The following is a 69,408-nucleotide window of genomic DNA, read 5'->3' as shown; positions in this document are numbered from 1 at the left end:
TTACAGAACGTCTCAAAATTGCTTCTCATGTTGCGAGCGTCGTCGGTCACTGAATTTTGAGGAGATACTATAGAGATTAGTGGAAACGATAGAGAAATAATTATACAAAAATATGGGAATTAGCATAGGAGGCTGAAAACTATTACACTTACCGCTGATTTGGGTGCCATAGATTGCAATATCATTGCACAATGGCTCGACCAACTCAGCTAGGAACTTTGGGAGCTTCTGAATATTATAGTTATAAAATAGCCAGAAATCGTTAGTGTCACCTCGACGCGCTGCATGTTCTTGCGCAACGAACTGTCGAGAATACCGAGTCCGACGATTTTGTCGACAAAGTTCATGATCGCTCCTTTGTAGCCTTCGCCCTTGATTTCGGCGATTTTCGTTCCGTAGAGAAGCTCTTTCGGCACATTTACAGAATGACATTTGGAAACGTATTCGACGGGATCTGGAATGGAAAACAAATATTTTAAAACTCAAAAATTGAAAAAAAAAACGCAGAAAAATGAGAGATTTTTTGAGCCAAAATAGCTATTTTTCTATAAAAATCGATATTTTAAAGCTTACTTTTAGTGAAAAACCGCAATTTTTGGCTCAAAAAAATGCACTCATTTTTTACCGATTTTTCAATTTTCAGCCTAATAAAACGCTCTTTTTTCCGCCATTTTTACGATTTTTGGCTTAGAAATCTGCTAGTTTTTCACAGAATTCTTTGGTTCTTGTCTCGGAAAATCAAATATTTTAAAAAATCACATATCATATTAGCTCAGAAATTGACCATTTTTACCGATTTTTTTTCAAATTTTGGCTTTATAAATCACTTTTTTTTCAGCAATTTTCTGTTTTTTGGCTCGAAAAATCACTAGTTTTTCTGCGATTTTGTCTAGTTTTTGGCTCAAAAAACCAGATTTCATGTTTTGAAACGTCCTAGAAGTTTAAAAAATCGCTTTTTTTGCACTAAAAATGGATTTTTGGAGCTGAAAGTCATATCACTCGGCAGAAACTGGCGAGCGGATTCTTAAACTTTCCGAGTTCCTCAAAATCTGGCTTTACACGGTGTTGAGGTTCAAGAAATACCTGTTCCATCGATCCTCTCCGATTTACACTCTAGAACTCCGAACGCCGGTGTCAAGTACTTTAAAAACATCTCATCGGTTTCCGCCGCCTTCAACAGTTCCTCCATCTTTCTCCTATCACGTCTTCTTCGTCTAGCCTCTTCCTCTTCTTTTCTATCCCTCAACGCGTGCCGTTTCGCCCGTTCCTCATCTAGCTTTCTAAGCTCTCGCTCTCGATCCTTTTGACGATCTTCACGCATTTTATCCACAACTTTTTCCTTGTATTCAGCTATCGTATTACGCGCCTCTCGTCTCTCACGACGCTCTCTTTCTCGATCCCTGTCTTTCTCTTCGTCCTCATCGTACGGCGCGCTTTTGGGTTGAGCTTCCGCCCACTGTGCTTGTTTAGCAATCATTCTCAGTTGAAGACGGACTTTCTTGTCGCGTACTTTACTGGCAGCGTATTCTGGATCGTCTTGAGGGTCTTCTCTGAATTCTTCCTCTTCCTCTTCTTCAGTCATAGGGAAAGCTGGCATCGGGTCTATTCGCACTTCTACCCGATGGTTCCAAAAGGGTATCGGTCGTCTATAATCCTCCTCACTTGATGTCGATGAGTCTCCTTGCATCGGCCACCGGGGCATTTCGTCTACTCGCACATCCGCATCATAGAACGGCGGAGGTTCATATCTAAAATTCTCGTAGTCTGGTGGATGCTCATAAACTGGGCTGCGTCCAGAGTATTCTTCTGGAGAGCTATACTGATATTCCTGCTCTTCGTATTGATAGTAGGGTTCATGATGCTGTTCATACTGATAGTCTGGTGCTTGCTGATCGTATTCATAGTGTGGCTCCTCGTGGTGATCATATTGCTGATGATCATAGTTTTCTTGACGATAACGCTTATTACGTTTTAATCGTTTCGCTGATCTAGGCGACGACTGAGAAGGGAAGCTAGAAGAACTGTCGATTCGGATTTTAGAAGAGCTGAAAATGAAAAAAATAAATATTCGAAAAACTGTATGTAAATACTAACTCATCAGAATCATCGCTAGAAATATCGATTAGAATGTTTTGCTTTTTGTTGATAATGCTGCTTCTCGGTGGCGAAAAATCTCCAAAATCTGCATCCGGCGGGCTCCCGTAGTTTTGCTCGAAGCGCTGAAAATAAATTATAATCGATAATTTATCAATAATTATTTGCGTTTTCAAGGTTTTCTCCTCAATATTACCTTCGTGCCTTCGGCTAAACTACGATCTTTCTCTGCGAGCTGCGCTTCCAATTCTTGAAGTTCTTGTTGCTTTTTCTGGAACGCTTCAAGTTGGCGACGATCTTCAGTGTCCTTTGCTCGCCCTCGTTTGTAGCCGCGCTTCATCTGAAGTAAAAATTTGCTCAAACAAGAAAGACGCGGAAAGAAGCAAAAACATGCGAAAACCACGATATCTGACAGCGAAAATAGTTAATATCTATTCACAATCACAGATAAATTAGTGTTTTGATGATTCATCGAAGAAAAACCATCGAAAACACTGAAATTTCTCGAAATCTCAAAGAAAAAAGCTTGAGAAATTGATCGAAAAAGCGAGACACGCCCACTTGCAATGCGCGCGCGTAGGTTTCGCAAGGGTGCGACAGGGAGTTGAGGAAAGTGAGGTTTTTTGCAGGGAAGCGGGGGGCTTCGGGAAATGCTTGAAATAGGAGAAAACGGAGAAAAAAATTGAAAAACACACAAATTGTTAATATAAAAAAACAAAATATGGTACAAATAATCGGAGCTGTGACCGTGGTCGAAGGTCCCACAACGACAACTATCGTAATCAGAAAATATAAATAAATTTCCCGGATTTTTATGCATTTTTAGTCTGTTTTTTTAGGTGTCAAACGTTTTTTCGACGACTTTTCTAGAGGAAAATAACAGAAGAACAAAGTGGAAAACAAGAAAATGAATCCGGAACGTAAATACATAGAAGCCAATTCCTGCACTTTAAGCTCAATTATCTCAATTTCTGGAAGAGATATTAAAATTGTGTCTACTAATTAAAAATTGGTGATATTATGACAAACATTTTATTAGTTGACAAAATCTTGTTATCTCTTATAGGAATCAAGATAATTGAGCTTAAAGTGCAAGTGTAGGAAGGCCTTATATTAGAGTGTTTTCGGTATATTTTAAAGTTACGGTAGTTGTTCAGACAAACAATTCTGTTCCGGTAAACTTTCTAGGTGCTTTTTCAGATAATTTAGTTTAGATAATCTCTGAATTAAAATTTTTTTGATCAATGGTTCTTGTCACTGGCCACTTCTACAGTATTCTGACCAACAAAGAAACCCGACATATGTCAGCCGGCGGCACCCATGATTAACCGTACTTATGACAAATTGGTTCGTTTTCATCTTTCTTTTTCCATTGTTTTCTCCTTCTCTCCAATCTCTCTCCATTCTCATTTTTCTTCTATTTTTTCGAATGTTTCCACCCGCCTGCTTGACAGAAAGTGTCTGGGGAATCGGGCAAGAAGACACATGTGCCCTCTCTATCTCTCTATTTCTTCGTTTCCTCTGTTTCCTCAATATAATCCTTTCAGCAAATTCAAAGTCCCCCATTTTTCGCCCCCAGTGTTCTTCTCGAATTACATCACATTTAAATGCGCCTCTTTCTACTGCTTCTACTGACACGTGGCATTTTTGGCAAGGGAATCTATTTTGTGGAGGAGCGAGATGGAAAGACTTATACACAACCGTTGACTGATAGGTGATTTGTTTTGGGGTAGTTGTTCTTTCATATTTTGGGGATTTTTCAGCAAACAACAAATCAAAATCGGTGAACAGATTCGTGAGCTCTTCAACATTGATATAAATCCATCTGACCCACCTGCTAAGACAAATACCCATGTGTCGTCTTATATGAAAACTCTGTATAAGCAACTGGAGAATTATGAACACGGGTGAGTGATTTCTTTAAATTTCTGGACCTGTAATAGAAGCCCCCCCCCCCCCACCCGACTATCAAGTTTGACCTTAATTATCTCGGTTCCTGCCAAAGATATCGAGAATGGGGTTGGCTGTAAATTAAATGAAACCATGCACTTTGAACCATGCAATTATCTCGGTTCTTTCAGAAGATATCAAAGATCTGTCAACTGATAAAATACTTCTAATATTATGGTAAACAATTCTTCAGTTGACAACTTTTTGATATCTCTCATGGGAACCGAGAAAAAATCAATCAAACAAAAATAGTATTTTTATGTCAAAAGTATATTCTTTCTATCATAACTTTTTTATTTTATTAGATTCTAAAATAAAACATAAATATTCAAGTTTCTCAATTTATTAGTTTCAAAATGAGCCCCAACACGACTAGGTTCCGCCCATTTTGAAAATTTTGACCTCCTATGCGCCTTTAAAGTCGAAAATCAAAATGGGCGGAGCCTAGTTGTGTTGGGATTCATTTTGAAGAGCAAAGTAAGGGAAAATAATATCAAATATCTAAGTTTCCTCTCAGTATCTAAAGAGATAACAAAGTTATAAGAAATACGAAGTTCTCTAATAGTAAGAGAGAGCTAATACAGTGCGTTTCATAAGTATAGGTTCACCCTCGGTAGACAAGGTGGGAAATCTTGGAGGTTTGGGGTTGTTATAATATTAAAGTCCATGTAAAAATACATATCGCCCACAATTTTTAGACCGCTACTACAAAAAATAATTTTTTTATGTCAGAAAAAGTCTTTTTTTTGAAAAACGAGCGTTTCATAAGTATAGGTTCACCCCCGGAAAATTTAACATTAACAAAGTTTTATTCAATTCAATACTTTGTGGGCTTTTCACCAATGGAAATAATAGAAAACAAGCGGTTTGGCATGGAATTTAACAACTTCTGGAGGTAAGGCTTCTTCAGGTTCTTCCATGCGTCCACGATGGCAGTTTGGAGCTCAGAAACGGTCTGGTATTGCTTTCCCTGACCATATACGACGCGCACGAGTTCAGCCCAAACATTCTCCATTGGGTTCAAATCCGGCGAACAAGCCGGCCAATCCACCACCTTGATTTTTTTGGACTTGAACCAGTCCAAAGTCGATCTGCTCGCATGAATCGAAGCATTGTCCTGTTGATATGTGAGCTGACGCCGATGAAAACGGCGAAGATATGGGATCAGTTTGGCAGTCATGACATCCTGATAGTCTGTCGAGTTCATTCTGAAGGAGACGAACGCCAAATCCACAGTACCGGCAGAAGAGAATGCTCCCCAGACCATAAGACGACCACCACCGAAGTTACGCTTGGAGAAATGGAGGGGATCCTTCTTCAGGTCATGCCAGTAACTGTTGAAGCCGTCCGGCTCGTCCAGATTGAACTTTTTTTCATCGCTGAAGATGATCTGTAATAGAAAACAGCATAAGTGATGATTTCAAAAGCATTCCATACCTTATCCCAATCAGTTGCCATGTTGTTCCTTGCAAACTGAAGTCGGTTCGCTTTGTGAGCATCGGTGAGCATCGGCGCGGACATTAACTTGGCTCGGACAATGTTCTGATTGCTGTCCAGTGTTCTCCAGACCGTGGACTTGCTCACATCCAGTTTCAGCTCATTCTTTATGTCGTTACAGCTCTTCATCAAATTGGATGCCAGTCTGATGATGCTTCTCGTGTCTCGATCCGTCAATTTTTTCGGAGCTCCGCTCTTCTTGTTGGTCTCGTAGTGGTCCGGATTGTTAGCAAACGTGTTAATACAATTGAAAGACCGTCCTAACCTAGCTGCGATGCGCCGATTCGACCATCCAGCCGTTTTGAACGCGTCGATCTGAGCTCGCTCCGAATCCGAGAGATGAGTGGCTCGCGGCATAAGAAAAACGAAGTAAAAGACGCAAAAATAGTTAAAAACAGTAAAAATAGTTAAAAAGTTATCACCTATGTGAAACTGTAATTTTTTTCAAGGGTGAACCTATACTTATGAAACGCTCGTTTTTCAAGAAAAAAGACTTTTTCTGGCATAAAAAATTATTTTTTGTAGTAGCGGTCTAAAAATTGTGGGCGATATGTATTTTTACATGGACTTTAATATTATAACAACCTCAAACCTCCAAGATTTCCCACCTTGTCTACCGAGGGTGAACCTATACTTATGAAACGCACTGTACGGTAGATCTGAATTCTATATTTTAAATTCTCAAAACTTCATCCTATTATCCCCGGACCCTTTCAGAGACACCCATGACGAGGACGAGGTGAACGCGTGGCTCAGCGCTGATCGCATTGTGTCCCATATGGCTCAAGAAGTCTCCCGTCGGCTTGTAGATGGTTCCTACCGCATCCGATTTGCTAAAGAGCATGTTCCATCTAAAGAGGGTCAATCTATACTTCGCGCCCAGTTGAGAATCCACATTCAGGGAATTGTGTCTCCTGTATTTTTCTATATTGAGGACACCAAGTGAGTTGCAAGCCATCTAGTCTAGGGGACCTAGAAGGAAATATCCTTTTCCAGCCTTGCCGGGGATACTGTACTTGTGTCTTCTGAAGACCCTACAGTAGTCAGTGACGTCACCACAATGGTGGATAGATGGTCCCATTTGCAACTGTCGACATTGCCAATTATCACTGCTAGAGCTTCGACAGGTTTGGTTTAAATCAAGGCTGTGCCACGGTCGGCCGCGGCCGGCTCAGGTTGGTCTTTTGGAACTAAAAACGAATTTTCAGAAAATGATCTGAAAATTGAGGCGTTTTTGGTGATTGCGTTGAAGGATGAAGAAGCGGGACCACCGAAGAAAAGATCCCGCCGTGCTGCATCGGCGGCTCCGATCTCCTCCTCTCCCATGAGACAAAAAACCAAGAGAAGCGAATCTGCGTACTTTGAGAAACGTAATTGCCTATTCCCTCCCCCGCTGGCTCCAAAAACAGATTCATTTTCAGCCGACGCAAATGCACTTTGCCAACGAAAAGGACTCTACGTGGATTTTGACATTCTCGGATGGAAACAATGGGTCATTGCTCCAGAAGGATTCCCTGCGTACTATTGTTCTGGCGCATGCTCCGCCCCTTTTCACAAGACCATGAATGCCACGTCGCACGCCATCGTGCAGTCTACAATTCATCTGGTTCGACCCAACACCACGATGCCTGCAAAATGCGCTCCATCGCACTTGACATCGATGAAGATTCTATTTGTGGATCAGAAGAAGAATGTGCAGATTAAGAGATATCGAGATATGGTTGTTGATGAATGTGGGTGTCATTGACAGTGTCATTTGGCACGGCATACCAGTGGAAGAACTTGATAAGACGGGTTCTACCGTATTATGGAAGTCCACCCTATGAGCTTAATTATCTAGGTTCCTAGGAGAGATATCAAAATACTGTCAACTGATAAAATAATAGTGATATTATGATGAATAGTTTGTCAGTTAAACATTTTTTGATATCTCTCATAGGATCCAAGATAATTGAGCTCAAATTGCAAGAGCAAGTACGGTAGTTTTTGTCCGAGATTAATTTATTTTATTTTTTATTTTGACATGCAAAAAATAATAAAATTTTGCTTATTCTGCCGTTTCCAATGTTTCGATTTGAACATGTGTACAGAATATATGTACAGAATAATATGTGTACAAAATATTAAAAAGCCTAAAAATGGCTCCAACGATTTCAGTCCGATCCTTACATGACAAACCTTTGAAACACGATCTATGAGCCGGTATATCTCGATTCCTGTGAAAGATATCAAAAAGTGGTCAACTGATAAAATGTTTCTGATATTATGATAAACATTTTATCAGTTTGTTACTTTTGATATCTTTTACAGCAAATGAGATATACGAGCTCAAAGTTGACTGGTTGGGCGGCATTCTTGGAGTTCCACTTGTCTTGTATAAAGTGCTGGAAATGCAACGCCTATGAAAGGGTAAAACGATTGTCAGAATTATTGATTCTAGACCAGTGGTTTCAAAAGCTGGAGTTGGATCGGCATGTTTTCTTTGATTTCTTCGGCCACGGTTCCGATTTTTTGTACCGGAATAATATTTCCGATTGGTCTTCACAAGATACCACATTAAGCAAAATACCAACTGCAAATATTATTATCCACCACACCCATCTCTCCCCCCAGGAAGGTGGTATACCAAACCAAAAAACAGTACACTGAATTCTTTATTTTTATTTACTATTTGTCCCTATCATAATCACCACTTTTTGTTCTGCACATTACAGTCATTTATGAATGAAAAAGTTATGTAGAAAATGCCATTGGTTGTGGTTGTATTTGTGCGTGTGTATCAACATGTGTATGCTGTAAATGGGGAGAATGATAAGAATAGAGAGCAAAACTATGTTTCTTGCCCCGTCCCGACACCACCTACAACTTCTTATTTCTTACCTTATCACTCTTACGTTGGCAGTCTTCTCTGCATTTTCGAGAGAAGGGGATTGGTTTTCAGTTTTTACCCATTTTGCGTTTTTCTAGAGTTTTTCGAATTTCATGATCGGATTTGTATAGTCTTAAATAAATCGTTGAAAACTTCTAAAGGTTTTGAGTGCTTTCTAAAATTCTCTGAACAATTTGAAGGTGGTGCATGTGTATGTTTTATTGCTTAATTTGTGCAAAACAATATGAATTTTCATATTTCTCTAGTACTAACAGTGAGGAACCGGTATTCGTGGCCGATGGTCCCTCAACGACAACTACCGTAACCTCAAAATATTGTTCAATTTCCGTAATTTTTTTCTCGCTTTCTCTCTGCTTTTTTCCTTCAACAAGTCGTAAAATAAAATTTTCTGATAGTGAAAATTTTCAATTTGAAAAATTCTGGACTATTTTTTCAATTTGAAAAATTCTGGAATATTTTTTCGATTTGAAAAATTCTGGACTTTTATTTCTTGGCTCCAATTTTTAACCATTTCTCAGTTGGTTACTGTAAATTTGAAGCTTTAAAAAAAAGTTTAAACTAGAAATGTATTTACCGTAAAACCTGTAATAGAAGGGCCTTCACACTGTCCAGTTTGAGCTAAATTATCTCGGCTCCTATAAGAGATAGCAAAAACTTGTCAATTGGTAAAATATTTGTGATATTATGATAAACATTTTATCAGTGGATACCTTTTTTGTATCATGGACGAAAACTAGACGATTGAGTTCAAAGTTCAACCTTTGGGGGCTCTAAGGGCTTTGCGGTACCCACTTAAAGCTCATTAAAAATTCTAAAGTTTCGAACAGTGATTCACTATTTTTCTTCACTATATTTCCCAACTCCAAAAAACCTCCCTTTTAGGAATGTGGGTGTTTTCAAACCTGACTCACCCTCTGCTGTTATCTCCACTAGAATTTTCTCACCTCTCCATTGCACAAACATTTCTTGCTTCTAGCTGAAAATTTTTCCGCTTCCCTATAATTATTTTTTCTTTAGGATGTCGACCGATTCTCGACATGACACCTCATCTTGGAACTATTTCGATATCATTTTATCGTTTACACATTTCGTGGGATTTGTGACAATTTGTCTGAATGGATACTTTTTTAATACGTTCAAAGATGGTTTGGGTTGGCCTACAGCGCTGAATCAGACAGGAGACTGGAATCAGAATGAAGTGGAAACGATGGGCAAGAAAGGAGATCAGCTTCATGCGTTCTTGATGGTCCTTGCCTTCATTTATTTTCAAGGAGAGGGTAAGTGCCGAAAAACCGGTAATAGAAGGGCTTCTTTACTTTGAGCCGATTTATCTCCGTTTCTGTGAAAGATATGAAAAAGCTGTTTATCATAATACCACAAACATTTTATCAGTTGACAGAACTTTGATATCTTGCATAGGAACTGAGATAATTGAGCTCAAACTTGAGAGTGTGTGGGTCAGTGCTGGGAGGAAACGCATTTTTCCGAAATACGGAAACGGAAATTTTTCCCGCGGAAAAAGGAAACGGAAAAAAACGACTAATATTTTTTTTACGGAAAACGGAAACGGAAACGGAATCGTCAATTTTTTTCGAGGAAACGGAAACGGAAAAAAATCTTCAAAAAAGTGGGGAAAACGGAAAACTAAAACGGAAACGAAAACAGAAATTTCTAATTTTTGTCTATTTTTCAGGATTTTTTCTTTTCAAAGATAAAAATATACACTTTTTAACGTTTAAAAACCATATTTGCATCACTTTCTATGCTTTTTTTAAAGCCAGTTTCAGTTTAATGTTTTCGTTGGTTTTACATTTTTTTTCCGTTTCCGCTGAAAAAAATGGTGATTTTTCCGGAAAACGGAAACGGAAATAGAATTTCACTTTTACGGAAACGGAATCGTAAATTTTTTTTCCGCTGAAACGGAAACGGGAATTCCTCCCATCACTGGTTTGGGTTATGCAGGGTTTAAGGTAGTAAAAATTTGCATTCCTGAAAAAGTAGTCAAGAATTTTTCGATTTTTCTGAAATTTTTAGAGTAACCTAAACAAAATTAGAGCTTGATTTGAGAAATGATAATTTTTTGTTACGGTCACATTACTGTTTTCAGCTCTTCTCGCCTACCGAGTCTATCGACATGACGCGAAAATGGTCTCGAAACTCCTTCATACCGCCCTGCATATCACTGCGATCGGACTAGCAATTACAGCTCTTTGTGTTATTATTATTAGCACCAATAATACGGGGGTGAGTGCCCCCATTTAATTAACTGTGGAAATACAACAGGACTATTTTAATATTTTCAGTACAACAACTTCACAAGTGTTCACAGCTGGATTGGTGTTTGTTTGATTGCTGTGTATCTTGTGCAGGTGATTTTTATACTTTTCAGGGATATTTTTTCGGGGTTTTTTGAAGTCAAGGTATGCATTCTAACGTGACGGTGTACACCGTTCAGTGTTCACACAGCGCGTTGCTATCGTGCCGCCGCGCCACCGTAGCTCAGCTGGTAGCGACGCAGCACCTCCGGCTTTGGGCCCACAAGTTCAACTCCTCAAGGGGCGTGCAACTTCTTTAAATCAATAATTTTCAGTTCTCATTCGGATTCTGCACCTATTTGTGTCCCTGCTCTCCTGGAAAGTATCGTGCTCTTCTGATGCCAGTTCATCGTGCCGTTGGAGTCAGTTGCTTCGTAGTGGCTTGTGTTCAATGTTGCCTTGGATTTGGAAATGTTTTGCTGGAAGGACAACCGTAAGCTTCATTTTCTGTTTCTAGAAAACCTGAAATTGAAAACTTCAAAGATTTCAGTGCGTGCTTCGGTGATCTCTCCTGCCAGAACCGTATCGAATACGTCGGTGCCTTTTGTGTCCTTTCTATTATCCTTTACACTCTTCTCGTTCTTGCCCTAATTATTCCCAAGCCATGGAGAAGGGTAAAAACTCCCGATGAGCTTAAATAGATTTTCCGAATCATCTTTGTTTATTTCCACCTATGATCATCATTTCTCTGTCTACTTTCCTACTCTACACTACCAAGCTTAAAGCTTTATGTTGTTTTTCTTCTGTTCGAATAACTTATTCATTATATAAGTTATAGTTTACTGAAATAATAAAAGTTCAAATTTATCTAATGACTCATGAGTTGTTATCGCTTACAATTCGGTTGGAAAAAACATACAAATGGGAGGAATTCATTTTTCTAGGCCACCATGGTTGATGGCTCAGAAATGATCTACCATGCACATGCATGTGTTTTCTAGGTCATTTATCATGATGGACTAAATTTTGCAATTTGAGTTTTCCAGGCCACCATCGCAAATTATCAAAAAATGGCTTGATTTTCACCTGATGAATTTTCTAAATCATTTTCCTTAGTGGCCTAACTTTGAGTGTTCTAGGTCACTCTGTTGAATGGCCTAAAAATGGTCTGATATTATTCTGGTGTATTTTCTAGGACATTTCCCATGGTGGACAATAAAACTCAGTTTGCAAAAATTAGGCCACCATTTTAAAATGGAAACGGTTTTTTTTGTACCAGAATAATACCATAGAAGGATTCCGATTTTTTTTAAATCTGCGGATGTTTGGAAAGATCTAGAACCATAAATTAAGAGGTTTGTTTAATTAAACCCTCTTGAAGTTAAGGTTTATGTATGTCACGAATGTTCGAGTGCTATTCAATTTCTCCAAAACTATAATAATAATAATAATAATCAAATATTCCCAGATTCCTTGTCATCTTTTTATCTCTACCAACCCATCAAAACCACTACACTCTACACGAGAGTACAGAGACGCAGACACGATAAGACTCCTTCTATTACCCCCTAACAGTGGCCAAAGTGTAGCCTCGTTGTGTTCCTTCATTCATTTTTTTTTCCAATAACTCTATAATCTATAATGGTCACTAAAGAAGACTTTTTCAAATACTATTTTTCTATAGTCCTTTCTAGAAATGCGTCCAAAAATTGGCTGCGACGGATACGAAAATCTATTTGGGATAAAAATTTAGTTTTAAAACTTGTGATTGATCAGGAGGGACGTAGTACAAAGTAAGTCTTAAAGGTGGTGTACGGTGAAATTTTTTATTGCATCAAAATGTGCAGCAATGCATGTAGATTGACATAAAAATAAAGAAAAAATTCAAAAAATTCCTTCATCGAGAAAAACGCATCAAAAAATACGCTGAAAGCCCTTAGGGACGAGCTTTTTTTCTAGGCCGCCCGGTGAGTAAAAGCGCGCGAATTTAAACTTTTAAAATTTTTTCGCTCGTTTTCACTGTTTTTCGGTTTTTTCAAGAGTTTTCTAGGTTTTTGTCAATTTTTCTTCCAGATACATCGGAAAATTTGAAAAAAACAGTGAAAACGAGCGAAAAAATTTGAAAAGTTTGAATTCGCGTACTTTTACTCACCGAGCGGCCTAGAAAAAAAGCTCGTCCCTAAGGGCTTTCAGCGTATTTTTCGATGCGTTTTTCTCGATGAAGGAATTTTTTTGAATTTTTTCTTTATTTTTATGTCAATCTACATGCATTTCTGCACATTTTGATGCAATAAAAAATTTCACCCTACACCACCTTTAAACTTAGTTCGGCCTTCAAATTCATTTGAGTTTTAGCGCAATTTTTATCAACTCCTCGACTTGCTGGACCCTTGGAATTCTGGATTCTCAACTTGTCAAAGCCTCCTTCACAACTACAAATGAACATGGACATTCTGAAACTTTTGAGAGGATTATGAAAGTTAAAATTGAGGATTCTGTAAAAATTGGAAGTCTTCGAATATCCAGATGTGATGTTTTCAATATTTTTGGGGAGGAGGAATTCATAGAGAGCGTTGTTATAAATGTAAGTTGTGAAAATTTAAAGGAGTATGAGCTTAGAATTCCAGAATCTGACACCGATTTTCAAATTATGTGGGCCACCGATTCCTGTGGCGGAGGATGCAAAATTATCATTGATTCGACAACCAGGAATTCCAAAGCACATTCGACTGGACAAGAATCATCTGGAGCAGATTTTGAAAAATCCAAAGTTAGTATTTATAATACCGCATGTCCTTTAAAAGACAAGAGACCTACTTCAACCGAAGAAGCCCACCAAACTTCCAGCTCTATTATCTCGATTCTTGTGAAAGATATAAACATTTTGTCAACTGATAAAACAATTAACTTAAAATTTCACACATTTTATCAATTAACTAATTTTTGGTATCTCTCATAGGAACCGAGATAATTAAGCTCAAAGTGGACGTATAGGGTCGGCTTCTATCAACATTTACCGACGAATAAACCGTAAATACTTTAACAGGAGCTTACTCTAAATGTTCCCTTTGAGCTCAATTATTTTGGGTTCCTATGAGAGATAACTAAAATTGGTCAACTAAGAAAATGTTTATCATAAAATTTCACACATTTCAACAGTTGACAAATTTTTGATATCTTTCGCAGGAATCGAGATAATTGAGCTCAAACTTGACAATGTGGAGGCTATTATTAGAGAAAATACGGTTGATTAAAACATAAACATCTTTCAGCATCTTCTACAAAAATGACGTCATTCAAATCACCGACTACAACGTCTACACTGACACCACCACCAATCTATTCTACAAACTCGACATCTCCACATCTCCATGCATTCTAGACTCCACCACATCTGTCTATGAAACCTCCGCTGTCTCCCATATGCTTCCATTTTCCAACTTCTTGCTCCGTAACCCCTTGACGTCTTCTATGAAGTCTACCGTCGAAAGAATGACTCATATCTATTATGCACAACGTCGTCTAACAAAGAAGGCGTTGGTTTTCTTGGTCACCGGAGCTTCTGGATCTGGGAAACGTCTTCTGAGTCAGGTGTTAGCCGCGAGGACTCATAGGAGCTTTTATGAAGTTGATGGCTATGAGATGGTCACAGAGAATGCGTCGGCTGCAGAATCCAAATGGACGTCATTGTGGGAGAAGGCAAAGTTGTTGAAGAGCTGCTTGCTATTTGTGAGAAATGCCAATGTTTTGGCTATTGATCAGTTCAATGCGTTGGGTTAGTTTACTGATTATCTAACTTTCAACTTTGAGCTCAATTATCTCGGTACCTTCAAAAGATATCAACAAATTTTCAACTGAGAAAATATTGGTAATATTATGGAAACCACTTTATCAGTTGAAAAAATTTTGATATCTCTCATAGGAACTGAGATCATTGAGCACAAAGTGGATAATTTCCAATTTCACTTCCAGACCGTCGAATCCTTCAACACATTGAACTGAAACTCTCGGAGCCATCCAAACTCACCGTCGTTTTCTCTTCCACCACCGACATGCTCAGCTCCATGTCCCCAAATGTCAAAAATCTAGCCCTCTATACATTTTCCGCGGATTTTATGGATGAGAGTGAGAGAAGGTTTTGGCTCCAATACCATTTGAAGGAGAAGCTGGCAAGCCATGTGGCAAAGAAGACGTCAGGTTTCTCATTGGCAGAATTACAAGAGCTAGTGAAAAATGGGAAGAAAGTGGTGGCCACCAGTGAAGATAAACTTTATGAGGATTTGATAGACAATAGGAATTCAAATTTTGCGGATGCGATTGGAGCACCAAAGGTATGTGTTACTTTTTGAAAACTTACCAGAACAGCCGTATCTTCCAAATTTGAGCCAATTTATCTCGGTTCCTGTAAAAGATATCAAAAAGCAATCAACTGACAAAATTTTACTGATATAATGATAAACATTTTACGAATCGCCCGTTTTTTGATATCATTCACAGGAAATGAGATAATTGACTTCAAAGTTGACGGTCAGGTACTCTGAAACTTCAAAACCAGAACGCTTCCAAACTATCCCCCCCCCCCCCCATTTATCTCGGTTCCGGTGAATGTTATCAAAAAGTTGTCAACTGATAAAATGTTTTTGATTTTATGATAAACAATTTATCTGTTGACAGTTTTTGATACCTTTTACAGGAAATGAGATAGGTGTTCTCAAATTTGATAGTTTGTGTGGAGGGAGGTCAGCTACTGTAAAACCAGAACGTCTTTAAACTTTGATCCAATTTATCTCGGTTTTTGTAAAAGATATCTAACATTTGTCAACAAATAAAATGTTTATCTATAATATCAATAAAATTTTATCAGTTGACTATTTTTCGTTATCTTTTACAGGAACCGAGATATATAAGCTCAAAGTTGGCGGATCAAAAAGGATAGCGCAGGGGCTTTTCAATGTCCGTGGTAAATTTACAATTTTTAGATCCCAAATGTTCGATGGGAGGATGTTGGAGGTCTTGAGGAAACGAAACAAACAGTTTCAGAAAGTATTCGAACTAATTTATTTGGGTCTAGAGCCCTTAAAAGATCTGGAATCATTCTCTACGGATCGCCAGGATGTGGGAAGACCCTGATAGCGAAAGCAGTGGCGACAGAGTTCAAAATCGCATTTCTCTCTGTCAAAGGACCAGAACTTCTCAATAAATACGTAGGACAAAGTGAAGAAAATCTGCGAAAAGTGTTCGAAAGAGCCAAACAAGCGTCGCCCTGTGTGATTTTCTTCGATGAAATCGATAGTTTGGCTCCAAATCGAGGAAGAAATGGGGATTCGGGAGGAGTGATTGATCGGATTGTGTCCCAATTGTTAGCTGAACTGGACAAGCTTCATAACTCTCCACTGACAAAAGTTTTTGTCATGGGAGCCACGAATCGACCGGACCTTTTGGATAATTCTTTAATGACACCTGGAAGGTTTGATAAGTTGGTGGAAGTGAAGCCAGGAGAGGATGTGGAATCGAAGAGGAAGATTTTGGAGGCTGTGTCGAGGAAGATGAATTTTGATAAGGATGTGGATTTGAAAGAAATTGTAAGTACCTCAAAAAATATACAAAAGCGTATTTTGGTTTTTGGCATTCTCAGGAGTCTAGAGCTTGGCTGTCAAGTTTTCGAACGCATTGAAAGTTTAGGAAGTTGTAAAACAGATTGAAAACGTTGCATTCACAGAAAAATAAACCAAAATATTTTTAATTAAAAAATAGACAAAATTTCCTACAATTTGGTCTAAAAATCACACTTTTAGCACTTCTAGCATTCGAGATAAAGCCGCTTCAAGTCTAGGAGGCTAGAGACGCAGACGACGAGACACGTTGCGCCTCTAACCTCTGAAACTTCAAATGACCGTATCTCGATTTCTAGATGAGCTAGAAAGTTGATTTTTAAACAAAATTGAACGGATAAAAATGGATTTTCTGATTATTCATGAAGACCTTGAAGAAGGCAAGACATAAAGACATAAGACATTTTGCTGTCTCACCTCTCTAAACAGCAAAACCTCACATTTCAAATAGATAAAATTTCCTACAATCCCGTCTAAAAACCACCTTTCTAGCGCTTTTAGGACGCAGACGACGAGACACTCTGCGTCTCTAACCTCGGGAACTTCAAATGACCATATCTCGATTCCTAGATGAGCTAGGAAAATGGTTTTTGGACAGAATTACATAGTTTGAAACGGATTTTCAGATTATTAAAGAGGTTTTGAGTTGAATTTAGGACATTTTAACAATTTCAGAAATAAGCAAATATCCGAAAAAACTAGGAATTTTCTAAAAACTCTGTAAATGCAAAGTTTTCAATCTAGGTATGTTTTACATTCTCCAAAGTTATCAATGTCATTGGAAACTTGACAGCCGAGCTCCAGACTCCTGAAAAAAGAAAAAAATATATCAAAACTAATCGAGTGTCACCCGACCAGTCACATTTGAGCTCAATTATCTCGGTTCCTATAAAAGATATCAAAAGTCTGTCAACTAATAAAATATTGCTCATATTATGATAAACATTTTATCAATTGACAGGTTCTTAATATCTTGTTTAGGAGCCGAGATAATTGAGCTCAAAGTTGACAATCAAGGGAGCTCTTCTAATGCAGGTTTTCATATTTCCGAATTTCCAGGCGAGTAAAGTCGATGAAAAAATGTCCGGTGCCCAGCTATTTTCAATTATCTCCAACGCGGGAATGGCTGCAATTGTGGAGACAATCGAAAAAATCGAAAGCGGCAAAACTGAAAATCAAAGTGTACGGGTTGCACAAAGACACCTTCTGGACAGTGTTCAAAAGTTTCACGACACTAAACTTTAATTTTTTTTGGAATTAATGAATTGCTCAGTTTTTTGTGTTGTGCTTTATTTAGATTCGGTCATCTGTTTCATTGAAAAAGTATATTATAAAACACATTGCCTTTATCATTGGGCCAATTTTAGAAGTTCCCGAAGACGTCTTCTCGTGACGTCTTCTTCTTCTTCTCCTTCTCTATTCAACATCTTCTTGCCCTCAGTTGCTCATTAGAGAGCAAAAAAAAGAAGAGGAGCATTCAATTAATTTTCCTTTACAATCAACCCGTAATGAATGAATGAGTTGAGTTCCCCGCCCATTGAGAAGTCTGATTCCAGGAATTGTCTCAGAAAGAAAAGGGCTTAGTCTTTGCAATCTAGTGCTTTTTGATGATTCATTTTAAAGGTGGGGGGACAGGAGATTTTACGGGGGATTTTTGGGGCCAGAGTATGCATTCTACCGTAACGGTGTACAACGGTTAATGTCACTCTGCGTACAGCTGTCGCCCTCGCCTTTATGTATGCAATCGGGCAGCGGCTTTCTCTTTGCACGCGTAGCTCAGTCGGTAGCGGCGCCGCACCTTCAAGACTCGCCTCGACAAGTTCAACTCCTCGAGGAGCATATTTAAACGAAATTTCGACAACATTATTTTTCTCATGTCCCCCCACCTTTAAAGTTTCTTTTCAAATTTAAAGGAGCGGATTCTTTCCGGAGTTTCTTTTTGGATTTTAACGTGGCGGTGTATTGGCTTCTCTATATCCCGGCCGCCTCAACTTGCGCCACCGTAGCTCAGATAGTAGCGGCGCCAAAACACCTCCAGCGTTAGGTCCACAAGTTCAACTCCTTGAGGGGTATTTATATTCTTTTTAATCCACTTATTATTTATTTTCCATAAAAATCGTTCAAGTTTTAAAAATTCTATGGATATTTACTCGTCAAGTCTGAAAATGATCATATAGGATTTAGTTGTTTGTTGTTATCTTGGTTTTTAATGCCCAAATTTTTTTCAAACTTCAAACTTTGAGTCAATTTATCTCGGTTTCTATGAAAGATATCAAAAAATGGCTCACTAATGAATTGTTTATCATAATATCACCAATATTTTATTAGTTAACCACTTTTTGACCTCTGGAAGATTACTATAAAAGAAGAGGATAGTGGAGTGAAGAATCAGTTCTCGCCTTTCCTGGGCTCCAGCGAAGGTGGAGGGATCCGGGACAAGGAGCCCGGCTCCTGGATCCCGGGTACTGGGTTCCGGGTTCTGGAGCCCGGTTCCTGGTGCCCGGATCCTAAGGCCCGGATCCTGAAGCCCGGATCCTGGAGCTGAAGCTGAAGTCAGGAGCATTCAATGGAGGAGGAACTGGATCAGAAGCAAGATGAAGCGCTGGTGGAGGATCTAGAAACGGTGTTCCGAGGAAATCTGCTGTGAAATTCAAGATAATTTTTTCAATTCCTGGATGATGGTTTAGACTGAAAATGATGGTTTAGACTGAAAATAATAAGAAATTAAGTGACTGATCTGGGATCATGGAGCCAGGAGCATGGAGCCAGGAGCATGGAGCCAGGAGCATGGAGTCAGGAGCATGGAGCCAGGAGCAAGGAGCTGGAGCTGGAGCTGGAGCTGGAGCTGGAGCTGGAGCTGGAGCTGGAGCCAGATGGAGCCAAGCGTATCTATGACGCGATGTTCAAGCTAACTATCAATTCCTGGAACTGGTTCAGACTGAAATTAAGAAAAGAACGAAGTTAAATTCTTGCCATTTCTTTTCGAAATAAGCTTTATTTGTATAAGTTACACTTAAAAGTTCTGATATTCGGAGATTCTGCAATTCTGAATTTTAGATCCTTAGATTCTGACATTTTAAGATTCTGAGATTCTGAGATTTTGAAAAAACTTCAGTTCTGAAATTCGGATCACGGTTATTCGGCCCCTTTTATTATATTTTTTTTCAATCCATCTGCGATTTAAGAATTGTTTTTCTTCCTGAAAAAAGTTTCATAAACCAACACTTCCTCCTTGACATCATTCTGAAAATGTTTCCAATTTAAACCCTCTTCAATTCCCAGAATACAACATCCTGAAATCAATTTTTTCAGATTTTTTTTCAGCTACACAACAAAACAAAAAATCACCTGCGAATATTTCTCCCAAGTCTTCTATGTCTTAAAATAGCCAAGAAAAAAATTTCAATCCCCAAAACTTTTTTACCACGATGATTAAAACTTCAACCAACGAATATTGGTCTAAAAACAAAAATTTCGCTCTTGTTTTGTTTTTGATGGAGGAGGAACAACAAAAAAACACTGAATATAAAGTAGTTACGTACATTCATAGAGAGAGTTTTGAATATTTTAAAATGTAAGATCATATCTAGTCTGACCCCTTTTCATTAGACTAAAATATCCCGAAGAGAATTTCTTATGAATTGTAGCCGTGTGAAAAAAGAGCCGCAAGGCTCCAATGGGTTGGAAAATGGTCAAAAATCATAGAAAGCCATAAGGATTAACTTTTTGAACTTTTTGAAGTTTCTAGATTTGATGAGTTATCTCGTTTGATCAGGTCTCATTTTTGACTGATAAAATTGAACTTTTTATGTTTAGGTTTAAAAAATTAGGTTCCTTTTGTTGTAAGATTTTCAAAAACCTTCTTCAACACTTTTCAATTTTTGTTACAGGTGTGCCCCATGATCATGATCTGTTTCATGTTCTTACCGTATTTGCTCTAAAAGACGCTCAATCCAAACCTTCAACTTTGAGCTCAATTATCTCGGTTCCTATAAGAGATATCATAAATCAGTCAGCTGATAAATTATTCATCACTTTGTCACCATTATTTTATCAGCAGACCATTTTTTGATATCTTATTCAGGAATCGAGATAAATGAGCTCAAAGTGATTTTATGGGATCGGTGCCTATTAGAGCATATACGGTCGCTTTATCCACACACTTTGAGCCTCATTATCTCTGATGGTACGAGAGGTATCAAAAATTGGTCAACTGATAAAATATTGATGATATCATGATAAATATTTTATTAGTTAGCAGATTTTCGGTATCTGTCTTAGGAACCAAGATAAATTGGCTCAAAGGTGAAAGTTATTAGGTTGGCAAGAAAATAATGGTTGTTTTTATGATCAATTAAAATTATTATAAAAAAGAAAGTAGACAAGATTAATTTAAAAGCTATTTGCCATAATTAGCAACTACTTATCGGCAACGTCCGGGCAAAGAATGAATTCCGCTGTGAAAGAACCCCACTGGCTAGGACTCAAAATAGGCGACTACCCATTTTTTGGTCTCAACGCGGATTTCGAAGTGGTTCTCGGCTAATGACGGTCTCATCGATCTCAGTAAGTGTAAATCGGAAGGTGCCCAATCAGGGCTATTTGGCGGATAAGGGAGAGCTTCCCAGCCCTATTCCTCGATTCTCTGCTGAGAGACTGTTGACGCATGCCGACGAGCATTATCATAAAGGAATTTCGTCGGTGGTGTAGTCAGACCTTGACGTCTTAACGTATGCTGCATTTTGCCCAATTATCGTTGGTAAAGTTCAGTAGTGGCCGTTAGACCTTTTTCCAGAACATCAAAATATACAAGACCCTTGCTATTCCACTATTCACAAAGCATCACCTCATGCCCGTGTGTCTCTGGCTTCGAGTTGTTTTGGCCGGTTCTCCGGGGGGTAACCATTTTCTATTTCAAGTATATTATTGTATTGAATCAATTTATCATCCGACGTAACAAGGGAATCAAAAAAATTATATTCTTCGAGCGAAGAAGGAGAATTCCGACAAGTGCGACGAGAGGGTTCTTGTGGAAAAACTTTCCGCACCTATTCGACTTCCCAGTTTGTGCAAATGGTTTTCAATGGCACCATTGGTTCAAGGAAACTGTTCTACAGGACTTCGAGTCGTTTGACAAAGATTCAACTCGTTTTAGTCTCTCAGTAGTTCACTGTCACTGATTTTTGGTCGACCGATGTGTTCACGTTCTTCCAAGCTTTCATCGACATTATGAAAACGTTCAAACCAGCGTCGGTGTAGATTCTCCGACAGAAGATCATCTTTGAATACTTTTGAGAAAGAACGAAGAGCTTCTGTTGAATTTTTGATCAACTTGAATTCACATCACAGGCACACCCTCAAGCGCATTTTTTGAAGGACATTTTCAAAACTGAATTTCCTCTTCAAAAAACAGACTAAACTATTGAAATTATATATGAAACGATGCGCAGTAAAACGTTCTTTTGAATAAAAAAAAGTGTATCAAAAAATGTTCACTGGAAAGAGAAATACGTTTTGACGAACTCGCCACTCATTATTTTCTTGCCAACCTACATAATAGGGGGATTGCGTTCCATTAGATTGATTAAGGTATGTTCCATTATATGTTTCATTACCTTATACTCAGTTTTTGTTCTCTAGATTCCTATAAAATACATTTCCAAGCAAGATCGAGTACATGTCTACCCACCCAGCTTAAAATAACGCTTCTTCCAGGTGAATCAAACTGAATTTCACCTGGAAAGCTTCAAGTTTTGATTTCTACAACCTCCCGAAATCTACTCATTGTCGTTTTTTATCGGGGTTTGTAGTAAGAAGGAAATTTTCCATTTTCGAATAACAAATCAAAATTTGCATGATCCTCTGTTTGTTATCAACCCTATTTTTCGAAAAAGTGCGCACTCAAAATCAGGAGCATATTCAAAAAAAATTGGTGAATATGAATGAAGTCATAGAAAATGAAAAGTATCAAAAACTATTCAAAGTTTGCCAAAAAAGATGATCAAAATTTTTGTTTAACCCTATGGATCCCCCAACAAGGATTACTGTACCGGCCAAAAGTGTATTACCGTATTCCCCCCTAATGGAAGTCAGCCCTAACTTTTAACTTTGAGCCAATTTATCTCGGTTCCTGTGAAAGATATCAGAAAGTGTTTCACTGATAAAACATTGGTGATATTATGATAAACAATTTATCAGCTGACACATTTTTATATCTTTTATGGGAGCCGTGATAATTGTACTCAAAGTTAACGGTTAGGGTAGGCTTAGAGAAAATACCCTATCTTAAGTTGAAAATGATCGACTTTTGGATGTCTAAAAATATGGTAGATCTGACAATTTTTGGATTTATACAGCTTCAATTTGGTAGTTGACAACTTTTTTGTACAAATTCATCCAAATAAGATATACCGCTTAAAATCAACCAACAGCTTTTGGAATCCCACCTAAACCGTCAATTTTAAGCAAAATTATCTCGGTTAATGTGAAAGATAAAAAGTGTTCAACTGACAAAATATTGGTGATATTATGATAAACAATTTATTAGTTGATTACATTTTGATATCGTTTGAAGGAACCGAGATAATTGAGCTCAAAATGCGCGTGTAGTCTATCAGCGCAATTACGGTAGATCCTCGGATCCTTGATCCAGGTTCCAAGAACCTTATCTCTCGGCTTCTTTGGTTCCTAGGCTCCAGAATCCCTTCAGATTCCCAGCATTCCAATTTTCCCTATTTATTTTGTTGTTCCTTTTCTCCCCCAATACACTAATCTCCATCCTTAACTGATGACTCTTATTCATTCGACGCCTTTAAATATTTTCTAAATGTCCATGGACACATCCTCCATCCAACGTCAAAAAAAAGAAGGCGTTTTTTCTTCTTCCTCCACTTTCTATCAATTATTCAAAAACATTCATTGATTTCCTCGTTTTTTAAAGATTTCCTCCCCCTTGTTCCTTATGTCTCTCATTCTCTTTTTTCTTGATGAATTATTGACGTCTTCTCTTTTCATTTAATTTTCATTAGATGTTTCTTGAAGTGCAACAATGTTGTTGCAAAGGAAAAATGAGAAGAAAAAAGTTAATTTCCGGAGAAACAAGTTCAATGGTTCCAATTGGAATTGTTTACTGAATTTGTAGAAGATGACGTGGAATATCCTAAAGTCCAGATGTCCAATAACCATATAGACCTTATATGGTTGTTGGAAAAACAGAACAATATTTTGACAAAGCATAACGGAACTGGAATTGACGTAATCAGTGGTCATTTTCTGAGGGATTAGATTTGCAGAAGAAAAAAAATTGTTTCAGTCCGCTCGACTTCCTTGAATATCAATGATCTAGTTGTTGGAAGGCACCACACCCTCTAGTTCCATGGACTTGAAAAAAAATGATCCGAAATTTTTCTGCACGTGGACATGACACATTTTTTTCAGGTCTTCCATTTGTAGGTGACGTCTTCTAGAAATTTAAGAGAGTGAAAATAATTGAGCCAGTGTCAATAAGCGATTATTCATAGGTCAAGGAAATCGAGAAATTTCAGGATTCTCCTAGAACTTTGTAGTTTTGAAATTAGACACTTACCGTATAACCTATAACAGAAGAGCTCCACACTGTCAAGTTTGTGCTCAACTATCTCGATTCCTGTGAAACATATCAAAAATCTTAACAGAAGCAGAGATAAACCGGCTTAAAGTTGACATTTAAGTTTCATTACCATTGTGTGCCTCTCTCTCTCACACACACATTTTTATACGAATTCTTTACAAGCTGAACTAGCAAACTACTGTATTTTCTGAACTTTTTTTAATACCGTATTTGATCTGATAGAGCCCCACCCGAACCATCGAACTTTGAGCTCAATTATCTCGTTTTCTATAAGAGGTATCTAAACTGTGTCAAGTAAGAAAAATTGGCGATAATGTGATTTACAATTTATCAGTTGACAGCTTTTTCATATTTGTAACGAGAACCGAGATAGATAGGCTCAAAGATGGTAGTGTAGTTTCTCTCTCTCTCTCTCTCTCTCTCTCTCTCTCTCTCTCTCTCTCTCTCTCTCTCTCTCTCTCAGTAGACATCGTTGATTTTTTTTCGGAATTCTGAACCAATTGGTTTCCTGTTATTTCTTCCTCTCCAACTTCCGGTCATTCTCACACTTTACTCATTGTTTCTCAAGTATGCGGGCGGGCCCATGCCTCGCCTTTTTTTGCTTTTCAAAAATTCAAAGTTTATTTTTTTCTAGTCTGCAAAATCATGTGTATGCTCCTTTATTTCAAAAACCATCATTGAATTTTGGAATTCAATTCCAACAAAAATTGTGCTGAATTTTGAAACAGAAGCCGTAATGAGTGTCTCTTCCGAATGTGACGTAGTGTTGGTGTTGAAAATTTGCAAAAACAAATTGCAGAGAAATAAGAAATTGGTTTCAATTTTTTTTGTTCTTCACTCACTGGAATTTGAAAATATAGAGAATAATAGATGATAGCTTTCTTGGAAGGCGAAATATGGAAATTTTATTTTTACTGATCTGTGACCCTTTTTGGAATTTAGAGCAAAAATTTAGAACAATAGCTTGAAAATTGAAATTTAGTTTTTTAGATATTTTTTCTACAGAACCCTCGCGAAGAGTTGAACTCGTGAGGGACATATCTGGAATATAGCGTCGCTACTGGCTGCGCGAAACCCACTGATCGCCCACATAAGCTCAGCGCGACTTCGCTTTTTAAACTGTTCCCCAAACGTTTTGCGTCTCTAACCTCGGAAACTTCAAAAAAAATGAAATAGATTTTCGATTAGTTATGAATGTAGAAATCAAAAAAAAATTTCTAGATATTTAGCCACTCTTGGGAGTTGAACTTATGAGGAACCGCTTAGGGGTACAGCGTCGCTGCCGTTTGAGCTACGCGGCGCGATTTAAACTGTCTCTCCTTTAAGATCTCTATTTTTTACTGCAAAATCAGAAATTTACAGTTCAGACATCTGACCCAAAACATCTTATTCAAAAATGTGACGTTCCGCTTGGTCGCTCTAATTTTCGGTTCACCAGAAGTCTACGACAGTTTCTATTCTTAATCATGAGATCCTATTTTGATAATTTCAAAAATCAGTTTATGAAAAAAAATTATTTTTCTCAAAATTCCGTTCATAGAAGCCCCTTGAAAATTGAACTTTTGGGACGATTATTTAAGGTGGGGCACCGCTACCAGTTGAGCTACGGAGGCGAGGCTAGCCATGAACGCGAAAAAAAGCTTCGAAAATCTCCTGAAATCATTTTGGGGGCGGGGCCTGTTTCCTCAAGCTCCGCCCATTTCCCCACTGCACCCTCCCTTTCTTCCTTTCTTAGGTTTTTCTTTTAGATTTATTTAAGTTTCCCATGTTTTTTTCTTAGAGTCCTTCAGGATATTTTCTGAACCAGATGATGTTATTTTTCATTATTTCTTAGTTTTTTAAATAACCGAAAACATCCTGTACAATTCGAATTTTTAATTCAATTTTGAAAACAAACCTTACTGACCCACTATTGAGCCGGAACTTGAAGCAATTATATTTTTTTAAGAATATAGGTCAGAAAAAATCCCAGCCCACATTTTCTTTAGTCCTAATCTTTATATATTCTTCCAACTGTGAACAACAGAATTAATAGAACAAACGTGTATTTTTTCAAGCGAAGACAAATTTTGCTCAATGAGCTTATGTTTTTTTCTTAGACTATCAAATGATAATGACGCCAATAGATACATTACTTTAGGTGGGAAGAGGGTTAGTCCAAAAAGGGAATAGAATAAGGTACAATATATAAGAAGTAGTGAATTTCAAAATTTTTAGTTTTCATCGCAAAACACTTCGATTTCCAAAATTTCTGTGAAGTTTCAGTAATTTCGCATTTTCTTTGTAGAGCGAAAAAAAGCGTGTTTTTTCACATAATAAACGATCAGACTGTGCAACTGGTATTTTCTGACTTTTTTTCAAGGTTCGATTATTTCTGTTTTCAACTTTTCATACTTTCTATTTTATACGTATTATAATCATTTATTAAAAATACAAATGGTTCACAGAAATATAACGTTTCAATTTCTGGGATTTTTCCCAGAATTCGAACGGTTCGAGTTCTGGGATTTTGGGGATATTCACGTGATTCACAGAATTCGAACGGTTCGAGTTCTGGGATTCCAAAAAAAGAGAAACGAATGTGGAAAAAGGGGGCATAAAAATTATAATGATGGGAGATAAAAACAAACATGGAGGATCAATGTTCTCGCAAAACAACAAGGACAATTTTGAAGATTCAGTTTCCAGCTATGGAAAGAAATGTACGTAAAGTTGAATACTTGAATTATCTTTGGCTTTGCAGCTTATCTAAGAACGTTGCAACTTATCAAACAAAAATCATCATCTACCACGCCATCTCACGGAAACATTGATTTTGACACTGAACACACGACGATTCTGCAATATTTGAAATCTCAAGGATTCAATGCTGGAAGAATGCCACCGAATCCAGTTGTTACGGATGACATGATAATGGAAAACTAGCACACTTCTTCATGTTTCTTTTGTTTTTATCTCCCATCATTATAATTTTTATGCCTCCCTTTTTCCACATTCGTTTCTCTTTTTTCGGAATGCCAGAACTCGAACCGTTCGAATTCTGTGAATCACGTGAATATCCCCAAAATCCCAGAACTCGAACCGTTCGAATTCTGTGAATCACGTGAATATCCCCAAAATCCCAGAACTCGAACCGTTCGAATTCTGTGAATCACGTGAATATCCCCAAAATCCCAGAACTCGTACCGTTCGAATTCTGGGAAAAATCCCAGAAATTGAAACGTTATATTTCTGTGAACCACGTAAATTTTTGCAAAAATTGAAGTGTTCCTTTTCTGAAAGCAAACTAAAAACCATAAAAATTAAAAAAACTGAAAATCAGCAAAAATAATGTAATTAATACCATATTTCCCGTGGTTACGTTGAAATAAAATATTTCTGATAAAAAACCCAGCGATTATGCTATTTATCAGAAGTTGAAATTTTTCTGTGATAAATTACAGAAATTTGATTCATTTTTGATTTTTCCTCCGAGAATTGAAAATTTTGAAATTCACTACTTCTTATATTTTTGGAGTGCATACAAACTCTTTGAATGCGAAAGCTGATCAAATACCTAATCTAGTATAAGAAAAGAAGCTTAGTCTGGAGAGAGAAGTGTCTATAGTTCGAAATTCAATGGTTTAGGAAGAGCCAGATGTTCAGAGAGCGTTTTGGAAATTGAACTTGGTTTTTATTTCGTTTTCATTTTTGGTTTTTTAAAATTACTGTACCGGACTAAATAATATTTGAAAATTTTCTCTGTAAAGTACCATAAAACCTGTAATTTTATATTATATATCCCGTCGTTCGGCCGCCGTGCCACCGTCGTAGCTGTCCTCACTTTCAAGTTTGAGCTAATTTATCTTGGCTCCTATGCAATATATCAAACATTTTTCAACTGATAAAATGTTTTTGATATTGTGACAAACAATTTATTAGTAGACAACTTTTTCATATCTTTGACAGGAACCGAGATAAATTGGCTTAACATTGAAAGTTAGGGTAGCCTTCTATTACAGGTTTTACGTTAGCCCTGAAAAGGTGGTCTGGAATTTTTCAATTCGTTCGCAAATTTCAGGTTTTACTAAACAAAATTAGAGCTTAATTTTTGAAATTTACCACTTTTTGTAGAAATTCAACTAGGCGAGATAGGAAGTTTTTTTTTAATATCATTGCAATGTTAATTTTGGCATTTTCGGCATTTTTATGGTTACAAACCACCTATCTCATCAGAATGAAATTTGGTGAAAAAGTTGTCAACTACAAAATGGAAGCTCTAATTTTGTTTAGTATACTCTGAAATTTTCAAACCAATTGAAAAATTTTGGACCACTTTTTTAGGACTACAAAATTAACTACCTTAAAACCTGTATTAAGAAGGACCTTTAACTTTTAACTTTGAATACTTATATCTCCTTTCCTGTAAAAGATATCAAAAAATGGTTTACTGATAAAATGTTTATCGTAATATCACAAACATTTTGTTAGTGGACTATGCTTCGATATCTTTCACAGGGCACGAGATAAAGTGACTCAAAGTTGAGGGTTTGGGTGACGTTCCATTTTTTGGCACCTATTTTGAATCTTGACAATTCCAGACACCCCACCTCCCTCCCTAAAATCGTGTTTTGCTTTCTTTTTTTATTCCGAGACCTCCCACATCCCAAGTTGTAACAAAAACATCTATATTACCACTGACCAAAGGATTCTATCTAGTCTAGACTTTCAAGATTATTCTGCTCCTTAAATCTGTCTTTAATGTATAGTAGGAGTACAAGGGTAAATAACAACTACAATATACTTCACTCGCTATTGTTGATATTCTGATAAATATTACTCATATCTCTGAATTGGTCATTTCCGTTTTTTATTCATTGAAAACCTTATTTCCGGAGAAAGGCGGGCCATAAACTTGCCAGCCCAAAATTTTCTTCCTGGATCTTTTTTCTGAACTTTACATCATCAAAATCCCACTTTCCTTTTGTTTGAGCCTAATGTCAGAAGTCGAAAAAAAAGAGGCAACTTGTGTTTCAAGGCAAATTAAGTGGACCAAAAAAAAGACGAAGTTCGTTAGCCGCTTTTTTTCTGGAATCCCCTTATTTTCAGTTATTTCTCCGCTGTTCGGAAACTTACGGCTTCTTCCCTCCTCCCATCGTTTACACTAATGAGAAGCCACTCGTCAATTTGTGCTTTTGTCTTCTTCTTCTTCTTGTATTCTCTTTTTTGACCACATCCCACCGCTCCGCTCGCTCTTCACTATTTTTTTCATAATCCTCTCGTCATTTATTATTTGTCTACTTATTTATATTCTTAATGATTTCAGATGTCCTTCGACACCAACTCGACCACAATGCTGGAACAGTTGGAAGGGGGTGGCGATGAAGGAACGCCGACGAAGAGCAAGAAGATTATCAAGTTTTGGATGATTTTGGCCGCGATTTCAGAATAGGAATTATTCTGAATTTGGGACTTTTGTTGAGAAGAAAGTTTACATCGTGAGTTTCAACTTTGGGTACGAGCTCAATTTATCTAGGTTACTGTAAAAGATATCAAAACGTTGTCAACTAATAAAATGTTTATGATAACATCAGCTATATTTTATCAGTTGACAACTTTTTGATATCTGTTACAGAAAAAGAGATAAAAATACTAACATTTGAAGGTTTGTGGTGACCCCCACCCGCCAAACTTTCAACTTCGAGTCTTTTTATTGATAAAGATAAAGTACTGGTAATTTTGCGAACATCATTTTGTCAGTTTACTACTTTTTGATATCTTTCATAGGAGCCGAGATAAATATAAAGAATGGAGTGCTTGGTCCACGGCAAAGTGCCCAGGACTCGGCCGCGGCCAGCCTTGACTATGACACTTTAAGAATCCAAGTTTTCAGATTATTGAAAAAACATAGAGCTCAATTTTTGTACGCTTCTTATTTATATAGTTTTTATAACTCCTAGAAAATTTTGGACCGCTCAAAATTGGAAATTCTCACTGACAATTGAATTATTCAAAAATTCAAATGAATGTTTTTTCTAAATTCTCGAGTTTTGTATTTTAAAATTTCTAAGGTTGGGTTTCAAATTGGTTTTTTAGAGAAGTGGAAATTTGAAATAATAGCTCCCAAATTACTTTTTCAGCGTCCTAAAATCGCACATTCCACACTCAAAATACCGTAAATTCGCTAATAGACGCCACCCTATACGTACTTGCACTTTGAGCTCAATTATCTCAAGTCTCACAAGAGATATCAAAAATCAGTCAATTAATAAAATGCTTATCATATTATCAACAACATTTTATCAGTTAACAGTATTTTGATATCTTTGCTGGGAGCCGAGATAATTAAGCTAGAACATAGTATACCTCTTACTACAGGTTTGACGGTATGTCGGAATAAAAATTAGGAACCTTACAACTCAAAAACAGTTCGAAAACTTTCAAATGCCCAATTCAAATCTCCAAATCTAACCAGAACTCAAAGAATTTTCATATTCCCAAAATTCAATTTCCAGAGCCCGAACCTCGTCGACAACGCGATCCTCTCTGTTCCTTTTGGGCACAATGGCTGCAGCGGACACTCTATGCCTTTTTTCACTTCTCTTCCTGCTTTGCCTCCGATTCTTCGGACTCGAAAATCATCCATACGTTCTAACGTTTGTGTGTAAGGTTAGTAGGCTTTATATGTATCAATGGAAATTGAATTGGGGACAAGAAAGAAACCCTCCCCACACACACACACAAAAACATTCATTAGCTAGATGAATAGGTTTTGCGGGGCGCGGCGGGGATACAAAGAAGGAAACCCAAAAGGAAGTGCGATATATGGAAAATAGAGGACCCAGAAGAAAAGTGTCCAGTGATGTTTGAGTGGCGAGAAAAGTTGAGAGTGACGTATTCCGCGCTTGACATATGAATCGGAGATAAGAGGGAGAGGGAGATAAGAATGTGATAAGTGTATGAAATCCCTAATCGTTCTTGGGAGCCAGAGAGTTCAAACGTTCTAGAAAGATCATGACTAAGTAGTGCTTGAGATCAATGTATCAAAAATTGTGATTTGGGAGAAGCTGAGCAACAGCTTTGGCTAGAAGATCCTGCTGCAGATTCTATAGATCCTATAGATCCTATTGGAGATGTGTGTTAGAAATGATCTTTTCGGAGTTTTTGGAAGTTCAGAATACTCCGATTTTTAAGATTTCGAAATGCCGAAATTTCTAAATTGGAAAATTTGGAATTTCGGAATATTCCAGTTTTTACAATTTCCGAAATTCGGAATTTTCGAAATTTCTGAATTTCTGAATTTTTAAGTTTCTGAATTTCTGAATTTCTGAATTTCTGAATTTCTGCATTTCTGAATTTCAGAATTTTTGAATTTCTGGATTTCTGAATTTCTGAATTTCTGAATTTCTGAATTTTTGAATTTCTGAATTTCTGAATACCTGATCTTCTGATTTTCAGAAATATCCCGATTTTCAAAATTTCATGATTTTTGAAATGTCGGAATATCCCGAGTTTCGAAGTTGCGGCACTTCGGAATTTCGGAATTTCAGAAAATCCTGATTTTCAAAATTTCAGCATTTTTGGAATTCCAAATTCCGGTCCGAACATCCCTGCTATAGATCCCATGGATCCTGTGGATCTCAGTAATCCTATAGATCCTTAGGATCATTAAGATCCTATAGATCCTATAGAACCCAAAGAATCTTTAGGATCTATAGATACTATAGATCCTAAAGACTCTATCGATCCCATAGATACTTACGATCCTATAGACCTCCACGATCCTATAGACCGAACCTCATGAAACAGAGCATCATGGCTACACCCTAGCCCAGCGCGCATTCTGATTTCTGCAAAGTGTCCAAAAGTTCACATTCTCTGACCTTTATCCAATTCTCGCTTTTTTTGCAGTTGAGCGTGTTCGTCATGCACACGACGTCGTCGTTCTCGATCTGGTGCTGGCTGGTGCTCTCCGCGGTCCGCTACGTGGCAGTTTACCGCCCGTACACACACCTTAAACTCAATAAGGAGCCTCGTCTCGCCGTGGTAAGCACAAATTTCATTATGACATGTATCTATTGTGTCCTTCTTTTTATTCCTCTGAAAAATTTCCTTTCCTATTCAGATCACCGTCGCCTTCTTCTGTTGTGTGTCGGAAGTGTGGGTGCTTTGGGACATTGAATACGACGAGACGTTTAAAGGTAAGGAAGACATTTTTGGGGATCAGCGAGCAGAGACGGATGTTTTTTTTTCAGCATGCGGTGGGACTGAAACCGAGATCAGCAGACATCTACAGATTTTTGAGATCTTCAGCTCCTACTTTCTTCCGGTAATCATCATCACCGTGTTGGATTTGAAGGTTTACTCTCGAAACTTTCGGAAAACTTGAAATCTGAAATTCAGGTCATCTTGTGCCGAACATGGCGATTTTCCAGTGGTCCAAAGCGGAGTGTGAAGGCGGCAAAACAAAAAATGAGCATATATAGCGAGGGATGTCCTTCTCCGGACTCTAGTGTTAAGAAGTATTCAAGTGCAAACGTGACAATCAGCAAGTCTAGGTCGAATGGAGAGTTGACGACATCCAGTTCTTCTAGGTATGTTTGGATAATTGGCCCAATTTTATGGGAGGAGGTCATTGAGCAGCGCCTCTACCGGCTGAGCTAAGCCGGCTGCCAACCACTGGCATGCATATGCCCTTTTAAATAGCAAAATTTTGGTTCTCAGACAAAATTATAGATAAAATATCCTACAATTCTGTCTAAAAATCACTTTTCTAACGCTTCTTGGAACCGAGATAGAGCCGTTTCAAGTTTAGGGGGCTAGAGACACAGACGACGAGACACGCTGCGGTTCTAACCTCGGGAACTTCAAATGACCGTATCTCGATTTTTAGATGAGCTAGTAAGTTGGTTTTTGGACAGAATTGCACGGTTTGAAATGGATTTTCTGATTATTCATGATGATCTTAAAGGAGGCAAGACATAAAGACATAAGACATTTTGCTGTCTCATCTCTTCAAACAGTAAAACCTTGAATTTCAAAAAATAAACAAAATTCCCTACAATTCTGCCTAAAAACCACCTTTCTAGCGCTTCTAGGAGCCGACATAGAGCCGCTTCAATTTTAAAAGGCTAGAGATGCAGACGACGAGACACGCTGCGTCTCTAACCTCGGAAACTTCAAATGACCGTATCTCGATTTCTAGATGAGCTAGGAAAATGTTTTTTGGACAGAATTACATAGTTTGAAACGGATTTTTTGATTTTTAAAGATAATTTTAGATCAAAACGACGCCAACACCTCCGAGTCCTCCGTCGATGTCTCTGCATTACGATTTTCGACTTATCCATGAACCTACCATCCTACCTCTTGCGGCTCTATGTCTCTCTGGTAGATGATACGGAACCAATGTCCGATGAGTACATGTCGACGATTGCTCTTGTTGAAGAAGTCTCACAAGTCATGTATTTTGCCCAGTTTGCGCTTAACGCGTTGTATTTGATTTGTATCATTTACGATACGCCGAAGAGGAAGTTTACGGTGAGTTAGAGATGATACTGTTCTTTGAGCTCAATTATCTCCGTTCCTATGAGAGATATCAAAAAATTGTCAACTGATAAAATATTGGTTATCTTATGATAAACAACTCTATTATCTCAGTTTCTAGGAAAGATATCAAAAGTGTGTTAACAGATAAAACATTGCTGATATCATGATAAGCAATTTATCAGTTGATTACTTTTTGATATTTTTTACAGAAATCGAGATAATTGAGCTCAAAGTTGTGTATACAATATCTTTCATTTTCAAACACAAAACCTTGATTTCCATATCTTTCCGATTCCTGAAATTAACCATCTTAAGAACCGGTTTCTGATTTTCAAATGTTAATACCTGATAAGAATAGATAAGATATGATAAGATATAAAATGAGATATACGGTATCCTTACAAATAATCAAAACACACCCGCACCGTGACCTAGTTGAACTTCCAGCTAATCAAACAATGGACATTTGATCTCATTGGTTTTGAGTTGTTGTTGAATTATCTCGGTTCCTATTAGAGGTATCAAAGTCTTGTCAACTGATAAAATGTTTATCATAATATCACCAATATTTTATCAGTTGACAAATTTTTGATATCTCTCATCGGAACCGAGATAATTGAGCTCAAAAGGGGCTTCTATAATTATAATTAATAAAAATCATTTCAGCTCCCGAGCACCCAGCTCAGTGCGGTTGGTCTCACTCCACGAGCGAGTCGAAAATCGGCAAGAAGCACATTTGAAACTCGGATTGTTTAAAAAACCAAAATTTCGAAAAATCAAAATCTAGATACCAATTGTTTCTCCCTCTGTGATTGATCTCTACCCTTTGTTTCCCCCCACAACTCATCTCTGCCAGAAAACTCTTGCCTCACTCATGTTGTTCTTTGTTTTAATGAATCATTCTTCAATTTCAAATCTTTATCTTCTTTTTTTCTAAACTCAAACAAACAACAAAAAGTGCACATGGTCCCAGGGCGGGAGACTCGTGATCCTGCTCCGGCTCCTATGGGACACGGATTTCTCTGGAACCCTCTGAAAATCGCACACTCTCTGATTCACGTGAAAACAGGTGGATTCCTTCCGCCCCGGTATATTCGTCATCATATGATCTTCTCCTCTTCTCCCGGGGTCACTATACATTTTCTGGAAGAAATGGGCGGGAGGTAACGACGGGGGAGGAGGAAAAGGGTAAAGAGAAGCACGAGATCGTATCGAATGTTGATTAATCTGCTAGATAAGAGAAGAGGTCCCCATTCACACAACTCATTTATTGTGGGGGATTCATGTCTCATTCATCATGCCTCCTCCTCTTCAAGAATCATAAAATGGAAATTTCGAGAAGAAGGAGGTCTTCAAAATGTCATTCTGTGTAGTAGTCAAAGGCTTGCGCAGTCCTACACATGCAGTTTCATTTAAAGCTATCGCGTCGAGACCTACTGCGGTGTTATTCGCGTTTGAGCACATTTACAACGCGCCCACTGTAGAGTTTTAGAAATCAATTAAAGTTTAATTGATTGAGACTACGTCGTTAAATACCAAATGTCTATCTATGGAAAAATTGATCTTTGTATTTTTTTTCAACTCCAAAAAACCGACACTAATTGACTTTTTTTCCTTTTCTTTCCCGAAATTCTACTAGTTTTTTTCTTCTTAAAACTTTCAAAGACTTTTTTCGCCGAATAATGCGAATTTCGAAGGACCAAATAGTTTTTTTTTTCCGAAAAAAAAACTAATTTTCTACAGTAACCAAACTTAATCGGTGCAAAGCCTTCTGTTTGATTAGACTCTGCGCCTTTAAAGTCTACTGTAGCAGTTTTTGTCGGCTATTTTTCGTAATTTTTTTCAAGTTTTTCGCATAAAAACACAGTGAAATTTTTTTAATTTCGTATTTTAGCGAACCAAATCGGCTTGAAAAACCTTCTTTCCAAAAAAACCTGATTTCTACAGTAATCTCTGAAATCGTTGCGAAGCCTTTTGCTTTACTAGACCCTGCGCCTTTAAAGTTTACTGTAATTGTTTTGAACCCTAAAATTTTGCCTATTTTTGCTGGGTATTCGAGGTTTTTCAAGGTTTTTTTTGCGATTTATCACATAACTCTTATAATTCCAAATTTAAATGCTGAAATCGGTTTTGTAAATCGTTTCATCCTAAAAAAGTCAAATTTCTACAGCAATCAATAGAAATCGCTGCGAAACCCATAGTTTGAGTAGGCCTTGCGCCTTTAAAGTCTACTGTAGTTTTCGAATTTTCTCTTTTTTTTTCGGGTCCTAATTTTTGCCTATTTTTCGCAGGTTTTCGAGATTTTTCTAGATTTTTTTCATGTGTTCACATGAAAGTAGTAAAATTCTTCCGATTTTTTAACGTAAAATACACATTTGCCGACAAAAATGCTAAAAATAAGGGAAAATAAGACAAATTCGACCTAAATTATGTATTTTTTCAATTTTTCCATTCTTTGCCCTTTCCACTACATAAAACACGAAGAAGCACACACAAAAAAAAGAAAACAGTACAGTTTTCAGGTGTCCAAACAACACGAATCCCAAAATTGTGATCTACCAAAGCGATGCCAGCGTTTTTTTCCGCGCGCAACATTTCATATAAAACGCTCTCCATGTGCCCACTGGTCACTCTACTCCTTCCGAGTCTCCAGAGAGCCCAACCAGTGTGTTTGCTCTTATCAAAAATGCTTATATTTGCTGACCTTCTTCCCCATTCCTTGCATATTGCGCATAGCTCTTTTTTCCGCATTCATCTCAGCCTATTCATGCTTCAGATGACTCAATACGTATCACTATCGACACCCTATATTTCATATTACAGCTTCTCCCAACACATTCGCCATGCGTCCATTCATCCTCCTCGCTCTCCTCTTCTCCGTTGCCATCGCCTTCAACATCTTCCGTGATGAAGCCGTCCCAGAGGAGCAACTTCTCTCCGTTCGTCGTTCGACACGTGGTGCCGACAAGAAGGCCGACAGCAGCGACAGCAGTGATTCAAACGAGAAGGACGACAAGGTTACGGTAAGTCTTCGTAAGCTACTTATAGAATAAAATTTAACCCATTTCTAGGAAGGATCCGGATCTGGCGATACACCAGTAGAAGCAGAAGAGCAGCTCCGTCGTGTCGCCCGTGACGTCGAGGAGGCATCTGGAGAGGAAGAAGGATCCGGTGCCGCTCAGGTGACATCCGCTCCAGTCAGATTCGTGCGTTCCGTCGACGTCGAGGGATCCGGATCTGGAGATGAGGCTCCAGCCGAGTAACTCTACTAACGAGAAGTCCTCATAAATGATCTGTACATATTTTGAAGTATTATTTTCATCCTCTTACAAACCCGCCGTCTTTAATTTCTCAAATTCACTCTTTCCCCTTTTTTTCACCATTTTTTTCAAAATTGTATGCTCAAAGAGCCCTGGTAATAAATTTTTAAATCTCAAAATTGAAACCTATTATGCCTTCATTTTATTACAATTAAAAACTCTTCTTAATAGCATCTCGAATATATTTAGGCGGCTCCTTTCCCTCAATCAAATCGTCCACAAGTCTCGCGAGAATCCTGTCGATATCCGTCTCCACGTAAACCATTTGCACAAAACTTTCGGATCCTTCTGAAGCTGTATACTGAATATTGAGCCTCTTCGACACATAATCGCCGATTCTGGAGATCCTCGACAGTGTCAACCCGCGATTCTCGATGACGAACGCTTGCGATTCGTAGTTCTTGAGCTCGCTGCCACGTAGCTCTCTCACTTTCACTTCTAGCTCGAGGCCCTCGTCGAGGTAGGCGCCTACACGAACGTTGGCATCGTTAACAATGGCTTCCAGGTCTTCAGAAGACTTTGTCATCCACAGTGCACAGTGTTTCATTCGTTGACGGGCGTTGCAAAGGTCCACTTGATTTTTCTGGAAAAAAGAAACTTTAACCTTTTTAGGCTTTCCGACGTTTTGTAGGCTCTTTCTGGCATTCCGACACCCGAAAATTTGCAGAAAACAGCTCTATCATGATTTTTTTCCAGGCTTTCCGCCGCTTTTTTCTTCGTTTTTAGCATTTTATCCGCAAAAATCGGTTCCAATAAATAATTTTTTAAAGTGTGTCAAAATTTATCTATTTGTGTCAAAATTTATCTATTTTTCAAATATTATTGCGAAAATATTCAAAGAAAATCCGAAATCCCCGAAAATCGCCGTGGAAAAGGAAAAAATTCAAAAAAAGGTGCTGCCGGGGGACGAGGATTTTCAGTGAGAAACCTAGGCCACGGCACCTGACAGCCTTTTTTCAAGACGCCGACAGTGGTTTTTTTTCTTAAATCGGGATGTACTAAAAACAAGGCCACTAAAAGTAAAATCAGCCATTAAAAATTATTTTCAGCCTCTAAAGTGTAGGCTTAGCCTTTAAAAAGCAGGCTTACGGCGCCCACACTTAAAAATCAGACTTAGAAAAAAACATTCCGTAAAACCTGTATTAGAAGAACCCCTTTAATAGAAGGGTCCCTCTAATAGAAGGGCCCTCTGTGAAAAATGACCCCTCTTCAATGTGTTTTGGAATAAAAATTTCCGTAACTCTTCAATGGAAAATATTCCACGAACTCCACAAGTCAATAGGTTCTTCTTGTACAGGTTTCACGGAAATGAAAGTAGGCTCAGTCCTTAAAAAGTAAGCTTAGAACCCTAAATTGATGTATACCTAAAAACAAAGATATCTGAAAGTCAAATTAGAAGTTACTTCAGCTGTTAAAAAGTATGCTTAGAGCTTGAAAAGACATTTACAAAATGTGGAAAAATCCCTAGAAAATTCTGAATATCTATGCAAAAAATTCCCTTTTCTGGTAATACTTGAAGTTTGTTTTCTAAGTTTTCGATTCCCAATTTTATAAAAACATTTTTGAATGTTCATTGAACATGTGTCTCTCAACCGATTCCGGAATATTTTTTCAAATTTATGAAAGCTATGTTTTTCCAGTTTAGAATATTCTAAAAACTATCCCAATAATTTTTCAATGTTCAAATTAGCCTTTAAAAGTATTAAAAACCCTATGAAATGCCTATTCAGGAAAAACAATTTCTCCTTCTTTTTTCTGAACACTTGGTGATGTTTTTCCAGTTTCGGAAACTCCAAAAACTACCCCAAAAATCATTTGAATTTACAATCAGAAATTCCGAAAAAAAAAGAAAAAGTTATTTTTTTTGAAAACGTGAAGTATATAATAACCATCGAGACTTCATCTAACGTGCTCCCGATTAGCCTAGTGGTTAACAGGGATGAATTTGAAACAACCGTTGTTGGTTCGAGTTCGTTCTCCCCAGAGCCTAGTTGTTTTTGTCAGAGTACAGTAATCGGGGTTAATCGTGAAAAAAATACGGGAAATGCCCCCTGGCGTGGGGATACGATCGCGTAGGTTTCTCACTGAAAATCCTCGTCCGGCAGCACCTTTTTTTGAATTTTTTTCCTTTTCAACGTCGTTATTCGGGAATTTCGGATTTTTTTGAATTTTTTGGCAATAATATTCGAAAAATAGATAACTTTTAGCACATTTTAATGCAATAAAAATTTTTGGTCGGAGTCCCCCTTTAATATTCACCGGTTTTCCGCGCGGCGGACTTGCGCGCCGACTTCGCCCGCCCACTTTTCCACGTACGCGGAAAAGTGGGCGGTGCGTTGCTGTGCGGAGAAAAAGAAGCAAAAAATGTGCTGAAACTCGGGAAAAATTCATATTTTTTAAGGAAAATTTGAAACCTTTTCCATATAACTCGCTCCGGTGCACTGAACACTGATCGGCCACTCGTTCTTCTCGCTAAACGAGCTTTTCATAAACGGCGCGGTGATGGCTGCTAGCGAGTTGCCCACTGGAAATTTTTCATTTCGTATTGAAAAAAGCTTTTACAATAGTTCTACCAACCTAAATAGGTCAATGGAAAGCTTGCGGAGCCATCTGTAAACGGAATAAACGTGGATTTATCGACATTCAACGCCTCCAAAATAGCGGCGCGTGCGATGTAGGAAGGCGAAATCGGCTGACATCCCGGGAACAGATCGACTAGTTGCTCGCGAATCATTTTCTGCACGACGACTGGATAGCCGACGAGATGGATGACGTGTGTTTGTTTGTCGATTCGCATTAGCCCCTGCTGGGCGAGGTATTGTGCATGTTCTAGAAAAAAATTGTATGGGGAAAAACCTCAATTTTCGAATTTAAAGTTACTTGAAGGCTTTAACAGCGGTGTCTGCTTTTTTCCAGCACTATGAATGAAATTCGGAAGCTCTAAAGCATTCAGAAGACCATCTTTTTTGGCGCGAAGCTCTTTTTTCAGTGCCGACGCCGATTCTTTGTCACCAGCCGCTGCTTTCCATTTTTGATAGACGTCGAACCACTCGTTGTAGTCTTTTTTCGTTTTCTCCACGTCTACATTCAGATTTCGGGATTCTAGAGCGATTTTTAGTTGGTCTTCTTGCTCGAAGACGTTCCGCATGTCTACTAGTGGATCGACAACGTGGACGTCAGAGCCACCGACGAATCGTGCTGCCAGATGAGACATCCGGGCTAGTTGGCGGTAGGGGATCATCTATAAGAGTTTTGGTGTCTAACTATGGGAGAGTTTCTCTTAGCTAGCAAAAGGTAACTCTGATGATCTGAAAACATTCGGCTTGTCAATTAAATGAAAAAAATTGAAGTTCTTGCGCCGATTTCAATTTATATACAAAAAGGGTATTAGTGTGTGAAGAGGGCAAAAAATGGAGAGTATCGTAATGGGATGGGAATACACACGCAGTAGAGGAAACGTGGAACGGGAAGGGAAGAAGCCGCAAATCGGTAACCGAAAAGAAACAGAAAAAATGAAGAAACAAACAAAAAGTCTAGGCGTTGAGTTTACAATTTACAGTGGAGGGAGTGAGAACTGCTATACTTCACACAAATTAACAACAAAAAAATTTACAAAATTAACCAAAGAGGGAGAGAGGATGATTATACAAATTGAAACGGCGACGACAACGAGAATCTTCTTCAGTGCTTTCTGATGTAATGGTCCTCTTCGTCCTCGTCGAACTCCTGTGGATCGTAGCCGTCGTAGTTGTCAAATTCCATCTCGTAATCGTCGCCGTCAAATCCAGAAAACTTGCGAGACGAGCATCCGGAGATTCCACGCGAGCGTTGCTTTTTGAGCGCCTTCGATTGGTTGGCCGCCTTTTGTTTCTTAGCAACATCGTCTTGTGCTGAAAATTTCAAAATCTTTCCAGTTCTCTTAGGCGTGCTGCGGCTCGCGACGCGGTTGGACTTTGGAATTTTCATTCCGAACTATGACTTGGCGCGGTGGCAATTCCTTGAACGACAAAGCGCATTACAGGGCACTCACACTTGCTACGTGGAACTCCGGCGATCGCGCCAGCCGCTCCTCCGTTGCCGATGACGTTCGGTGGAGTCGTCGACACCTCGTCCTTGCCATTCGCCGCCGCCTTCTTCTGCGAAGTCAACGAGTTGGCATCGATGGCATAGCCAACCGGATCCTTCTTCGCCATCTCCTTCTCCGCCTGCACCTCTGGATCGCTGTCATAATCGTCGCCGTGCTGGATCGGCTTTGGCATTTTTTCTTTTTCTAGAGCGTTCTGCGGGTGAGAAAGAGATGAAAATGTGAATAAGAACAAAGAAAAAACATAACATGGCGAGAAGGAGCCACTAAACAACAATACAACTGAGAATTAGAAGCTAAAAAACCGCCCGCAGGAACTTATTTATTTAATTACGGTTAGTGTGTAAAGCAGTGAACCCAGAACATTTATATTACAATGACCGGAGATCCTTCAGTTATGATACGGAGGGCGTGTGTTGTCGTGTCCATATTCCTTGAGAATCTCGTCCAGAAGCTCCTCGGTCAGAGTGTACTTCGCGTCTTTGGTGCCTTTCTTCATCTGTCCGAGACCCTTCATACGAGCCTGAAGTAATGAAAACTGTGATACAAAATTCAAAGAATGAGATTGCGAGAGGAAGTTATCTTCTTACCGCAATCATCGGCATACTCACCGTGGTCATTGCGTCAAGAACAATGTCAGAAACATGCTTCTGAGCGGCCAGCGCAATCAGTCGGACGACACGTGGATCTGTGCCTTCGACACCAGCCGACTTGAGAAAATGCATCGTAACAGAGTCGGGGATCGTCGGTGGATATTCGCCGAGCTGGTTGATGAACTCGCGGGTCTCGTCTTGATTCATATCCTTCTCGACGCTTTCGACGGTCTTGGTGACGAACTGTTGCTGACTTGCAGAGAGGGGTCGGTGAAGAGTGGATCTGAAAAAAGTAGGCGCTGCAGAATCGCTCATTTTAAAGAAATTCTTACCGGATCGTTTGGACTGAAGGCTCGAGAGACGAATAGGCATGTGATGGTGGGCGCTGTGGAAGAGCTGGTGGTGGCATCGCTGCACTGTCTGATGTAGACGTGCCTTCTTGTTGATCCATAATTCGGGATTTCTGAAAAAAAAACACTTATTTAAATTTTTCCGGCGATCGAATCCCTTCTATAGGGATTTTGAATATGCAGAATTAAAAAAACATTTTTTAAAACGACATCTCGAAGATGCGACAAAAAATCTTTGTGGCCAATTTCCGACAGATTCGTTTTAAAAATACCGCAAAAACTGAAGAACTAGCGATTACACAAGCATTTTTGCGAAATTCTTTTCAACAATCGAAAATTTCAGGCAACTTATTAGTTTTGAAAGTTACCAGAACTTCTGAAAAATTCTCTAGAAAATGCAATTTGCAATTTTTTTTCCAAAAATCATAAATTCAATTTTTTCTGTCAAATAGCCTCTTTTTATCGGAAATTCTGATGCGAATTCACTTAAAAATCGGTACAAACAGCTTCCAGTCAAAAACTGAATGAAAAAAAAACAGAATTCGTTCGTTTCCGACTGTTTCGTGACAATTTGAATGTGCAGAAAATTCTCAAAAACCTCGTGGGGCTAGGCTCCGCCCACTTGCAACTGCGCGGCGCGCCTTTTTGCAACCGCCGCACACTTTTTTTGTCGATTTGTTTCTCAACCAACTTTGTAACACTTACATTGATTTCTTCTCAAAAAACAGACAAAATCTGCCGATTCGGAATGAGGAAATTGAAAAAAAGCAAGAATCGATACAATATAGTTATTTTTTCCCATGAAAAATCATTTTACAAGAAGAAAAAATTTGACAAAATAAGTACAAAATGTGAAAATAACAATGAAACAAGTAGCAAAATTACATTCGAAGAAATTCGATTTGACTTGAAGTGATTCGAAGGCGAAGAGAATTCGGAGCATTTGCAATTGGGTACACTTCGGAAATTTTTTGGTCAACAACCCGCATTTTAGCTATTTTTCCGATTTCATCGATATTTAGCGAGTCAGTGACTCTGATGTTGCAGTACTTGAATGTAGCGGATTCCATGAAAGCCTCAAAAATTAGAGAAAATTGCGAATAAAGACTATAAATGACTTACATCTCGAAGTTGGACAATGTGCTGTGCTTCAATGGATTTAACGGCGTTGATCATGCAGCTCGTCAAATTATAAAAGTTTTCCAGTGAAGACGCTTCTACAATCGCTGATATTTCCGCACTTTTCGCTTGTTTGAATTGCTCCAACTGCCAAATCCCTTCAGTAGATTCCAAACTAGGAACATTGATTGCAATGGTTTTGAGAGTTTTCGATTCCAGACCGGAAATGATTGAAATCGCTTGGTCAGCGGAATTCACAGTGAGATATGCTTGTCTTAGTTGAAGACGTCGTGTTTTCTGGCCAGATTTCTGGCGGAAAATCTCCAGAAGTTCAGCAGGATTCTTATGGGAAACATGAAAATTCACGTACAAGCTGCTGATCTGGATTTTTGAAGGTTTGAGTACACTTGACAAGTCGTTGACAGCGATTTTCATGAAGTTTTCTTGAATTGCGATTTTTTTAGAACAGTCGTATTCCAAAATACACTCTTTCGATGCATTATTGTTGTAGCTAACCAATGCATCTTTGTTAAAGCTAAAACTCTCATTAAATCGATAGCGAACACAATCCGATCGAACTGAAATTGAAAGTATGTCGAGATGGAGTTTCAGTTGATCGATAAGCTGACAGAACGTTTTAGACACTTTGCGAAGATTTAGCCTGAAAATCGATTAGATTAAGAGCCCTTTATCAATTGTTTTAAACAAATTTACCGATTTTTCAAATCTAATTTCTCGAAAATTTCACATAGAACTTCACTTGGTAAAACGGGTAAAACGATGGATTCTGGAATCGGCGGTCCTTCTTCAAGCATATTCTATGAATCTGAAGCAGGATGTTTGTTTTCAATTTGGTGTTTTTAAAAGAATTTTTAAATGAAAAAATTAAGATTTCTCAATTTTTTACACAAATCAAAGTTCGTTATGGGGCCCTCCAACCAAATCCCGCATGCTCCTTCGACAAAAATTTCCCTTGATTTTCAGCTTTTTAAGGATAGAAAAACAGTCAAAAACGAGCCAAAACGCTAATAAACAAAGTGAGCATTAATCTCGCCGCGAAAGCTTTGAATTGAGTCTCTTCTAGACTCGAGTCTTACCGTTTTTCCGCATATATTCCAATGGAAAAAGGAAATAAAAAAGAAACTGGAAAATGGAAAAAGCGCGGGAAAAAATTAATTTGAAAAAAAGTTCCGGAAAAAAACCACTGTGCAACTAAACGACGTCATATGAGATATATTGAACACAGAAACACTTTATTCGGAGGATTGAAGAAAAAGTAAGAGAAATCATTTGAGGAAAAGTCAATTTCTGTGAACAAGAAAATCAAAATTGGAATCACCAACGGCAAGGAACGCTCTTTTTCCGTCTGTGATTCTCTTTACTTCGACGAAATCTTGGTTGAGATAATACTCAAGGCACATTGAACTAATAAACCTGAAATATTGAATAAATAGTAGGAAAAAACAATTTATGATTAAAACAACTTACGGGATATCAATAACCACTTCAGTCGGTCTCTTTTCCGGTTCATCCAAATCGTATTCCTCGAATTCGATCGCCTGCCGTACCATATCTCCATCTATTACATTTTCTATAACTGTGGACATAGTCTCCAGATCGTGATAAGCTTCGTTTTGAAATCCATTTATGAAGAAACTGAATGAGATCTTGTTCAGTTACGGTAGTCCATTCCAACCGAATGTTTTTACCACAAAATTCTGTAAATAGGAAAATTTAGATTATGGAACTGAGAATCTAAAAAAGTTTTACATGAAAGTGTTCTGGCCCGCACCGACATGCTACATTAACATGTTGAACTTGATAAACTGGAGAATCATTCGATAGTTCTCCAAGAGGACCGAACGATATGACAGATAGGCTCAGATAGTCGGAATATGTCGTCAAGACGTTTTCCAAAAATTGAGTGTCAAAAATTACTGCCATTGGCTCGTTGGCACATTCCATTCGGTGTAGAAATGTTCTGTCTTTATCGCACCAGAGATCGAGTCTGAGAAATTCTGATATTCTGATATCTACCGGAATTTTCAACCACAATTTAGAACTTTTCACAAATAGGTTATTGCTGAATGTGTAATCAAAACTTACTTTGTATCAGCTTCATAATCATCGTGCGATTTAATATTAAAAAAGGGCGGAGCTCCTGCGGGGACACATCATACGAACAGACCCCCCAAGTCGGAACACTAGTCCATTCTTCGTTTGTATTCGGGTTCTCATTTGTCTCTATAGTTTTGTAACTTTCTACTGTTTGTATTATTCAAAAAGTCCCGATCAATTCAGGAAAAATCTAATTTCATCTATAAGGAACGAGAGTGAGATATTCCTGAACCTTGAAAAAAAGCAACCAGAAGACGTCATAAATGTATGTTAATGGCATTTTTCTTGCATTGCGAGCTTTGCAACTTTTACGCCCAAAAGTTCAACTTTATTTTTTTCTTATGATTTCTGAAATAAGGAAAAGATATTAGTTCTTAACACAGAAACACTTTATTCGGAGGATTGAATAAGTAAGTACTGACGATGATATTTAGCGAGCCAAGTTATCGAAATTAGAAGACAAGAAGAAAGAGGAAGACTGAAGAGAGCGACGCCACCTAGATGTCAGAGTCCTGGGAATCGGCGTTGTAGTTCTGTAAAATTTAATTTATGAGATATGATAGAACTCAACAAGTACTAAAAAGTAGTATTATTTGGAATACTGTAGCTCGTCTATGAACAAAGTTACAAAGCCGTAAAGCTATGACCGCATAGCTCAGACGAGTTTTGGCTTGTTCATAGAAAAGGTACAACTTTCCAACAGATCAAGCACAAGTTTATCTCTAAACTCACCAACTTGTCCCACATGGCCTGGTAGTCAGCTTGTGGAAGACTACGGTACATGCGACGTGGCAAGAGGCGAGAGCCGCCGAGACGCGACCTGGAATACGATGGTGAGCGCACGTTCGGCGATGGCTTAAACCATTGAGCGCTGCGGTCGATGCGCGACTGAGCGGATGCCACATCTGGAAGATTTAAATTGATTTATAAGATCTACAGTAGCCTGTAAATAGCTTTGATAGCTACAGTAGCCTACATCCTACTGTAGGCTACAGTACCCCTCCCAAAAACCTACCGAAAGTGGCGAGAATGACGAAGGCGAGGAGAAGAGCGGCGGCGAGGAAACGCATAGTGTTCTCGTGGAATGAGTGAGAAAACGAGTGGCTCTAAACGAGTATTTAAAGAAATCTGGCGGTTTACTCAAGAGAGACGTATAGCGAAACGAGTATATCCAATTAAGGGGCGGGGCTAGACAGTCTAGAAGGCAAATGGAAGACAATGGGATGAGTCAATGAACAATTGGATAGGGAATGGTGGAACAAGTGGGTGATGTTAATAGATTACTATACAAATTGGCTAGATGTTTCTCTATCTTATTAAGAAAATATACGATTCTGAGAAACTCGAGAGAGGATGTCAATATTTAATCATGACGTGGGAAATGTGTCCACCATATATTTATATCCCTAGGGAAGGTGACTAGGTGGAAAGTGCATTTAACTTGAATCATCGGAGGTGGAGCCATTTACTAAAATATATGTTTTATTGGGAAAAATAGACTTAAAGATTTAGATTTTGAGATTCTGAAATTCTGCAAGCCATAAGTGAGCTCAAAGTTGCATTGTGGGCCTGCTTCTATTAGAGTGCTTACGGTATTTGAAGACGGCCTCTGCTATAGTTTTTTTAGTGAATATTTCTGGATGAATTAAATTGGATATGATATAACTCAATGAGTTCTACAAAATGATACTATTTGAAACACTGTATCTTGTCTATGAATAAAGTTATAAACCAAACCATCTGAGTTACGCGGTCACAGCTTTATGGCCTTGTAACTTTGTTCATAGACAATATACAGTAACCCAAATAATATCACTATGTAGTACTCATTAAGTTCTATCATATGCAAATTAGCTGGTCAGAAATATTGATCCTGATCGAAGCTATATCAAAGCCCATCAAACTCGTTATCAAGTCTGATGGAAGCCCAACCTATTCATGAACTTTGAACTTAATTATCTCGGTTGTTTCAAAATATATCAAGAATTGGTCAACTAACAAATTGTTTATCATAATATCAGAAATATTTTATCAGTTGACAAAATTTTGATATCTTTTATGGGAATTGAGATAATTGAGCTCAAAGAACACATAAAGGATGGGCTTCTATTATTGCCTTTATGTTGTTCTTTACGTCTCTTTGAGGCTGATTCTTTCGGTTCCTATGAAAGATATCAAAAATCTGTCAACTGACAAAATGTTTATCATAAGATCAGCAATGTTTTATCAGTTGACAGATTTTCGATATCTCGTCTAGGGATCGAGATAATTAAGCTGGTATAGTATGGACGTTTATTGGAGCATTTACTGTGTGTATATTCAAAAATGCCATATGACAGAAGTTATATAAATCTAGAAAACTGATAACTTTTTTTAAACGGAAATTGCTATTCTGAAAAATTCGAAAACCCATGATCCTCCCATCACCACCAGATTTATAGAAAAACAAAAACCACTCCTTCTCACTCATAGTTGCTGAAAAAGATCGCGCGCGAATTGTGAAACCTACCTGTATGTAAACCTACCAAAAATACAATTTTCTAACTAGAATTTTTCAGAAATATGTATATGCTAGGCTTGTCTCAAAAAAATAAGAAGAACCAAAAAAGGATCTGGTAGTGATGGGCGGTTGTGAGTCTCCTCCCCACTCTCCCTTTACACGAACAAGTGTATAATTTATTCTTTCCCGCTGTCTTTGATGAATTTTTTCAACTAATACAAGGGGACTCCAGACGCCTTTTTTTCACATACTCTTGAAAAAAGGAGAAAACTAGAGCTGTACACCTCTAGAAAAAAGATAAAAAATCTGGAAAAAAAATATAGCAATATTCTAGAAGGAGAAGAAAGTGGGCGGAGCTTCTTCTAGAAGCAATTAGTTTGATTATAGCCCTCGGGCATGTACACTTATTATAGGTTTCTGGAAGAAATTGGTGAGCTCGGTGAGCCGGAATTTGAGGGACTTTAAAGTGCGAATTGACGTAGTGTATTCTGGAAAAATGTCAAACAATTTTTAGAATTCTGAATTTCGAATTATTAATCAAAGAAAGGAAACAAGATCCGGGATTCCAAACTTTTGCAGCACTTCAAGTCTGAAGTTCAAAATTTGACGTCAAGTTTATTTATACACACGGGCTGTTTACGGTGACTAACTGTGTAGCTCTCGCCCACTTGTGAAAGAAGTGGTTGAACTGAATTTGAAACTTCCTGAGACTCCAGAAGCACTTTTTTTTTGGTCATCATTAGAGAAAATGTTGGGGGGATCGGAGCTTTAACCATAGCCGACCCTATACGAGCACTTTGAGCTCAATTATCTCGGTTCCTGTGAGAGATATGAAAAAGTAATTGACTGATAAAATTTTTGTCATATTATGATAAACAGTTTATCAGTTGACAACTTTTTCAGATCTTTTACAGGAACCGAGATAAATCGACGCAAAGTTGAAAGGTAGGGTGCCCTTCTATAACAGGTTTTATGGTAGTTAAATGAACTTTTGTCGGATATTCAGTCAGGAAACAATTGCCTTTATCAAAAGTGCAACATTCCGAAAAATGCAAAATTCCAAAAAGTGCGTCAAAAATCAAAATTACAAATTTGAAAAAAAAATCTAAGCGTCTAGACGAATCAAGTCCACAATTTCAGTAATCCACTGATCACCTATTTGGCAACATTTCTCTCCAAAAAACAGAGCAAAGAATGAGAAGTCCACATCACTTTTTCCTCTGCTAAATCTGTCACCTTTCAATTTCTCAAATTCCACGGAAATTACTCGGGACAACAAAGAAGGACAGGAAATTGGGGAGCAAAAGGAATTTTGTAGATTTTTCAAAGAACTGGAAGGAAGAGAGAGCTATGCACACTCCTACTGTTGGCACGACGCTTTTTTTTTGGATTTTCTGAAAACTGAAATTGATGAGACAGGGGTAAGATGGGATCATCTGGAATAGCGGGAAGGGGTTCCAGGAGACGGACGTTCCAGGATTAAGTATTTATGGCAAATAAGAAGAAGCTGATGGGAAGGAAAACCAAAAAAAAAGAAATGTGTCTTGGAATATGACATGTTAAATATCACCATAAAACCTGTAATAGAAGGGCCCTTTAACTTAAAACTTTAAGATAATTTATCTCGGTTCTTTAAAACTTTGTCAACTGATAAATCGTAACATCCCAAACATTTTACCAGTTGTCAATTTTTCATATGTCTTATGATAGCCGAGATAGTTGAGCTTAAGTTTGACAGTGTGGAGGCCCTTCTATTAAAAGTTTTACTGTAGGTGGCTAAACTTTTGGAAATTCTGAGATTTCTAAAAAATCAAATTTTGGAAAACCCAAAAATCTTGAAAATCCGAGAAATCGCGAAAATTCGAAAACTCTGAAAGCCTAATATTTTAGAAAGTCAAAAAGAATTCTGAAAATCCAAAAATTCTGAAACCGCAAAATATTGGAAAACTCGGAGGATCGGAAAAATCCAGCAATTCTGAAAAGCCAAAAATTTCGGAAATCTGAAAAATCCGAAAAAATTCAAAAGTTTCGAAAATTCTGAAAGCCTGGTTAAATCCAAAAATCGTAACAATTCTAAAAATGATTGGAAAGATTGGAAAATCCAAAAATTCTAAAAATTCTAAAAAGCCAAAAATTTCGAAAACCCGGAAACCCAAAAATTCGGAAAATTCAAAAAATCGTAAAAATCAGAAAATTCTGAAAATACAAATATTTTTAAAATTCAAAAAATCAGAAAAATTCGAATATTCTAAGAACCCAAAATTTTGGAAAATCCGAATAATCGAAAAAATCTAAAAATCCTATATAAACCCAAAAATTTGGGAAATCCGGAAATTCGGAAAAACTCCATAAAAAGATCGAAATTCCAAAAACTCGAAAAATCCAAAAATTCCGAAAAACTAAAAATTCCAAAAAAAAAAAACGAAAACCGGATAATTTCGAAAATTTTCGAAATCCCGAAAGATCGAAAAAAGTTTTAAAATTCTGGAAAACCCAAAAAATTGAAGATTCCTTAAATTTCAAAATTAAAAAAATTTTGATAACCTAAAAGTTTCAAAAATCCAAAGAATCGGAAAAATTCCGAAAATTCAGAAGTTCTTGTAATTCAGAAAAACAAAAAAAAATCGAAAAACCGAAAAACCCCAAACATCTAAGAACGCGAAAAATCGGAAAATTCCAAAAGTTTCGAAATTATTAAAATTGGGGAAAATGCCTAAATTCTAGCTTTCCAGGCCAATTTTTCAGGATATAAATACGCCTCAGGGAACCAAAAAAATTTAAAAAAAAAAAAAATTTCGTGCTTGATGGATTATTAAAATTCCTCCCCTTTGTTTTCGAACAAGCATTTGTTCCTTATTATTGTTCCTTTTTTTGACAACCTTCTTAAAAACGAAAACACCAAAATTTTCCCAAAAATTTGGGACACATTCAAAAGCAAAAAAATTCGAAAATAGGAAAAAAAAGAAGCTCTTTGAAGCCCTTCTTTTCTATTTTTAGGAGGATATACTTCACGACTACTATTCCTTGACAAGGATATTTTTCATTCCACATTCTTTGATCTCTTGTAACCTTTTTTTTAATCTTTGAGGGACTTTTTTTGCAAAAAAATGTGTGGGATGAAGGTTTATGAATTTTTCATAACTGATAAATGGACAACTATCAAAACTCAAACTTTCAGAAACATCTATCATCAAACTTCACATCTCCATTTAATACATATGTATGCATATTCCAGGAAAAAACCAATTTGGGGAAAATTGGATTTTTCCCCCGGCAAACATCATGTTTATAGTTTCCAATATTTTCAGAGAAAACCTAGAATTCTGAGAGAAATGCGAAAAATAATAATTGGGGGTATCCACTTGTTTTCTGGGTACCAAAAAACAAAGACACCGCCTGGTTCCCATCAAGATTTGACAATAAAATTGAAGGGGAGAAAATGTTTTTTTATTATTTTCCCCAGGGATGTATTATATTTTGACAGAAGATATTTGGGTTTTTGGAATATAAGATTGGAGTAAAAAACCGAAAATGGGAGAAGAGAATGGGGAGAAAGGTTTGAGGCCAGAATGATTAGTATTCAAGGTATAACTTCCTGGTACTGGAAATTGAAGGTTTATAAATTTATCGAGTTTTTAGAATCTGAAATCCAAAGAATTAGGGGAATCCTGCATTCAGAATGTGAACACTCGATTTTAACGCCATCTTCAACTTTGAGCTTGTTTATCACGGCTCCTATGAGAGATATTAAAAATCTATCAACTAATAAAATGTTTGTCATATCATCACAAATATTTTATCAGTTGACAGATTTTCGATTACGCTGACAGGAATCGATGTAAGTAGGTTCAAAGGACGATAGTTTTTAAAGAGTTTCACGGATTTCAAAAGTCAAATTTCTATTATGGCACACTGACCTCACGAAAAGTGCTATAAAGGAAGAGGGAAGTGAAGGGAAGAACCAGTTCTCTCTTCTCTGGGTTCTAGAGAGGCGACCCGGGGGAGAGATCCGGGTCATGGGACACGGGTCATGGAGTCCAGGTCATGGGGCCCGGTTCCGGCACAAGAAGCCTGGGTCCTGGGTCCTGGGTCCTGGGTCCTGGGTCCTGGGTCCTGGGTCCTGGGTCCTGGGTCCTGGGTCCTGGGTCCTGGGTCCTGGGTCCTGGGTCCTGGGTCCTGGGTCCTGGGTCCTGGGTCCTGGGTCCTGGGTCCTGGGTCCTGGGTCAGAAACAAGATGAAATGCTGGTGGAGAATCTAGATGGGAGCGTGGATGAAATCTGCTATCTACGAGAAATCGGATCATTTGGAGCGCTTCTGATGGTTCAGATTGAAAATAAGAAGAATGTTAGTTATTGATCTTGCCATTTGTTTTTATGAAACTGGATTTAAAAAAAATGATGAATCGTTTGCTACGTATTCTTTGTGATTTTCAAAGAGGAATCAAATAATATTCAACTGATGAAATGCATTTCGTATAACGATGAACAATTTTTCAATTGAGAACTTTTCTAGATCTTTCGCAGGAAATGATATAAGTTCAGTCAAAGTTGACAGTATGGGGGTCCTTCTACTAGAGGATCTACGGTAATCTGCGTCCACAACTTTTCAAAGGATCTAGAACCCAGAAAATCTGAAGACAACTAGCCCAAGTACGTAAAAAATGAGTGAGAAATAAACCAGAAAGTTCTCATATACTCCTTCTTTTCCTCTAGACAAATTCTTACTCAAATAGACAGGTCCCCGCCTATCCGCTTCTCATAAAATATGAAATCCGAGACGGACGTACCTAATTGGAATGATGAATAAGATAGAAGGCGGGGGCATGATATACATTGCTCATTGATGTTATGCATACGTGGTTTTTCAAAAAATCTAAAGATCCAGATCAGATCACAAAAAAGGAGCGAAATGCAATTTTGGAAATGTTTCAATGTATAGCAGGACGTAATTACATTTTTCTTCGGAGGTACATGAAAAAGGAAAAAGTGTTAGGAAAAAGAAAAAAGAGAGGAGGTGTCGAATTTTGAGATTGTTGAACTAGATGTTGATGCTTTTCGAGAATTATATAAGTGTTGGGAATCTGATTTGAAAAAAAAATATTTTTTCAATTGTGGGAGTTTCACAGAGGTACGAATGGATACTAATTAATGACGTTCTTTGGTATTGAATGGATACTAATTAATGACGTTCTGTGGTATTTTTGATAAACAAGGAACTAATTAAAATAATTGTACCATAGATCGAAATGAAAAGAAATCAAAAGTAATGAATTTACATGATTTTTTAAAAGTTTGAAAAAAGTATATAAAAATATTCCACCCACCATTAAGGATTCCAAGAAAACGAGGGTTGCAATGAGAAGAGATGCAATATGTAAATCTGAGAGTTGCTACAATGAAAATAGCACTACACTTTTGGATGGATGCTATTTTGGTATTCATAAGACTAGAAAATGCTTTTAAGAATCGGCTAGAAACTTGGAATCTTAGAAAAAGACCTGCACAAGATACATTTAAGGACACTTCCAGAAACTTGTAAGCCACACTTTCTGATCCATGGGCTTTCAGCTATCATTAACATGATTTTCTTGGATAGGAGATTTTTCAAAGTTTTTGGAAGTTACCGTATGTCTTCTGACGTGACGGTGTGCACTGATTAGTGTGGCTTCGTTCAGAAACATCACCTTGCTCCACAGTAGCGCAGCTAGCAGTGTGGCACCTCCAGCGACGGTTCCACAAATTCAACTTCTCGACAAACCTCAACAAACCTCATATAAGAGAAAGATTTAGAGGAGCCAGTATGAGCATCAGCTAGTCAGACAGTTCTGAACTTTTGATTATTGAATAAAATACAGAAAAACGGAAGAAAACTCCATTTATTCAACCAACAAATCTCATAACAAGTAATCTCAAACCATTTCCATAGCATTCCTTGCTGGCGCTACAGCGTTATTTCTATTCTGATATCTCACCCCAAAGTTCCCAGAACTGAATTTCAGGATCAACGCTCTTCGATATGCTGCTAACCGATCGTTATACATCAACATTAGAAATCTGAAAATTTCAGAAACCTCTAAAAATCTGAATGTCTCATACCCATCCAGTACGTGTAGACATTACCATATAAAAGTCTGACAGAAGAATGTCCAACGTCTGTCGTCTATTATAGTGCTGAAATATTCACCAGATATTGAATAAGTTCTGTGAGAGAGCTTCTTGAATTTCATATTAAAAACAAAACTGATTTGCCAAATCGAATCTTGGAAAACAGTCTGGATAAACTCTGAAATGTTCCTTCGAATGTGTTTTCCGTTTTCAGAAGGGTCTCGGGACAGTCTCTTTCTCTGAAAATCCGAACTTTTAAAATCGAAAATAAAGCTTCTCATTACCAAATAATAGCATTTAAAGAATGTCGGTATGTTGATTGCAAACGGCACAACAAAGTAGAAAATCGCCCAGTAAGACATTTTAGTAGTAGAATCCACAAGGCCACCGTAAGCCAGCCGGCTTGCATTGAAGACCAAGTAGGTTTGGGTTTCTGAGAATGCAGTTTACATTTAGCGGTAGGTCCTAATGTCTGTCTTTCTGAATCTCCAAATAATTCGATCTACTATCTCGTAAGTTTGTTCAGTACCGATAGCAAGATGTGAGATAATCGTGATTTTCATATTGAACACTTTTTCATATTTTGCAGTGAAAAACAATGCGAAAAATCTGTTAAATGCCATGAATACTCCTTGGAGTTCATTATGAATATTGCAGTTGAGGGATATAGAAATTGAAAGAGATTCGAGAATCGGTGGGAAATAATTGTGGCCTCTGAAATTTAATTTTTAAATCCTAATATGATGTACAGTGGCGAGAAGCGTTGAGGAGAATTTTTTTGAACATTCATAACTTTGTTCGAAATTGCTCAATTGACTTGAAATTTTGCATGAGAATAGCTGTAAAATCCAAAAACATAAAAATTTGGTTTTTGAAAATTTCTCATTCTCACAGTTTTCAAAGCAGTTTCAAATGTAACAGTGGTGAGAGAATCCAAAAAAACTTTTTTTTCAGAATTATTTCTGGCTTTGATTTTAAATGTCAAATGATTCTCAGTGTCCAAATATGCATAAAAAAGTTTTGAAGAACTTTGGAAGTCGGGCTCTCGAGTTATGATGCTCAGAGCACACAAGGTATGTGTCGGCATTTTTACCATAACTCAGCTGAAAATGTATTTTTGAAGTTCAAAATTTCACAAATGATGTGTTTTAAGTTGCTTAACAGTTATATTTTAAAATTTATTCAATTGTGTGAATTTTGTTTCATTTCTTTTGACCTAAAAAATAGTTATGAAAACATAAAAATAGTAAAAAAAATTTTACAATTGAAAATTTTTGAACATAAAACTGACAAGCAACTTAAAGCACATCATTCCTAAAATTTCGAGCATCAAAAATACATTTTCAGCTGAGTTATGGCAAAAATGCCGACACATACCTTTTGTGCTCTGAGCATCATAACTCGACAGCCCGACTTCCAAAATTCTTCAAAACTTTTTTGGTGCAGTCTTGAACACTGAGAATCATTTGACTAAAATCGAAGCCAGAAAAATCTAAAATCGAAGCCAGAAAAAATTCTGAAAAAAACATTTTTTTGGATTCTCGAACCACTGTTACATCTGAAACTGTCTCTGAAAATGTTTTTGGATTTTACAGCTATTCTCATGCGAAATTTCAAGTCAATTCAGCAATTTTGAACAAAGTTATGAATGTTCAAAAATTGCCGTATTTGCTTTGAATGAAACCACCCTAGCTCAAAGTACTTGTACAGCTTAATTATCTCGGTTCCAATAAGAGACTTCAAAAGTTTGTCAACTGATAACATATATATGATATTATGATAAACAATTTATCGGTTTAAAAATTTTTAATATCTCTCGTAGGAACCGAAATAATTGAGCTCAAGGTGCAGCAAACTTCTATTAGATTTAGTAACAACTTACAAAATAGTAACAGAAAGAAAGATTCCAAGGAAAGCGACTAACAAAATGAACGAGTTATTAAATGCCCGAACAACGCAAACCAGGTTAAACAAACTCTTTCTTTGCTTCTTATCACCAAAATAGTTATAGATAAATGTGAAATTCAAGACAGTCGCTAGACAAGAGTTCTGAAAAAAGTTTTTTCTCTAAGGAAATTGGCAATTGAACTCATCATCAGTGCGGCTACTGTATTTGTTCTATCGACCAAGATATAATTCTCCGTGGAGTTCATAGCGATCAACCGGAGGACTTTGAGACTAAATCTAAAAACTTCGCTAAAATATTTTTGAGAGAGCCGAGGTGTCCAAATTGCTGCTTACGCTTTTCGTCATCGTGATTTTTTCCTAAATTCAGGTCTAATTTGAGGTTTGTCGCCGGAAGTTTTCGGCCCTTAAACTCGAAACTCAAATCATCTATGACTGCACATTTATTAATTATTTTTTTTTGCGAAATTTTTTATTTGAAAAATGAATATGAGGAAAAAAAAACAATTATGACGGAGAAAATGAGACACTAGCTCTTGCTCCAGCGAGAGAATTAGCAGAATTTCCAGATTTGACCTGATGAACTTTCAGATATTTTGTGCACTGCTCACGGACCGCCCTGAAATCAAACGATGTTCAAAGGTGAGGGGATGGGAGAAAAACAATTTTCTCTGAATTTCGTTCTTATACGCCCATCGAGGAGTCGATCACTGTGTGAACACTGAACATTGCACACCGTTACGTCAGAATGCATACCCTAACTACAAAAACTCCCGTCCCCACTCTTTTTAGAGACATTAACAAAACAGTCACTGACCGATTACAAACCAATGTCAGAATGGGATTGATATAACAATGAATAACCACGACTCCGTTTACAATTGCTCGATTCCTTCTCACTGACATATCAACAAGCTGTATTCCCAACATTGGTTGATGCCAAATCGTTATCAATACAGTAACGTAAAAAGTTACAAAAGTCGATTGAATCAAAATCATCATCTCGCTTTTGCGAGATTGTACACAACTTGACATGTTCTTTTTCTGAAAAACCAAACTCTGGATAGTTGACCTGAACCCTGGGGTACCTTGAAAATCAAATAAGCCATGAACATATAAGCCAAATAGGTTAACGGCAAACAAGTGAAGCTTATTGTTAGTTCTTGGGCATCAACGAATTTCATTACTGGGAGACTGTAATTGAAGCCCCAGTTTGGGGAATCAAGGATAACATATTGGAAGTAGGAACCGAAAAAGAATAGAACAATTGCCCATCCTCCGAGGAGAACGAGCATGAGCTCTACAACGACTGGCATCTTCTTCAGGGTGATTGTGTTGTTGAATATCAGAATTCGACAAAACGCAAGAATAGTGATTATAGGGAACTCGCCAACCCATCCGATGTTCAGTAAAGTTCCAATGACCTAAATACTTACATAATATGAAGGAAATAAGCGCAGACGACAAGACACTCTAATTGTCTGCGTCTCTCCTAAACTTTGAAAGCCCATATCTCAGCCCCCAAATGTACTATCTCAGCCCCCAAACGTCCTTACAATGAATATTGCACCGAATTGTGTCATTATCAATATAACTTTTGTTATAACGAAAACACCTCGAATTTGAAAAAAAGAACATTCTAAAGGGATTTTAAAAAGATTTTTTCAATTATTGAAAACATTTTTGAGATCTGAAACTGTGGTAAAAACTGCTCAAAACCATCCAAATTTCAAGTTTCCAGTTCACCTGTAAACCGGGATACAGTCATTTAAAGTTTGGAAGCGCAGACAGCGAGAGGCTCTAACGGTCGGCGTCTCTTCTAAACTTCAAAGGCCCACACCTCAGCTCCCAGATGAGCTAGAACAATAAAACTTTCACTGAATTCTGTCAATTTTTCTGTATTTTTTTATTCATATAAAAACAGTTTTAATGGAAACTTTTTTTTTTAATTCCTACCCCTATCGCCAAATGAATCCTTTCATGCAACTTTGGAAATACTATCATAGGTCCTGATAGAAAATGACAAATTGCCTGCATCAGTTGGAGTCCGTTAATGATGTTCATTAACTTTAGCACCACATTTGAGCTCATTCGATTCTTCTGGTGGATGGCCTGGATGATTCAGAACTTTTGAAAAAAAAAACTTTTTATTATCCAAATTACCCGTATCAGTATGAAAAATAGAGGGAAAAGCGGCAGGGTAAGACAAAAGTAAACGATCCCAGTTAATAATAATTCCAGGTCATCGTTTAATTGGAATAAGCCCATCGTTAGAGAGATCTTTGGAAGTGTTCCTTAGTTGGCGAATATAGAATCGGTGAAAGATCTCTTCCTTCTTTTATACCAATTTTTCTGGTTACGTAGGATACACACCGGTGCGGTTCAATGAACAATACCTTCTGATTTGCTTTCCTACCCTGAAGTTATCCTGAAAAAAAGAAGCAAACTTCAAAACTCATAGCAATTAGGAAGGCTATTCAGAACGAAAAGAATCTAGTTTTGGGTGCAAAAAGTGTTAGGTGTCATCAGGTTTAAATTTATCACTTTAATCTGTGAGGTCAGGTGGGTGGAAGAAAATATTGGGAAAGGCAGAGAGTCTAAAGGGTTTAAACACCAAAGTTTCAATTCTGAGAACAAAACTTATCAGAAATGAAGCAACGAAGCATGCCGGCTTCCGGTACGTGTATTGTGTTCTGAGAATTCGTATGAATTCCTATTTCCGTGTCTCATGTGACTACATAATTCACAATTACATTACAGTGGTTTTGTATGGTTTGGTATCTTTGAAATCAAAAATGAACCCAAGTTATTATTACGATTCCTGGAAAGGATATGTCTGCCTACGCTCCGATAATTTCTTGATTCAATCTGCCGAGAACGACGAGAGCTGCGATGGAAAAAGTGGGTCAACTCCTTTTTGTGGTCATCTTTTCAATTGCAGTCTTTTCTACCAAGATGACATTTAAGAGCCCCAAGCAATTATTTATCCAAAAGGGCAAGGTCCGGAAAATACGGTGGGTGCAAAAGAATAGTTCAGCCAAACGACATGATTTTTTGGCTTATCCCTCTAGTCACAGTCGATTTCGCATTGTCGTGCTGAAAGTAAGCCTAGGTGTTTTCTCCTTGTTTCGATTCGACTGCCAGATTCAATTCCTCTTAATAGGAACTACACAAGACAGCAGTTTTACTGGTACCGCCATTTAGAAGTTCCAATCTTCATTTCTTTGGCAGGTCATCAAACGCATAGCATCCTAATTTTACGGGAAATTTAGGTTACAAGACGTACAAAGCTTGCTCTTTTCCGTCAATCAACTGAACCTTACTTACGTTGATGGAGCAGCTTACGCACTTCCCATCTACGGTAATTAGTACATGCACCCAACTGAACGTGTCAAGGAATGATGGGAGAAACATTTTCGTTAATCGGGAACAAACGGACACACACACACACACACAGAATTTGGTTTTTGTTAATAGTAAAGATAGGTACGCCTGAATGGTAAAATCAAAATTTCTGAGAAGGCTGTAAAAATCTGAATGGGTTTGAATAAAAAATCGTATTTCTGATAGTGAGAGGAGAACTGTTATGAAAAATCAGACATGTACCGGAAGCATACTGGCTTCCAGTACATGTCTGATGTACCGGAAGCATACTGGCTTCCAGTACATGTCTTGTGTTCTGAGAATTTCTATGAATTTCTATTTCCGTGTCTTATGCGACTACGACTACACTACATTACGATGGTTTTATATGGTTTGGTCCCTTTGAAAAAACAAATGAACCCGAAATATTATCACGATTCCTGGAAAGTTTAGTAGCGGAACTGGAAGAAATTCTTAAAAAACACATGATGGAATTTGAAACCCTAGAAGCGGTGTTATATAAAGCCAGATAGTTTGGCTTGCCAGTTTTCGGAAGCGTTCTGCAATTTCTGTTAATCAAGCTGAAATTCCATAGCCTTCTTCTCTGATTGCTTGTCCAGCGAGGATCAGGGGAGTCATACAGGGTGTTATATAGAAATTGTCGATTCTACACAGCACAATACTTGCAAAATCCCAAATCTCAACATCCTAATTCCAAGATTCCGGATGCATGGTTCGGTGGTGCAAACCGTAAAACCTCTAAAAGAAGGACTTTCCATACTGAGCTTTTTTTCCATACAGAGCTTATGTTTGAGCTTATTTTTTTGGCTCCTGTGCTAGATATCCAAAATTTGTCCACTGTTTATGGCATTATGATAAACACTTTTTCAGTATACGACAACAGTCGGCCGCTTATCTTGCGCCACCCCGTAGCTCAGGTGGTAAAGATTCGACAACTCAAGCGTTGAGCCCACAAGTTCAACTACTCGAGGAGTGGCGCTTATGAATGAAAAATAAAATTTTTTTCATGTCCCTCGTCACCTTTAAATACCACAGAGTGCATTGAAAATGCGAATCTCCTCCGTTGTACTTTTTCAAAACATCCAGATCGATCCAATCTCCTTCCTGCTGTGTCATGGACACCCAATAATCCAGATTTCATTTCCTGCTTCCAAAAAAATCCACTTTCCCCAACACCCTCTACATGGAAACGTGCCAAAAGCATTTGGCCGCCCCAAACCTATGTTTATAATCATAAATGCCGAAAAACTTGGTAACCAGATTACATGGAAAAGGGAGCAAACGGCGAAAAACGGCCATAATTATGTCTTTCCTCTTGTCTACTCTCTACAACGTCGATCTCCTGGCTTACGGTGGTCTAGTGAAAACTGCTGATGAAATGTTCATCTGGGCGCTAGCTCTTACTTTCATTCCATTTGCCATCAATGGTGTTACTTTCATGAAGTTTTGGCAAATAGTAAGTTAAAAAATTCACACTTGAGAGTTTCGAAATCGGTGTTCAGAGAAGAAGATCAACTCGCGACGCAGAGAAATGGAAGCTAGCCTAAAGGAATATGATTCAATTTGTGCAAACTGTGTTTCAAGATTCCATGTATCCAATCAGTATCGTTTTTAACATGAAACTCAAATAACTTTTAAACCATTTTTAAATTCTAAAAAAAATATTTCAGCACTATCGTTCACCATCGCTTATGGTACTTTCTATGTCAAACATTTGTATGGCAAACTTTACATACTCTTGATGGGTAAGTATACTTTAAAACCTATAATTGAAGGGCTTTTAACTTTGCGCTAATTTATCTTAAAAAGTTGTTAACTGATAAAACATTTATGATAATATCACAAAAATTTTATCTTTTGACACATTTTTTGATACCTTCAAAAAGAAAGAAGGTAAAATAACTCAAACTGGACAATGTGGGGGGGGGGCCTTCTATTACAGGTTTTACGGTATTAGGCCTTCTCATGCTACTAGTTTTAAAACGTTTTCAGATTTATCATGACAATGTTCAATGACAAATTGACACTTCTCAGAAAATCGATAATCGCCAGAATCAGTCCGGCACACAGTCATCAAGCGCCTCGCGCGGACAGACGTGTCACTCCACCGACAGCTGTTGTCTCGTGAAACTGAAATTATTTGGCATTTCTCATTTTGTAATTTTTGGCATTTACTGTGATACCAGTCGGTTTGAGCCCCCTGCCGGGGGCTCAACCTCATAGGTTTTGTTTACTTTATCTTACATTTGAATTCCTAATTTCTGAAATTCCCACTTTCCGTGTGTCCGAAATTTCCGAGTTTCTTCATTTTCAAAAGGTTATATGTTCCCGATATCGGAATTTTTGAATACCGTACTTTCTCGAATAGATGCCCACATGTAGAATCTCTTGTTTTTCTAGAATGTTCTTGGATTTTCTGATTACAGATTATTAGGGTTTCTGAAATTCAGATATTTAAAAAAACCCACACACAGCCCTAATTCTAAGCCTTTGGTTTCAGATCACTTTGAAAAAATAGGGAAGTGATTACAATACCTGTATTTTCTGGAATTTTCTAGAATGTTCTGGAACTTCCTAGGATTTTCTGGAGTTTCCTAGAACGTTCTGAATCTTTCTGGAATTTACTGGAATTTTCTAGAATGTTCTGGAATTTTCTGGAACTTCCTAAAATGTTCTGGAACTTTCTGTGAATTTTCTGGAATTTACTGGAATTTTCAAAAATGTTCTGGAATTTTCTAGAATGTTCTGGAACTTCCTAGGATTTTCTGGAATTTTCTAGAATGTTCTGGATCTTTCAAGAATGTTCTGGAATTTTCTAGAATGTTCTGGAATTTTCTGGAACTTTCTAAAATGTTCTGGAACATTCTGGAATTTTCTGGAATTTACTGGAATTTTCAAGAATGTTCTGGAATTTTCTAGAATGTTCTGGATCTTTCTGGAATTTACTGGAATTTTCTAGAATGTTCTGGAATTTTCTGGAACTTTCTAAAATGTTCTGGAACATTCTGGAATTTTCTGGAATTTACTGGAATTTTCAAGAATGTTCTGGAATTTTCTAGAATGTTCTGGATCTTTCTGGAATTTACTGGAATTTTCTAGAATGTTCTGGAATTTTCTGGAACTTTCTAAAATGTTCTGGAACATTCTGGAATTTTCTGGAATTTACTGGAATTTTCTGGAATTTTCTGGAATTTTCTGGAACTTCCTAGGATTTTCTGGAACTTTCTAGAATTTTCTGGATCTTTCAAGAATGTTCTGGAATTTTCTTTAATTTTCTGGAATTTTCTGGAATGTTCTAGAATTTTCCGCATAACTTAAGAACCTTGTATTCAAAAGGAAACTACTATGACCCATTTCCAGTAGTCCACAGGATCGAAATTCAAGTGATATACAAAAGAAACGAAATTTTCGAAATTTTTCAGTTCTAAAGATTTGTGATCAATTTTATGCAGGCAACACATAGAGGCCAAAAAACCGTTTTGCAAAATTTCGTGAAGTTTTATTGAGTTTGAGCATAGTTTTGAAATTTTCGATTCTCAACAGTGTAGCTTCCCTATAAGCTAGAAGGCCCAGGACACCATAGACATGAAGCGCTCGGCAGTCCATGACTACATACCACACACCACTATAGGAGTCCCACGCGCCTTTGAGTTATTCAAGTTAATGTCCGAGACGGACACACAGACACACACACAGAAAAGTTTCCTTAGTAAGAAGTAGATTTATTCACAACGTCTACAAAATTACATGTTATTTGCGAATTTTTTTTCGAAGAGAATTGTCTACGGTTGTCTTTTTTTCTTTGGGTTTTTCTATTTTTTTGTTGAATGTATGAATCATATTTTTGAATCAGTTTATACTACGCTGTTACAGTTGAATTTGAAACTTTTTCTTTGGATTTTAAGTCATGATCTAGAAAAGTTCTCGGGCACCGACCCGGGCCCAATGACCCGGGTCCCATGACCCTGGCCCCATGACCCGGCCCCATGACACTGGTCCCATTACCCGGATCCCATGACCCGGGCCCCATGACCCAGGCCCCATGACCCGGGCACCATGATCCGGGCCTCATGACCCGGGCACCGTGACCCGGGCACCGTGACCCGGACCCCATGACCCGGACCCAATGACCCGGGCCCCAGGACCCGGGCACCGACCCGGGCCCAATGACCCGGGCCCCAGGACCTGGGCCACATGAGCCAGGCCCCATGAAGCGGGCCCCATGACCCTAGCCCCATGACCCGGCCCCATGACCCTGGCCCCATGACCCGGCCCCATGACCCTGGTCCCATTATCCGGATCCCATGACCCGGGCCCCGTGACCCTGGCCCAGTGACCCTGGCCCCATGACCCGAGCCCCATGACCCGAGCCCAATGACACGGCACCATGACCCTGACCCCATGACCCGGGCCCCATGACCCGGGCACCAGGCCCCGGGCACCGACCCGGGCCCAATGACCCGGGCCCCAGGACCTGGGCCACATGAGCCAGGCCCCATGAAGCGGGACCCATGACCCGGGCCCCATGACCCGGGCCCCATGACCCTGGCCCATGACCCGCGCCCCCATGACCCGGGCCCATGACCCGGGCCCCCATGACCCGGATCCCATGACCAGGGCTCCATGACCCGGATCCCATGACCCGGGCCCCATGACCCGGATCCCTTCCCCGGGTCACCTCTCTGGAGCCCCGAGAAAGAGAGAACTGATTCTTCCCTCCACTTCCTTCTTTCTTTATACCGCTCTTCCAGAGGTCAATGGTCCAGAGGTCAGAGGGTCACAAGTTTTTAAACCGTATCACGTAGTTTCATAATTTAATATTTTTAAATTTCTCTCATTCAAATTTTTTTTCATCACGTATAAATGCTAAGTGAAATTTTTCAAAGTTGCGGTTAGGAGCCGGTAGCGGCACTGCATCTCCAACGGTGGCCCACAAGTTCGGCTCCTCAAGCGCACCCAATAATCGATCTTCATTAGCTTTTGTTTTCTGAGAAAGCACTAGAAGTACAGTGAAAAGAATATCAGAAAAAATATTTTTAATCCATTCATGGAAATCTCTAACTCTATGGAAATCTCTAACTACAAAAGTCGTCCTTCAATTATGGTAAATGCCATTTTTTAATTTTTTTTTTTTTTGTCGTCACTTCCTGTTCTTAGAGGCATCAGGAAAAATTCTCCCAAACTAAAAAACCCAAATGGGTTGAATTCCGTAATTTATGACACATAACTAACTTGGTACCATGCGATACCTATACTAAACTTCCCTAATCCCAGGTCCTCTGGGTCCTAGATCATATGTCACCCCCAAAATGATGTGTATATTTTCCAAGCCGCCAGACAAACTTCCTTGTTACTCATTTCTTTCTGATAAACAGAAATTGTTGCTCTAACAATTATCACAACTATAGTTATAGTCTATAGACTAGTAGTGCCTGAGCATTTTGAAGACTAACACTCCGAGTTTGAGCTTCTTTTACTCCCCGTTGGTGTCATAGTCATAATTGCCATAGTTCAAAGATTTGCCCGCTAGAGAAAGAGAAAAACTAGGCTAGAAAAAACATCTGTCTAAACGATCAGACACTTCGAATAAGAGAAACATAAGCAAACTTTGTTTAGTAAACTTTATTTAGTTTTTTCTTCTTTTTTCGGGTTGAGAAGAAAGAAGGTGTCTGGCCTGGCGATGAATTCATCCACGTCTTTAGAAGACTACACAATTACAAGTTGGCCGAATGCAGTGGCTCTTGTCATGATGATCCTGGTAAGTGTAACTAATGAGCACAACTAAGGCTTCAATTTTGGTCAATCGAAAATCGGCGACCGCCGACCGACCGCCGACCAGCCGGCTGATAGCTGACCTAGCTGACCGATCGGCAGACAATTTTCAATTGCTAAATCAAACAGCGCGCACGTAAACACTCTCTCGGAAATTCCGCTTCAACTGAGTCAACGGTCGGTCGGTCGGCTGAATTTCCATACCGAGTCTAAGCCTTACTTGATAATTGGAAATTTTCTAGAACTCCTTCATTGGCCTCCTATTCAACTCATTCATCATCTACAGTTTCATAACGGACCACAAGCAGAAAACGTCTTTCAACTTGATTTGTGTATTCCGATCAATCAATAATAACCTCATTATATTGCTTCTGGCAATCGTTTATCTTCCAGCCACCGTACTGTAAGTTTATGGGTCTATTTTAGGATTGGCTCAATCCTACTGATCATGCCTGTAGACCGGGCCCTGCCTTAGTTTCTTTGATAATCATTTTTTTTGAATCAACTAATATAGGTATAGTAGAACTCGACGAGTGCTACAAAATGATACAAATTGAATTACTTTATCTTGTCTATGAACAAAGTTGCGGGCCAAAAACCGTCTGAGCTACGCGGTCCAAAATTTATGGCCTTGCTGTGACCGCTCAACGCTTTTTGGCTTGTAACTTGGTTCTTAGACAAGATTCAGTTTTCTACACAGTTTCATTTTGTAGTACTCGTTGAGTTCTATCATGTCTAATTGAGTTGGTCCAAAAATATTGATTCTCAAAGAAGCTATGGCAGGGCCCGCAAAAAACTGGTTTACGAGTATGCTTCTTTGATTGAGGCTATCATTTCGATTGGTTGAAAATCAGCAACCTGTGACCGCCCGCGCTGACTAATCGGTTGGCGGTCTGCAGTCGGCGGTCGGTCGGACCGAATAACCTTACCCTTCATTTCCAGCGGCTATTCCATCTACCCTCCAATGGTCGAAACTGTCCTCCTAACCACTGCCCTCAATCTCAAAGTCTACAACGAATTCCAAAGTATCTATCTCTCGATTAACCGCCTTGTTGCCATATATTTCCCCCTTAGGTATAACCTATTTTTTGGGATCAAAGCAACATTGGCTTTTCATATTCTCTATTATCTGGATCGAGTTCGAAATCTCACCTTTGAAAATATCGATCGTGGCAGTAAGTTTTCTTCATGCTCTACAAAAAACGAAGCACATCTAAACATTCAGATACCTCAAAATACATGCTTTATTCTGTGAAACACCTGGCCTACGGAGGCATTCTGGTGACACCCGATGGAATGTTCTATTGGGCTGTTGGCCTCGTCATTTTCCCATTTTTTGTGAACGCATTCACGTTTGCCAGATTCTATTATCTGAAAAATCAAGCGAGTCAGAATTCGGAAAAATTTAATAACGCCAAGAAGAATATGTCAATGTTCGTTCAAACGGTAATCCAGGATTCGTTATTCTCGGTCAGTGTGATATTCACGCTGAAGATGAAGTAAGTTTAGAGATTCTATAAAAACTGGGAAACACAAGTTTTAGTACTTTGATCGACCATCGCTTCTACACATTCTTCAGTCAGACTTTCTTATGGCAAAGTATTCATGTGATTGATGGGTTAGTTGTGAGGATCAATTTCGGTCCGTCGAAAGTTGCCGACAGCTGGCCGACCGCCGAGCGATAGCCGACCAAACTGATCGATCGGTCGGCGCGCCGACCGAATTCTTGAATTTGCGTTTCAACATGCTAGAGAGTGTTTGCGTAGACAGCACTTTTTTTACGACGCACTACTCCATAAATGCGCTGTGTGTCGTCGTAAAATAAAATGCTATCACTCGCAAGTTGACCCGCAAATTCAAGAGCTCGGTGGGCGCGCTTACCGATAGTTCAGCTTGGTCGGCGGTCGACCTGGAATCCCTATGCTCTTGTTTTTTTTTCCAGAATTATCATGATCCTCTTCAACGAACGTCTCTCTATAGGCAAAAACAAACGGATCAGTCCCAAGGAAAACTCGCAGAAAAACACTTCTACAGTGGCCGCTACAGTACCACATACAGCACCGACCAGCCATCTTCCAGTAGTACATTGAGACTTTGCACTTTGACGAAAGTCAAGATGATGATTACTAATTTCTAGACTGATGATTATGTGATAGTGATTTGTCTAGACGCACTTTTAACGAGATTTCTAAATTTGGATTGTGAATGTATGTAGTTTGATCAGAAGGGCTTTCAGAAACTTGTTTACTGCCGATAAATATAAAAATGAACTATAAATGTTTACCGCATTTAAGATTATCGTATAGTGTCCAAAAACAAACTATGGACAACAGTAATTGAGGATCCCGGTACTAAACAGAAACCCAAAAAGTCAATTTGAGAACATTTATCTCGGTTCCTATAAAAGTTATCAAAATCTTGTCTACTAATAGTGGTGATATTATGATGAACAATAGTGGTGATATTGTGATGAACAATTTATCAGTTGACAAAATTTTGATATCTCTCAAAAGAACCAAGATAATTGAGCTCAAAGTTAACGGTTTGGGAATCCTGTTATTAGAGTAAATACGTTTTTTGAAATCAGTAAATATCCCATATTAGCATGTATTCCTAGAATCCTTCATCAATAAAACACAAACTACGGTTAAACTTTACACTACAATTCGAATCGAAGGTTAAAGAAACACAAGTTCAATTTTAGGCGTTTCAGGAAACTACGCCCTGAAAATATGTTTTCCTAGTATTCCTGACATTTTCCTTGTTGTTTGGACTCGGTTAATTTTGTTACCCGTGAAAACATAGGCGGCCAAAAGTTTGTGTATAAATAGCCATGAACCCGGGTTAGACCAAAAAAACACTACCACTTGATATTTTTTTTCCAGTTCGACTTTCCATCCGACTACCATCAGCTGATGCACTTTTAGGAACTTTGTTTATACTGGAATTGCCTTCCAATCGCATTTCACCTGTTGATTGTTTTCTTGTTGATAAAAAGCCAAACATTAAAAATTTTCCTGGAATTTCATTCCATTGAAGTGTTATTAACTAGTGTATACCAGTTTTATATCTCATATATTTCATTGATTGATTGGAATGGAGCTAATGAATCTTATAGGATCGCTAGTGATATTGGTGGCAAGTTAATTTTTATATTACCAGACTTTTAAGTTCATTATTTGGATAGGGCAATTTTGAATTTTTTTCCCTCTAATTGTAAAATACATAGAACATCTGTAGTTTTAAAAATTCGACTTTAGTTTAGAATGTCCTAGAAATTTGACTATTATTTAGAATGTTCTAGAAATTTGACTATAGTTTAGAATAGGGTTCCGAAAAAAGCTCAGTCATGAGCTTAAGCTCACGTGGGCTCATCATGAAGCAGGCTCATATGAGCCTTTTTCGACTCCACGTCAAAGCTCATACAGGCTCATTTGACGAAAATATTGATTTTGAAAAAAGCTCATCGAGGCTCATTTGACGTAATTATTGATTTTGATAAAGTCTCATCGAGGCTCATTTATATAAAAGCTCACGTTGACTCTTTTTCAAAAAAAAAAAGGCTCACGGAAGCATAGTTCAAAAAATACACTAGACAAGTGTTCACGTGGCAAAAAATAATAATAAAAACCACACTTCAGCCAAATATTCAACTAATCAAGTGCCCTGATGGGCAGAAACAATGGTGGCCTAGAAAAATTATCTTGCAAAAATTAGGTAATCCTGTGAAAATAGCCTAGAAATCATATCAGGTGAATATCAAGCCATTTAAACGCAATTTTCACTTGGTGGCCTAACTTTTTCAAGTGAGTTTTCTAGGCCATCAAGTTTTATGGTCCAGAAATGGTCTGTCATGCACCTAATATGTTTTGTGGTCAATTTTGACACAGTGCCCCAACTTTTCTATGTTAAGTTCTTTAGGCCACCATTTTTATGGACCATAACTCGTCTAACATTCACCTGATAGGGTTTCTAGCTCATTTGGACACAAGGCCTAACTTCTACATTTCGAGTTTTCTAGGGCAACAAATTTTATGGCCTATCAATGGTCTGGCATTCACCTCTTTGTTTTCTCGGCAGCCATGTTAAAATTGCTTTGAAAACTCCATCAAAAAGTTAGGCCACCATATTAAAACGGTGATTTTTTCCATATCAGTGACTTTCTAAACAATTATTTTCCTTTTATTATGGATAATGACCGATTTCGTGCCTTTGCGCATCAAAATGCCTATATTTGCATACTAAACACTTTATTTTACGGCAAATGCGGCATTTTATGAGTAGTTTGTCGTATAATACAATGCTGCGTATGCATACACGTTGATGCGCAAATGCACGAAAATGGTCGGCGCGCCTACCGATCGGTCAGCTCGGTCGGCTGTCGGTCGGCGGGGTCGGTGGTCGGTAAATTTCCCGACCGAATGGAAGCCTTAGTTTAGAATGTTCTAGAATTCTCCAGAAGCCTTCAAGATCATCTAATAGTCAGAGCGTTCTTGAGACGTCTACAATTTTCTATTTCGACGGGCCCATCTATTCGCTTTTCCAAACTTTTAAGGGGGCTTTAGAACTTTCTAGATGGTGAAGTCTTTCGAAATTCTGGATGCTCTTCGAATGTTGGCTTGGCTACGGGGCTCCGATTTGTGATAGCTCTAAAAATGGAAGGTCCCTAGGAAGCTTTGAGTGAAATTAGGAACTAAAGAGATCAAGAATTTCCAATTTTCTAA

General features: G+C 38.1%; 17 protein-coding genes across 17 annotated transcripts in view; 7 read left to right on the top strand and 10 right to left on the bottom strand.

The window, feature by feature from the left end:
- Positions 1-2,434, bottom strand: part of CBG08806 — a gene marked incomplete at both ends in the record, with an annotated part of 3,104 nt that extends 670 nt beyond the window's left edge. Inside the window, 6 exons of the mRNA XM_002635457.1 lie at positions 1-49; positions 153-228; positions 273-454; positions 1,084-2,045; positions 2,095-2,219; positions 2,291-2,434. The exon at positions 1-49 is cut by the window's left edge and continues 670 nt beyond it. Of these exons, the coding sequence (XP_002635503.1) occupies positions 1-49; positions 153-228; positions 273-454; positions 1,084-2,045; positions 2,095-2,219; positions 2,291-2,434 (1,538 nt within the window). The remainder of the gene's footprint in view (positions 50-152; positions 229-272; positions 455-1,083; positions 2,046-2,094; positions 2,220-2,290) is intronic.
- Positions 2,435-3,701: 1,267 nt separating this feature from the next.
- Positions 3,702-7,288, top strand: Cbr-tig-2 (the record flags this gene model as incomplete). The annotated part of the gene is made up of 6 exons (XM_002635456.2): positions 3,702-3,808; positions 3,858-4,001; positions 6,259-6,483; positions 6,538-6,668; positions 6,750-6,911; positions 6,963-7,288. 6 exons carry the CDS (start codon positions 3,702-3,704, stop codon positions 7,286-7,288), a joined length of 1,095 nt encoding a protein of 364 aa, XP_002635502.2.
- A 2,161-nt stretch (positions 7,289-9,449) lies between these two features.
- CBG08803 lies at positions 9,450-11,387 on the top strand (the record flags this gene model as incomplete). Its single annotated transcript, XM_002635455.1, has 5 exons — positions 9,450-9,708; positions 10,539-10,675; positions 10,735-10,800; positions 11,022-11,179; positions 11,237-11,387. The coding sequence occupies 5 exons, from the start codon at positions 9,450-9,452 to the stop codon at positions 11,385-11,387; spliced, it is 771 nt and encodes a 256-aa protein (XP_002635501.1).
- A 940-nt stretch (positions 11,388-12,327) lies between these two features.
- Positions 12,328-17,543, top strand: Cbr-prx-6 (the record flags this gene model as incomplete). The annotated part of the gene is made up of 7 exons (XM_002635454.1): positions 12,328-12,479; positions 13,042-13,270; positions 13,314-13,456; positions 13,959-14,461; positions 14,659-15,017; positions 15,666-16,268; positions 17,358-17,543. 7 exons carry the CDS (start codon positions 12,328-12,330, stop codon positions 17,541-17,543), a joined length of 2,175 nt encoding a protein of 724 aa, XP_002635500.1.
- An 11,669-nt stretch (positions 17,544-29,212) lies between these two features.
- Positions 29,213-34,191, top strand: CBG08799 (the record flags this gene model as incomplete). The annotated part of the gene is made up of 8 exons (XM_045236657.1): positions 29,213-29,304; positions 30,402-30,555; positions 31,798-31,932; positions 32,012-32,087; positions 32,142-32,245; positions 32,290-32,480; positions 33,168-33,426; positions 34,102-34,191. The coding sequence occupies 8 exons, from the start codon at positions 29,213-29,215 to the stop codon at positions 34,189-34,191; spliced, it is 1,101 nt and encodes a 366-aa protein (XP_045093849.1).
- Positions 34,192-36,278: 2,087 nt separating this feature from the next.
- Cbr-cpg-8 lies at positions 36,279-36,698 on the top strand (the record flags this gene model as incomplete). Its single annotated transcript, XM_002635451.1, has 2 exons — positions 36,279-36,458; positions 36,507-36,698. 2 exons carry the CDS (start codon positions 36,279-36,281, stop codon positions 36,696-36,698), a joined length of 372 nt encoding a protein of 123 aa, XP_002635497.1.
- A 208-nt stretch (positions 36,699-36,906) lies between these two features.
- On the bottom strand, positions 36,907-39,996 carry CBG08796 (the record flags this gene model as incomplete). Its single annotated transcript, XM_002635450.1, has 4 exons — positions 36,907-37,338; positions 39,170-39,279; positions 39,333-39,584; positions 39,636-39,996. The coding sequence occupies 4 exons, from the start codon at positions 39,994-39,996 to the stop codon at positions 36,907-36,909; spliced, it is 1,155 nt and encodes a 384-aa protein (XP_002635496.1).
- Positions 39,997-40,436: 440 nt separating this feature from the next.
- On the bottom strand, positions 40,437-41,014 carry CBG08795 (the record flags this gene model as incomplete). The annotated part of the gene is made up of 2 exons (XM_002635449.1): positions 40,437-40,645; positions 40,786-41,014. The coding sequence occupies 2 exons, from the start codon at positions 41,012-41,014 to the stop codon at positions 40,437-40,439; spliced, it is 438 nt and encodes a 145-aa protein (XP_002635495.1).
- Positions 41,015-41,230: 216 nt separating this feature from the next.
- Positions 41,231-41,883, bottom strand: Cbr-taf-10 (the record flags this gene model as incomplete). The annotated part of the gene is made up of 3 exons (XM_002635448.2): positions 41,231-41,362; positions 41,451-41,715; positions 41,765-41,883. 3 exons carry the CDS (start codon positions 41,881-41,883, stop codon positions 41,231-41,233), a joined length of 516 nt encoding a protein of 171 aa, XP_002635494.2.
- Positions 41,884-42,663: 780 nt separating this feature from the next.
- CBG26930 lies at positions 42,664-43,716 on the bottom strand (the record flags this gene model as incomplete). The annotated part of the gene is made up of 3 exons (XM_045236656.1): positions 42,664-42,858; positions 42,905-43,562; positions 43,616-43,716. 3 exons carry the CDS (start codon positions 43,714-43,716, stop codon positions 42,664-42,666), a joined length of 954 nt encoding a protein of 317 aa, XP_045098825.1.
- Positions 43,717-44,202: 486 nt separating this feature from the next.
- Positions 44,203-44,508, bottom strand: CBG08792 (the record flags this gene model as incomplete). The annotated part of the gene is made up of 2 exons (XM_002635447.2): positions 44,203-44,335; positions 44,390-44,508. 2 exons carry the CDS (start codon positions 44,506-44,508, stop codon positions 44,203-44,205), a joined length of 252 nt encoding a protein of 83 aa, XP_002635493.2.
- A 1,008-nt stretch (positions 44,509-45,516) lies between these two features.
- CBG08791 lies at positions 45,517-46,089 on the bottom strand (the record flags this gene model as incomplete). The annotated part of the gene is made up of 3 exons (XM_002635446.1): positions 45,517-45,552; positions 45,752-45,924; positions 46,035-46,089. 3 exons carry the CDS (start codon positions 46,087-46,089, stop codon positions 45,517-45,519), a joined length of 264 nt encoding a protein of 87 aa, XP_002635492.1.
- Positions 46,090-51,561: 5,472 nt separating this feature from the next.
- On the bottom strand, positions 51,562-51,822 carry CBG08790 (the record flags this gene model as incomplete). Its single annotated transcript, XM_002635445.1, has 1 exon — positions 51,562-51,822. The coding sequence occupies one exon, from the start codon at positions 51,820-51,822 to the stop codon at positions 51,562-51,564; it is 261 nt and encodes an 86-aa protein (XP_002635491.1).
- Positions 51,823-53,634: 1,812 nt separating this feature from the next.
- Cbr-srt-70 lies at positions 53,635-57,619 on the bottom strand (the record flags this gene model as incomplete). Its single annotated transcript, XM_045236655.1, has 6 exons — positions 53,635-53,862; positions 53,908-54,056; positions 54,153-54,337; positions 55,506-55,672; positions 56,617-56,952; positions 57,485-57,619. 6 exons carry the CDS (start codon positions 57,617-57,619, stop codon positions 53,635-53,637), a joined length of 1,200 nt encoding a protein of 399 aa, XP_045093848.1.
- A 5,294-nt stretch (positions 57,620-62,913) lies between these two features.
- Positions 62,914-63,537, bottom strand: CBG08786 (the record flags this gene model as incomplete). Its single annotated transcript, XM_002635442.1, has 1 exon — positions 62,914-63,537. The coding sequence occupies one exon, from the start codon at positions 63,535-63,537 to the stop codon at positions 62,914-62,916; it is 624 nt and encodes a 207-aa protein (XP_002635488.1).
- Positions 63,538-64,592: 1,055 nt separating this feature from the next.
- Positions 64,593-66,774, top strand: Cbr-srx-77 (the record flags this gene model as incomplete). Its single annotated transcript, XM_045236654.1, has 6 exons — positions 64,593-64,670; positions 64,927-65,087; positions 65,627-65,859; positions 65,910-66,183; positions 66,228-66,302; positions 66,627-66,774. The coding sequence occupies 6 exons, from the start codon at positions 64,593-64,595 to the stop codon at positions 66,772-66,774; spliced, it is 969 nt and encodes a 322-aa protein (XP_045093847.1).
- A 1,259-nt stretch (positions 66,775-68,033) lies between these two features.
- CBG26929 overlaps positions 68,034-69,408 on the top strand; it is a gene marked incomplete at both ends in the record, with an annotated part of 3,170 nt that continues 1,795 nt past the window's right edge. Inside the window, one exon of the mRNA XM_045236653.1 lies at positions 68,034-68,096. Coding sequence (XP_045098824.1) covers positions 68,034-68,096 — 63 coding nt within the window. The remainder of the gene's footprint in view (positions 68,097-69,408) is intronic.

The sequence above is a fragment of the Caenorhabditis briggsae genome, assembly GCF_000004555.2.
Source record: "Caenorhabditis briggsae complete genome, chrV, whole genome shotgun sequence".
In the NCBI taxonomy this organism is placed as follows: Eukaryota; Metazoa; Nematoda; class Chromadorea; order Rhabditida; family Rhabditidae; genus Caenorhabditis; species Caenorhabditis briggsae.
The sequence above is the reverse complement of the archived record's forward strand: the minus strand, read 5'-3'. Positions and strand labels throughout refer to the sequence as shown.